We start from the raw sequence: 72,089 nt of genomic DNA on the forward strand, positions 1-72,089 counted from the left end.
GTATGAGGTGTGGGTCCCTGAACCCTGAGCAGAATTGCGCTGAATCATAAGACCGGAAGATGAATAGATCAGTGATCAGTATTGTTTTAAAGGCAAGGGGTGGGTAGGTGAGGGGTGGGGGTGGGCTTTATTCCATGTCTTTCCTTAGTCATTTTAGGACACCAAGTTTGGGTTGTTTTTTTTTAATGTTTATTTATTTATTTTCGAGAGGGAGACAGAGAGAGAGACAGAGACAGTGGGGGAGGACAGACAGAGAGGGAGACAGAGAATCCCAAGCAGGCTCCGAAGCTGTCAGTGCAGAGCCTGATGTGGGGCTTGATCTCACGAACCAGGGCTGAGCTGAAATGCAGAGTGGGGTGTTTAACCGACTGAGCCACCAGGCACGGCTCTGAGTTTCTTAATATGAGCAAATGCATGGTGGTGTTTGCTACAATTCTTCATGCTGTAAATAATGTCTTCTCTTGCTGTGATTCCACACAGCTGGTCAGACTGGTATTCTGACCGCTGGATGCCATTTTCGATATAATAAAGTATTATTATAGTAATATTTGAAAATATCATGTTGAAGCTTATTGTAACAAACCGTAAGGATCTCCCAAATTACTTCCGGTAACTCAAGATTCTTAGGTAGCAACTGGATGGGGGGTGTTGGTTGGAAATAGGATTTTCCTCTGAGGGTTAAATAATAAGCCAGTTCGGAAGTGTACAAAGTCACCAGAAGAGATAGACTGTGGCCTACTTGCAGACGGTGACATGATTAGAGGAAGTGGGCCAATCAGAGGGTGGGGTAGCGACACAAAGAACGGGCAGGGTCTCAAAGGCAGACATGGTCTATCTAAATACCAAGTGCAAGGGCAACATCCTGGACTCCTGCTTACAGGAAAAGAAGACTTGAGCACTGGAACCTGGAGATGGGTATATCCCACCACACCGAGGGGGGAATCTGTCCCACGAACTCAGCCACTAGCTTCCCTTGATCTGATTCCGGGCTTGCCAGGCTTCCTGCTCATATGGATTCTCATGGGGTGAGCCTCTGAGAAGTGGGCACACTGACCAGACAGGGCGAGTGTTTGCACCTCTTTGGTACAATTGTTCTCACGTAAATTACCAACACACTAGTATGTCTCTGATCTTGGTTTACATGATATTGCCTCTGGGAGATGGAGCTTTTATGCCGAAAAAGGCCCGTTGTGATAATCAATGCCACCTGGAGGGGTTGCAGATGACCAGCTGGTCACCCGCAGAAGGCACCACCTGCCTTCTTCAAACACCTGCCTTCTTCAAACACCCCAGGTACACACTGTAATTGTGTTCTCTTTCCCTTCGTTGCCTCTGTGAAAAGAATGCTCTTTTGGCTACTACGGATTCCAACTCCTGGCTACATATTAGATTCACCTGAACTTAAAAAAAAAATCCAATACCCAAGAGTGCCATCTCAGGCCAATTAAAGGTGGAAATCTCTGGACCTTGGCATGGTTTAAAAGTCCTCTGGGTGATTCGAGCATGTCCTCAGGGCTGAGGGCTATTAGCTTAGTTGCTGACAGAAAAGGACATTTTTGGATAGGATGGGGGGGGAAGTTCCATAATATATTTTAGAAAACATTTAATGAACATTTTACAGTTGAGAAAACTGAGACTCGGAGACATGAGACAATTTGCTCAAATCTGAATAACTGACAGGCAATGGAGCCAGGGCTTGAAATTAAATTTCTTTTTACAAAATATCAAGTTCACTATCATATCAAGTTCAATATCATATCATACAATATGATATCTGGAAGAACGCAGAATGCAAGGAAGGAATTCTGCCAGATTCTGGTGAAGGGAGAAGGGAGAGGACAGAGGAAGGCAGAAAGGGCATCCAGAAACATTTCCTAAGAAAAGGCAAAGAGGTAGAGAAATTTGCAGAATGTTCTCTACAGCTGTCTCCAAAGTGTGTGCATAAGACTCACCGGGGCAGGGGTCTCTGGGTGGCTCAGTCAGTTAAGCGTCCGACTTCGGCTCAGGTCATGATCTCACGGTTCGTGGGTTCGAGCCCCACATCCGGTTCTGTGCTGACAGCTCAGAGCCTGGAGCCTGCCTCGAATTCTGTGTCTCCCTCTCTCTCTGCCCCTCCCCCACTCATGCTCTGTCTCAGAAATAAGTAAACACAAAAAAAAAAAAATGGTTAAGATGGTCCGGCGCCTGGCTGGCTCAGTCGGTTAAGTATCTGACTTCAGCTCAGGTCATGATCTCACGGTTCGTGGGTTCGAGCCCCGCGTCGGGCTCTGTGCTGACAGCTCAGAGCCTGGAACCAGGCTTGGATTCTGTCTCCTTTTTTCTCTGCCCCTCCCCTGCTCACACTCTCTCTCTCTCTCAAAAATAAATAAACATTAAAAAAATTAAAAAAAATTAAGAATCACAAAATGTAGGGATTTCAAAACACTGAGATAAAGACGAAGTAATATTCTAAAATAATAATTTTTTTATTAATGGTAAAACACCTTTTGCTCTCAAGAAGAAGAAATAAAGTTAATAAATATATTTCATTGTTTTGTTCAAGTCATTCTATCGCTTTGCAATAAAGCCATAACAAAGTCTAAGTTTGCTGTATTGTGATCCTTGATGTTAATGACTGCCAGCCGCTGGAAAGCACACCTATAGACTATTGAAAAACAATAGAAAGCAAAAGAAAAAGAAAAAAGCTGTCGCGCCTCCTTATTCAGGGTGAATTACATTTCATTCCAGCTGCCAACTATGCCATGGTGTTTCTTGAAACTCAGCTAGTACACTCCAATCTTTGAAGTCGGTTAGTTGGGAAGGCGTAAAGCTATGTTGATATTTCCAACAAATGGGTTCGAATCCCCTGAAACTCTTCATTTGGATAAATGTTTTAAGTTTATTTCTTTATTTTGATAGAATGGAGGAGGGGCAGAGAGAGAGGGACGGAGAGAATCTCAAGTTCTGCCAGTGCAGAACCCGATGTGGGGCTTGACCTCACAGTTCATGACCTGAGCCAAAACCAAGAGTGGGCCGCTTAACCGACTGAGCCATGCAGGGGCCTCCATTCGGATAATTTTTATTTATTTATTTTCTAATGTTTATTTTTGAGAGAGAGAGAGAGAGAGACAGGCTCTGAGTGGGGAAGGGGCAGAGAGAGAGGGAGACGCAGAATCTGAAGCAGGCTCTAGGCTCCAAGGTGTCAGCCCAGAGCCTGACGTGGGGCTGGAACTCACGAACCGTGAGATCATGACCTGAGCCGAAGTCGGATGCTTAACCGACTGGCCCACCCAGGCGCCCCTGGGTAATTTTTAAACAGACTAAAAATTATGGTCTCCAAGTTTAAGTGTACAGATGGGAAAGTTTATAGGCGGCACACCTACATCAGTTTTGGCCACAAAATCGTGTAACGTGGGAGAATTCGAATGGAATTTGTCTCAACCTGCAGGAAGCAACTGAATGAAGGTGCCACCGCCACCCCCTCTGAGCTGAGCAACTCACAGGTCCTTCAAGACTGCTCAGGTGACAGTGACTTCCGATGTTGATAAAGGAAGAAAACCGGTGGTAATTCGTGTATCGAATACTCGCATAATGAAGTCAGAGGTTTCCCATTTTCTTCCTGTGTCTTCTGTTGCGGGCACCCAGCTTTGGGAGCAGTAGAAAGGCACCAGGAAGCCTTAATTGGAGGAGAAGCATCCCCAGGTCTCTGGTTTACAAGCATAGGTGACCAGTAAAGTTACTGGGAGGGCCAGAAAGGGGATAGCAGAGGCAAAAAGACAGAAGGAGGCTGGGGCCCAGGCCGGAGTGGCGCAAGGATAGAGGGGAAGGGGTGGGTTGGAGGGACATTTTGGAGATACACTTCACGAAGTTTGGATGTGGAATGAGGGGAAAAACATCTAGAGTGGCCAGGAAGATGGCACCCTTCCCTGAGTATGAAAGGAAGGACGCAGGGATAGACTCTTATGAGTTCAATTTGGGACTGTATGACCTTCTACCCTTGTGTGTTACGAAGGTGACATTTCACAGCCCTGGAAGTGGAGATCCGGGGCAGGTGAAGCAAAGCCAGTGTCTCTTGTCTCATTTCTCAGCCCTCTGTGTGATGAGGTTCTTTGGGTTTTTTTTTTTTTTTTTTTTTTTTTGGGAAATCATCCATTTCTGAGACTCTGAAGAGAGCCACTGATTGTCTCCACCTCAGAAGAGTAACATACACGCCCCAGCATAAAATTGTGCGTGTGCTTTCTAGGGCCCCCGGTCCCGCGGAGGTCCATCCACAGCTCCAGATTGGAGCCCAGCCCTGACTGGCAACCTTGCCATCCTCCAAACGTGCCTTATGTCCCCGTTGCTGTGCCATTCTTCTGAATCAGAGATAATTTGCTAATTATAAGTCACTTCCTATTTTAGAAGCCCTGATGACTTATGGTCAAATGCTCATGTTCATCATGCTGACTAAAGAATTGTAATTTTTAAACCCGGGTGAGAGATGGGAGGAAGAACAGAGAGAAAGAGGGGAGGTGAATTTGAGGCTTTAGATTCCTCTGGGAAGGCATTCAGGTAGCTCATACAGGATGCGACTCGATGGGACACACAGCTCCACCTGTATGTGATTCTTGCCTCATGGAACCCGACTTGAATACGAAGTACAGTACAGAAAAACAAGGTAGATTTTTTTAATGTTTATTTATTTTTAAGAGAGAGAGAGAAAGAGAGAGGCAGAGCACGAGCGGGGGAGGGGCAGAAAGACAGGGAGACCCAGAATCCGAAGCAGGCTCCAGGCTCTGAGCTGTGAGCACAGAGCCCAATGTGGGGCTCCAGCCCACGAACCGCAAGATCATCACCTGAGCCGAAATTGGACGCTTAACCAACTGAGCCACCCAGGTGCCCCCAGAAAGCGATGCCGTAAGAAAGGCATCAGCCAAATCCAGAATGTGGGCTCTTCTACAGAAACGACCCAATTGCCCCCAACAAGTTAATAGGATGAAAAATTATAAGGGAATGTTCCAGAATAAAAGAGCCTTAAGCAATGGGAGCAATCCAAAGCAGTCGGACTACGTCTGTAAGTGGACAATCTGAGAAGTTAGAATACGTACTTAGCATCGGATGACACTAAAGATAATTTAGGTAGGTATGAAAATGGTGGTTGTGGAAAACGAACAGTTATCCATTACAGATGCACACTGATGTACTTGTGGGTGTGAGGACACAGCTGGGATTTGCTTTGAAATAATCTAGAAATAAAGAGGGAGTGACAGATAAAGCAAATCTGGCAAAATGTTAGTAACTGTTGAAATCAGATGACGGATACACGGGGGTTCGTTATACTCTTACTTTCTTGTGTGTTAACATTTCCCACAATAGGTTAATTTTTTATTTTTTGAGAGACAGAGAGAGACAGAACGTGAGCGGGGGAGGGACAGAGAGAGAGGGAGACACAGAATCCGAAGCAGGCTTCGGGCTCTGAGCTGTCAGCACAGAGCTCCGTGCAGGGCTTGAACTCAGGAGCCGTGAGATCGTGACCTGAGTTGAAGTCTGAGGCTCAACCCGCTGAGCCACCCAGGCGCACCTCCCACAGTAAGTTTAAAAAAAGATCACAAATGATTTTGTTCAAAGCACAGTTCTGAAATCTGGCTTATCAGAATCTCCTGGGGAGCTTTAAAAAAGTAGATTCTGGGAGCTGCAGTCCTCTTGAATTAATCTTCTGTGGATATGTTTGCACTGGGTGGAAGAATGTGTCATTTTACAACTTCCTGGGACTCTGGTGCTGCCAGTCCTTGCGGCCACCACAGCCACAGGTCATCTCTTCCAAGTTCTGACCCAGGAGAAGATCTTACACCAGGCTTCCCTCCTCCCTCCTCTTTCTCTGTCTTTCCCATCTCTCTCTGTGCTCCCCTCTCTTGCTTTCCTTTTATGCACTGCATTAAGGCCAAGGGCAGGAACCTTTAGAGGAGCACAGGAACCTAACGTCTCCTGGGAACGGGCACAGGTGGACCCTTCCCACTCCCGTCCGAGCCTCAGTGTCCTCACTGTTGAAGGATGCTCTACTCTCATGCGGTTAACATCGTTCACAAAGTTCTCTTACTACCCAGGAGTGGGACATGTGTCCACTGCCCACGTGTACCTCGAGATGAAGCTGTTTGGGAAACATGGCCTTAATATTTGGGTCTCTTTCTTTCATCATTTGTAGACAAAAAACATTAAAATCTGTTCTTAAATAATTTATTTTTTAATAGTGACTTTTGTAAAAAGTTACACTTATTTAGGAAAACTTGAAGAAATCCAACAGAGTAAATGGCTATTAGGGACAACTAAATGTGCAAATTTCAAATGCTTTCTATATTAAGTATAAATAATTCCATATTTTCACATTAAAAATGCAAATATTGATAAACACAAAATATTAAAATACAAACTGTAGAAGAACTAGCTGAACACTGAAGTTTATTTAAAATCTTTAGAAAAAAATTATTAAGATTGATGTCCAGCAAAGAGGCTGGTGGCATCGCGAGTGGCAAACATGTCAGATAACACATGTAAAGGCTACGTAGAGTTATAGACGACTAATATCTTCAGGTTGTAAGTTCCAGACCAAAAAAAAAAAAAAAAAAAAGGCAGCCTTTACTTCTGGGAACAATGTGTTTCCCCGTTTTGTCTAGAACAAGTATGACAAGAATACAAAGCATATCGAGAAACTGCAGGCTGAGGACAGAAAGAAATTTCCTTAAGCTCATGGTCACAGGGTTTTGCTGTCCCAATGCTAAGGGGCCACTGGATGTGAGGTCACTGCCAGCACCTGGGGACATAGCGTTAGCACAGCAAATAAAACCATCATTAAAGGCCACACCTTCCCCGTGACCTTCTCCAATCTCATCCCTGTTCCTTCCTAATCTTATCTCTAAGGAGGTAGGATACTCAGACGCAGGTCTCTACTGTTTCTTATCATATGGCTGAGAAGTGGCTCTGACCGAGAGCTTCATTAAGAAGCATGAGCTTTTAATGAATTAACCTTTGATGCAATTCCTTCTTTCTTAGGGAAGGCAAACCAAAGTGCATCGAAGAGGCCAAATCCTCAACGCAGTCAGGGACTTGTGCCGGTGCCGGTGACACGAACCACTATGACCATGTTATTTCAAGACACTACAGCAAGCGTTTTCCCCAAAGCAGAAGAAACATCTTCATTTAAATAATGTTGAAGTTTGCAATAAAATAAATAAGGTGACTTACGTAAACACAACAGGGAGCTCACTTTAACAAGGCAGCTGGTTAAATTCACGCAAGCTATATACAGACGGTGCCCCTGACAACAACCAGAAAATAGGTTGTTATTCAGTCTTCCTACTTAAATCTCTAGGGCAGCATTTCACCGGAATAAGAAAAAAATCCCTCATATGTAATATAAGGGCACATTATACATGTACACACTTTGATGCACACCTCACCCTAACTTCGAAGGGAAGACGGTGATAACCAAGAGAGTCACACATCTTCCCCCTATGGAAATAACTGGATTTTTCCAAGGTGCATACTGTAAAGAGCAGCTGGTTTGCTTTTCAGTGTGAACGTGTTCGGTTGCAGCAGGCCTCAGAATCAGTCTGTGGATGGTTCTGCTTCTGCCGTGTCCGTGGGCAAGGAGCCAGGCAGGTGGGGAAAAACCACTAACTACTGACTCTCTGAATATGTCCACTCTCCCTGAGCTTCCTGGGCGTCTGGCAGAGGGCCCGCGGGCCGTGGGGCTTCGGCTTCACATCTGTGAGCGAGGCCGACGCGGGGCTGGCCGGGAGGAAGGGCTCCGGGTTCCCCGGCCCGCCCGGGACGACGGAGCGGTCCTGCCACGCGTCCCGAGGCCACACAGCTCCCGGCCTTCCGCGTGGCAGGTGAGGACGAGCTCTGGGCCGGACCGACACCATCCACTGCCAGTCGCTAGCTTCGCTCGAGGGCCGCCTGGGAACGTTCCCCGCAACGGCGACCGAGAGCTTATCTTCCCTCCCGGCTGGAAGCCCCCGGGAGCACTCTGCCGCGGGGACGGCCCTCGGCGGCGTCAGCGCGTTGAGGGCATAGCACCATGCTGGCTAGTGGCTCGAGGCCCCCGGCGGCCGGGCGGGCCACCGCTGCCGTCAGCCGTACAGCTGCTTGAACTGGAAGCACTCGTTGCAGTAGCCGTTACACTTGGCGTTGCCGAAGTGGTCGCAGGCGGGGGCGCGGCAGCGCTGCTTGGGCGGCTCCTCGGGGGCCGGCTCGCCCCGGTGCGGCGTCGGGCCCGCTCGCTGGCTGAGGTGCTGGCACTCCATGCAGAGCTCCTCGCTGCGGCAGGCCAGGATGTTCTTGCAGGAGGCCCGGGCACACTTGGGCCTCGAGGCGCTCGGCGTGGTCCGAGGCACGTCTCTGCGCTGGCTCGATCTCTGAGAGGGAAGAACAGAGGGAACGGTGGGTCCCGCTACTCAGGGACAGCACGGGGCAGTCTCAGCAGACAGCGTGGGTTCTGCAAGGAGCTCTACGGGGCGCAGAGCATCCCCCTGGCCCAGGGAACCAGAGCTCCAGGCGCAGTCCGGCAACAGGAGCTGTCCGCGGACGCTTCCTCCCGGTCCCACGAAAGCAGGTCTGGCCCCAGGGAGGCCAAGTGGAGCCCCCAAGCCTCACCCGGAGGCCTGCGAACGCTGACCCGGCTCACCTCTGCTTGCGTGAATAATAAGCTGCCCTTATTTAAACTCCCTGCCATCTATGAACAGGACAGGCATGCGTCAGCCAAAGCTGGCTTTTCTTAGGTGCCATTGCGCAGAGGCCCGGGGACGCTCTGCCTCCTCCCCGTCTCGTAGTAAAGGATTACTTGAGGAAGCCTGCTAGCCTCTTAGATGCCCGTGCTTCGACTACAAACCCAAGAAGTCTCTGGTCAGCATCTAGCTTTTTGGAGGCTTTAGGAGGTTTACGTGTTTTTTTTTTTTTAATTTTTTTAATGTTTATTTATTTGTGAGAGAGACAGACCGAGTGTGAGCGGGGGAGGGGCGGAGAGAGAGGGGGAGACACAGAATCCGAAGCAGGCACAGAGCCCAACACAGGGCTCGAACTCACGGACCGTGAGATCATGACCTGAGCCGAAGCCAGACGCTTAACAGACTGAGTGAGCCACCCAGGAGCCCCCCCGGAGGCTTTATGAGGTTTTAATCTATGGCTGGCTTTATTTACTTTTCAGTTAATTATTTACCTATTACAAGCTTTTATTTATTTATTTTGAGACAGAGACAGCACCGAGTGGGGAGGGGCAGAGAGAGAGAGGGGGAGACAGAATCCCAAGCAGGCTCCACACTGTCAGCGCAGAGCCCGATGCAGGGCTCGAACTCGTGAAACTGTGAGATCCTGACCTGAGCAGAAACCAAGAGTCGGACGCTTTACAGACTGAGCCACCCAGGCGCCCCTATTTACTTTTCAAATGCATTCTAAAGTATCCTTCGGCCATGAAAATCAAGAGCCGCTGCTGCACTTCCAACCCTGGGTGCCACAGTGACCCCGCCCCCCTCCCATTCCTCCCCGGAACAGGGAGAAGGACCTCAAAATGTCTCACCAGGTGCTCTTCAGTCCTTTTCGCCTCGTGAAATCTCTGGGTCTGCGCTTCGATGAAACACTTCTGGCAGTACCCTTCGAACACGGTGCTTCCGAGGGTGCCGCATTCCCTCCCCAGGCAGGGGACGGCATTCTGGAACCTGGGGGCCGTGGGGCTGGCCTTCGTGGAAGCGGCGACGAAATCTAAAAGACAGCGGGTGCTGATCAGTGCCACGGGTCGTCTCCAGGCAGGGAGAGACACTGACATTAGAGGAACAAAACAGGTTTCGGACACAGATTCGGGCAGCCTGCGGGGGGGCGGGGGGTGGGGGGGGGGGCGGGGCGGTGCAGCGCGGCCTTTTGTAAATGCAGCCGAGTCAAAGACAGTAATGATAATGCCATTACTGACACATCTTCGACTGTATAAATCTCTCATTTTTGGACATGCTGCACCGGCCAGGCACAGCTACTGTGCAGAGGCATTAACTGCCCGTCCCTCTTTCAAATTAGATTTTCAGCACATCGGTGGGGACTTCCCTCTCTCCAGCTGCTGCTCTTCAGATTTTGGGTTTTCTCTATTGCATCTAAGTCTCCAAAGAAGTCTTGGTTAAACTCTACCTTATAAATGCCAGACACTCAACGGCCTCGTTCGCGAAAACAAATTCTACGGATGCTACCTACGAGGCGCTGTAGGGTTTTGGAAGGTGGTTTCCTGTGCCTTTTGCCTCTACGTGGGGCTGGCACAGCCACGGTGACCGTCCCTCTGTGCAAGCCGCACCTGGCCCCATCGCCCAGAGCGGCCGCCTTCTTGAAGCTCAGGAACTAAACCGCTTCGAGACAGGGGTTTTGAAACGGGAGTTGGGAAATCCATCATGTCACTCACGTTTGTTTTCTCTGTACTCGATGAAACACAGCGTACAGAAGCCTTTGTTTTCTGGAGTCCCGAAATACATGCAGCCGGCTTTTCTGCACTTGCTCGTCCCTGTCCTGTCCCCTGGAGTCCGTGGGGCCTGAGAGAGGCAACCAGAGGGAGCCTCGGTCCCAGCTCTGCGGCAAGAATGTGGGGAGAGACTCTGGATGAGCTGCGAGGGGTCCGACTTGGACCTCTGGTGACAGGAAGGAGGGACGCTGGAGCTGAGGCCCGAGGAGGGCTCCGCCGTAGTCCTTTTGAAGCAAGTACTGCAGATTCCATTAAACGTCCTGGTGACATCCTGCAGGCAGGCTCGGCACTTCCCGGGGTCTAAGTGCCTCATGCTGTCCGAGGTGTGGCCCACGTTAAGCTGCCGGGCCTGGTGGCACCGCTCACAGAATCCGTTGTGCTGCACGTTCAGCGTGAAAGGGCAGCCGGGGCTCCTGCATTTCATGGCGGTGGTCTCGCTGAACAGGAAAAGGCTGGGCGCCGTCGGAGGGGCCGAATGAGGCCCCCCGGTCGGCTCCTCGGGGCTCCAGCCCCCGGGCTCGTAGGCCTCACCCCGCGAGGCCCCGGCCGCCACGCCTGGGAGCCCCTCGGGGCCCGGCTTGGAGTGCAGCTTTGAGGACTTGGTGTGGTTGTTTTGCCGCCTCTCGGAGCACTCGTGGCACAAAGGCTGGGTGTTCACGGACATGAAGAAAGGACAGTTGGGCGTTTCACATTTTACGTCCATGAGGGAGAGCTGGGGCACGGAAGGTTCCAAAGGGTTCTGAGCATGCGCCTCTCTCCGCTCTTGCTCACTGTTCTCCTGCCACTTCTTGTACTCGTGCTGGACGAGTTCAAAGTAATCATCTACCAAGTTTATTTCTTTTGGTAAGTTAGCTTCATCCAGCCTAAAGACCAAAAGGCGATATATGAGACCACGTGGCCACACACACGACTTCACGTCATTAGCTCACAGGGCAAAACTTTTAGCATGTGGCTTATGGCAGTAACTGGATAACCGTTCACTGAAAAGCAGGCCTATGATAAAGGGTTTGCACTCCTAGCACAGTCCTATACTGCTAAGAAGGCTTCATTATTTCAGGAACCACTGTCTTACTTAATCAATCTTGCACCACCCCAAGTGACAGCTAATTCCAAAGAAAGGGCTATTCTGGGGCTGCCTCTATACCTAATTACTCTGGTCCTCTCTTAAAAAGTCACTTTTACCTTTTAACTCCTCAGAGATCCAATTTCTGGTAAAACATGACTCAGGGCATTCATTTGGGACTAGGCTACTCTATAGTTCAAACTACTCTGGGACTTTGTGTCCCATGTTTTGCCGTTATTAATCTTAAACTTGTGCCTGGTCTCTATCAGCATGAACTGCTAGTCTCAGTCGAGGAGCGGAAGACACGCCCACGGGGCGCTGTCCACTGACTTCTGATCATCTGTAATTTGTTCATCTCCACTGGAAGAAACTGATGCTCATAGGCCTTCATGGTCCTCTCTTGTACATTTCAAGTCCTAAGAAACGGGCATCCCTCTAACATAAAGCCCAGTGTTTAAGGTCTAGATACGTGCACAATGTGCACTCTGAGTCTCTCCTCCACCTTCCAAGTTGGCACAATCCTATGGCCTCCGTAGAAACCCAATCTACAACCCAGTCTGTGTCTGATGTGTCTGTCCTGACCAAGAAGCCAAGAGAAAAAGGCTTTTGTTTCCAAGGATTTTCACTTGCTGGCCCACTGCTAGGGCCATTCAACGAAACAAAACAAAACTATCGTTGGTTTAATATACTTAAAAGCCACAGCGCTGACCGTCGGCATCCAGATATGCAGGCAAATCGCTATGGATAAAGTACTTGTTCTCACGTGAAACCAAAGTCAGGACTGCCTCCGGTCACCCTCTCTGATTCATGTACACAACTCTGGATTTGTTTCACATTGGAGGAAACTGGCTTCGAATAGCTTTACTGTGGAGCTCGGGGGTGGCCTCAGCTTACGTGGCTGTCGTACAAACAGCTGAGGATGACAGAGGAAGAGAGCTAAGAGTAAACTCTTACTTTGCAGCATTGATCAAATGGGTGGTGCCGTGGTCCCAGCCTTGGACGGGGATTTCGATCACCATCAAGTACTCTTTCAAGAGCTTTTCCTTCATCTCATTTTCAGGATCGGTCAAAAAGTGAACTTTTAAGTCTTCAAATCTTCCTCGCTCTCTGTTAACAAGTGGAACAGCTCGGATTTCTGGGGGGGGGGGGGCGGGAAACAAAAATAACACGTCAGCAACATGTGATTCCACTACATGAGATTACGTGTGAGGCCGCGCAGATGTAACAATTAAATTCTGCAAACACAAAAAGGATACAATTAAAGAACTTTGGAAAAGTATTATCAAACTCAGCTGGTGGAGCAAACTATACTAAACTCTAACATCCAGGGCTTTCTTCAGGAAGCTCAGGAAATACCAAGCAGCCTGGAGGCAGTGGCTCTCACTGGTTAAATCCCAGAATTCAGAATCGGACTGATCCGAGTTTTGATCCTCTGTGACAGAAGGCAAGTTACTGAACCGCTCTGAGCTTCAAGGGTCTCATCTATAAAAACAAGGCCACCGGGGCGCCTGGGTGGCGCAGTCGGTTAAGCGTCCGACTTCAGCCAGGTCACGATCTCGCGGTCCGTGAGTTCGAGCCCCGCGTCAGGCTCTGGGCTGATGGCTCGGAGCCTGGAGCCTGTTTCCGATTCTGTGTCTCCCTCTCTCTGCCCCTCCCCCGTTCATGCTCTGTCTCTCTCTGTCCCAAAAATAAATAAACGTTAAAAAAAAAAAATTTTAAAAACAAGGCCACCAATGCTTACAGCCCATACACCCTTACACCCTGTGTATTACAGCTTACACCCTGTGGATGAAATGAAATAAAAATAATGTCCCTAAAGCACTTAGCACACTGGCTCTTCAAACTATTATAATAATAGCTAACCTGACAGACCTTTACCTGCACCATGCCAGGGCTCTGTGCCTTACTTTGTCATGTATCAATGGCAGCAGGAATGTGATGCTTATATCTCCTACTTGAAAGTACTGCCACACCATACACAACGACAGCCGGGGTTACGATTACCGTTATTGCAGTATTGGTGCTAATCAGGGCCCTAACAGAACACCGTATTCAAGTAAAAATAATAACCGTAAATGAGGCGATTGTCATAGGGCCCAAAGAGCCTGGTGTTCAGTGGGAACAGGGTGTCCCAGTATCGACCAGTAGTTACAAGTGTGGATTCACGCGCAGTTTTCTCACCAGGGCCGCTGTCCTTCAGGGTCACCAGGGGTACAAAGTGCTGGCTGTCGTAGCCGAGAATGATGGGGTATCGGTAGCATTCTTGGGCCGGCCAGTGGAGAGGCAGGTAAATCCCGCCCACTTTCAAAGGAGCGAAATTGGAACCCGATTCCAGACTTCTCAGCATTTTGTCTGTGTAGGGAAAGAGAAAGAGATAAATAAGGCCCGCTGGTGATTTTCACCCAATTCTCTTCAGCTGCTGTTGCCTATGACTTAGGTAGCATGGGTTTTTCCTAAGAGCTAAAGCATTAGAGCCGAACGGCCCTTGAACACAAATAAGCAATTTACAGGCATCTCACCTGAAATGACAATGATCGGCCTTCTGAGTATGTTGCAAAGGACAAAGATGTGTATTTCTTCCAGTGAGTTATACTGAAGTCCACCTCGGGCCATGGGTGTGTCTGTGGATGCCATTTTGACGAGGCTGTCCCACTCATCGGTCCAATTCTAAGGAGAAGGGGTAAAGGGAAAAATCACGATTGAGTGAATGTTCTCAGCGTTAAAAACTCAGTCGACTTCGCTCTCTACTGATTCATTTATGTAACTCAGCTGACTTTTCCCCTTTCTGGAAACCATCATTCAAATGATCACCCTTTTTTCCCCATTTTGGTGTTCTTCCTTTATTTTTTCCACTAGAAGGCAAACTTAAAAAGTGGGGGAGGATGGGGACAGCACCTGTTCTCAAAAAAAAAAAAAAAAAATCCCTCATGAGGCATAGCACCAAAGCCCCTTACCCAAATGCACACAGAAATTCCAGGCCTGTGACTGAGAACAGTGAGGCCCACGTTTGAATTGGATTGGCAGGCTCAGTAAAGCATACAAAGGGCCAGTCAGATTGGAAAGCAACCGAAAACACCACAGGCAAGGCCAGGAACAGAAGCCCTTCTGCTGAAAGGAAGAGACACCACAGCTGGGAATCTGCTGCCTGGAAGCCCCCCCTGCGGTGGCAACAGCCTCAGGTTCATCCCATAGGAGGTTTCTGGTGTTTTCCACTGACTACGCTTTGCCTAGCCCAGTGCATGTGACCTTGTAAATCATAAGCTCCTTGAGAGCAGGGGGCTGGCCTGGGGAACCCCTGCCCACCAAGGAGCTCTATCAACAGATACTGAACGGGGGAGCAAAACATACCCGAGTGTCGTAGCAAAGCCCCGTTTCCACAAACTCCTGAGACTTAAGAGACTCCAGCTGCCAGCGGAATTTAAAGTTGCGCGTATCTGTCTCCTTGAGAGTGCTGAAGAGTGCCTTCCTCAGGACCAAGTCTGTGTCCTGAACACCCCACATGTATTGGGAAGCAGCGTGCATGAGGCAGTTTCCATCGCCTGAGGATAGAAGCAGCACACATCAAAGACCCAGCAAAGGTTTTCAGGATGCACTCGCCCTGGCTGGCGCAGGGCACTGAATAATAAGGCGTGAGAAAAATGCAAATGGCTTAATTTCTTAGTCAAAGGACACACTGAGAACACTTCACAAGCTAATGACAGCTTTAAGGAAAAAACCATCCTTTTCCCTCTTATTCTTAACGACTGACGCCGGCAGAGCAAAGGAGCCAGTGACTGATTATCAGGGGACCTTGGTTCTAGCCTAGCTCTGCCCTAACTAACTGATTTTGGTGTGACCTTGGGGGAAATTCCCCAGCTTCTGAGTATTTTTTCTCTTTGTGAAACGAGAGCACTGGATTATAATCTCTAATGCCCGTCCCTTTCTAGCATTCCTTGATGTTTTGGCTAAGACACTAGTGCTGTTACTCGTCTGGCTCTAGAGAGAACACACGGGGTCATACGCACGAACCAGGAAGCTGGCCTGGCTCCCTTCACTAGACAGGGACGGTCTGGCTATGACTCAGTGGTAAATGACTTGACCATTCCGCTGAAGACTTTGGGGCCTGGGAGTTTCCTCTCCTGGTTTATACAGTGGGATTGAGACTCTCGAATTGCCTACCGCCAGCCTGCTTTCCAGCATTCTGAGAAAAAGACAGGTCTAACTTTATTCCATGAATTTGTTACTTTCACAGATGAAAACCCATGATTCAAGAGACTGCCTTTTTCCCCAACCTCCAAACAATGAACGTTTGGGGGGAACGTGCAATACCAAAAAAGTTAACTCCTTACTCTCTGTTGGCGAGCGCACAGTTGTTTTTATCGAGAAAAGTTCACCTGTTTTCTTACATTACTCCCCAAGTAGGGCTATAAAAGCTTCTGAAATCTTTTTTTTTTTATCAGATTTTAATTATAGTCAAACTGTAAAAAAACCAAAACAGAACACCAAAGAAAACCCCTCACATACACATATCCACAGCCAGCATCCCTGCAATTTACACACAAAGACTAGCTAAATAAAATATTGAGACACACGAGCGAAAAAAAGATCGCGCAGTCCTTTGTCTTGGCAGAAGTGTGGCAACGACTGCATTCTGTTGAAATTTCCCCTTTGCAAAATCTAGAGCAAAGATAAGGCTTTTTTTTTTTTTTCTTCTTCTTCTCGCGCTTACTTTCAGTTCTTTATTGAGAGGCACCAGTACAAAATTCCCTAAGTAACATCAGGAATTCCCCAGCGCCAAGTTATTTGACTAGCAATTGAGCAACAGCTATTGTACTTTTTGTTCTGGTGTGCAGACATTTAAACTGTGAAGCGCACCCTGGACTTTCCAAGTGGGCGTGGCCAGGGTGAGCTGGAATAAGGCTATTCATTATACAAGTGAAATCGCTGTAGCCAATAGACGCTGGAATTTTTCACATGAAGTTTCAATTTTATGCCACCTACTCCCTTCCTCATTCACCACAGTCTCATATCCTCAAATGCAAACTTGTGAATCACCCCCTCCCCAAACAGACCATTCACTCTGTAGAACCCACCTAGAGGGGGAAGGTTGTTGTTTTTTTTTTTTTAAAGGTGCTAATAAAAACCGGAGTAAAAATTTGTTTTTCCCCCTCCTCTAAATATCTTTTCTTCCTTTTCCAGAATTTTAAGGCATTTTCTTGAACCTGGGGAAATAAAAGGATCTGGGCCCCCAAATCCCTATTGCCCAGCAAATGGTATCAAAATGCACTTGCTTTTGCAGCTTTATTTGTAGCATGAACCCTTACTGGCTTAAATGACCTATCTTTGCAAGACAAGTGTTTACTATTTATATACATCGTTTTTGTTTTTTTTTTTTTCTTAAGGAGAATTTCAACCTAAAATGTCAGTTAACTCTGTTAATGATACGATGGTTTTCCTCTTCCTACCACATTACTAATTTGGCAGAATCTCTCTGTTTCCAACTCTCCCAAAGTTCACTGTGTCACTTTTTTGGTAACAAAAATGGGAGAGAGTTAAAACCACAAACTGTCAGGAATATAAACCCCTTGAGGATGACTTAACATAATTACCCACTTCTATGCATCACTTGATTTAAGGCCAAGAACAATGTAAACCCTACCTATTCCCAGTTTTCATTCTACCTTTATTTCCAAGAACCTGTGCTTCAAAAGTAGAGACAACATGTTGAAGTAACGCACAAGACCACCCAGGACACAGCAAAATACGTATCTCCAATCACTCCACTTACCCAACTCCAAAATAGCCAAAGATAATGTACCAACTAAGTTAATTAACTTAATACTCTTATCATCTCCTTGTCAACAAGGATCTCCTCTGCTTGGATGCATTATTTGGATCGAGGTGGTCTTAACGAAGGACTGTTGTGGATGTAAGAACCTCTAAGATTCCTGTCCTCACTTAGACTATGAGCGTTTCATTGATTGTGAACAGTCTATTTGCTTCTTGTGATAATTCGCTATATGCTAATGCAGGATTTTGCATCTGCATAAAACAGTACGCTTGGATGTTTCCATGATATACCTACTCTTGCTCAAAGGAAGTAATCAAAATACAAAACAATAAAGCTTAGAACAGGAAACAGCTACTCATGGTAAAGGGCCATTGGGCAGACACACACAGACAGCAAAGAAATTCAGAACTAGGAATCCCTAAAAATAATAAAGTAGAGGTCTAAAGTCTGTGCCAAAAAGCTCAAGTACCTTTCTATCTCATATCATGGGACCAAAACCAACAGAACCGAGGTAAGAGCAGAGCCGACAACAAGGGGCCCCTTTTGTCCTCAACAGCCATGCACTGGTTAAGCCACACATGCAATCAATTCAAGAAGTGTTAAGGTCATTATCACAAGCATCCTCTAATGGTAGTGGGAAATAACAACAGTAATACTAGTTTTCACACCATGCTTTCCTTTTGAACTGAAAACCTTCTAAGGTTTCCACTACTGGCCAGGGAAGCGTATTTTACAAAGGACTAAACAGACAGCCCCAGCAATTAGACACGGAAGTCATCTAATGGGAGGCATGGTGTTTAGAAACGCATTCCTCGAGCCTCAGTGCCTCTGCTCTCTAAGACACACAACTACAGAGTAGCCTTAACAAAAATAGTGGCAAAGGAAGCTTGCTTTCATCACATGCCTATCATAGAGTTTCTACACCGAAGCGTCCACGGTCTCAAGAGACTCGCGTCTGGGCTAGTGCGACCAGAATTTGACGAATTCTGCCGGCACCGTGGCGGCCAGCCCCGAGACCAAGCTTACCGTTCGTTTTCAGGGCCACCAGCTTCCTGACTTCTCGACACCAGTTCAGCTTCTTCTGGCTTTCGAGGGAGGCCTGGATGGTTCTGTCAATGAGCGCTTTGTGGATGATCTCCCGAAACTGGGGACAAAACTGGCAAGTTCTGAACATTTCCAGCGTGTACCGGTGCATGGATTTGAAATGGTGAATGATCCCGTTGGTAGGCTTAAATATATCTTCTGGAGTTCTCTCTCGTATCTTCACAGCTTTCCGCATGTTGCTCAAATACAAAGCCTGGGGAAGGAGTTGTTCAGCCATGGTGCTCTGCAACACCTGAAGAGGAGGGGGGGACAAAACCCATTCCGTGAGCCCAACTCCGATACCGCTCCTATATACCTGGCGGCAGGAAACCCCTGTGTTTGATCTGGTCATTACCCTGATCTGTAGGCAAAAGATCTTAGCCGCCTCTAGTCCCAGGATACTAGCTGGCCCCCAAGATGAACTCACACTGGACTCTTTTAAGTTACGTCACTTTTACAGATTAGTCTAAACAAGAGAAGGAAGGCGGAGAGTGGGTATTGAGGAGGAGGGGAATAACCCGCGTTTTCAGTAACGTTTGTCAGGGAGCCAAGCCCATCTGTCAGCGACAGGTACTGTACCTCATAACCAACAAGCCCCCATCTCATTCTGACGCTACTCTGACACAGCCACTGGATCTCGGGAGCCCTGAATGCCAGTGCCAGGCACAAGGTAGTCCTGACAAGTCCGTGGCTCCTCCCCTATGACCACTCCCCTTGCTCTTAGGCAAAGCCTTGATTCATCTCTTGTAAGCCCTCCCTCCCTATACTGGAAAGTAAATGTTTTGTGAGAAATCTTGAAATATTACGTTGTCACATAGGCTGCTGATTCAAGTTTCTCCTTTAGCCCCAAGGTGAAATATTTAGAAAGAGCTTATTTCTAAAATGTATTCTAAAATTTATAGAGTTTTAACTGAGTATAGCCAACGAAAAAAGCCTATCTCCAGTAAGATGCTTTGCAGTTTTAAGACCAGACAATAAGCAATCTTTCAGAACCTCTCCACTGAACTTTACAAGATCAGAATAAGAAACAGAAAAATAACAATAACAGAAGAAGAAATTTCACACTTCCAAGAGCAGGCATTAGAGCTCAATCATTTCAACTGCCAACCAGATTTATGATCAACCAACACTTGGATAATACACATTCCCCACCCCCCCACCCCCCTGCTGTCTTCACCCTGAAATCTTTAAGCATTCTTTCTTTCTGGTGGAAAGAAATGAAAGTCTGGAAGCAGATAAGGAACGATGTTTCAGCCAGGGGGACACTCAGGACAAATGAAAGAAGACGGGGCAAACCCCAGCATCTACAACCCACGCCAATGGCATGGGATGTTGTGAATTGATGCAACGTGGGATCTTTGCACTGTGTGGCTGTGTAGAAACCCAGTTCTCATTCCTAAGCCTCAGGAGGGTGCCTCACAATACATCTGGGTTTCCAAGATGAGACAAAGATGTGTTTAGAGCATGAAGATATTCCCTAAGAAGTTTCATGGGAACTGTTAATCTCACTCCTGTATCATAGTATGTGTATTTGACTAGGCAAGCTTTTAGTCGAGAAAGACCTTAAACCTATCTAAGAGTAAGAAGAAACCTGGATTTTAGGGAAGCCGCTCCTAAGTGGGACTACGCTCTCTTAAAGCCATTGATAAAGTGGTTTAAATTCTTGTGGCTCAAGGTAGAGAGGTTGGACTAGATGACCCTGACGTTGCTTCCGAGGAGTTTTCTGGTGATCGTTTTGGATAAGGATTCCTATCCTGATTGCCAGTGAGGCCTGGGAGACGTCACTCTCTGGGTCAGCTGGTAACCTGTCCTTTGACGTCAGACATTCTCTGAAGGTGGAAATGGGCAAAATTATAACAGGACCCCAAGCACAATGAAGGGACAGAAACATTACACACATTTCTGCTCTGTGGCACGGCAAAAGTCTCGCGGTGTCACTCATTCATCTGTTCATCACTCAAGAAGCACTGCCTGACCACCTACTGAAGGTCAAGTGCCATGCTTGATGCTGGGGCTAAAAAATCAAAGTTGACCCTATTCTCGGTCTGCAGCCAAGGCAACAGAAGCACAGGTCCCGCCCAGGTTCCACGCCATCCAGCACAGAGAGCTCTGCCCAGATGCCACAACTTCCAACACCTGCCCCTCGCTATTCCCACAACGCAAGGTGTTCCCACAAGCGCCTGCTGCTCTCAGAGGGGAAGAGGCCGGAAGGAAAAAGATTTGAAACAAGCTAAGTGCTGCCTTTTTGTTTTTCTGGGTCTTCTATTATTCTCTTCTGACTTAAAAATCTTTCAGCAAAGACCTTAACTAGTGAGGGCTGTAAACCATATGCAAGACATGCAAATGTCAATACTGGATGGCTCAAGGTCATCTCATTCATAGGCTTAGCCTCGCACAGTGTGCAGAAGTGCCTCCTTAAAAGAATCAAAACGCACAGCCCAAGCTCCCCGTTCTTGGACTTCTCCACATTTAAGATTAAGGAATAGATTCTCCTGACCTATGATTGTCATGCCCTTCCAGGTCAAGATGTACGCTGTAACCCTTAACATTACTTTTACGTTGGTTACCTCACTGGCTTTTTATCCACAAATGCCTCACCCGAATTTCAGGAAAAGTATCCCGCCGACACTTCAAACATTGCACGAGGAATTGTAAAAATCAAAGAAGCACCTTAGACAGCGAGAAGGGGGGCAGTAACTGGCTGTTCAGTCACTGGGGACACTAGGGCTGTGGTCCAGAGAGAGCTGTTTCATGAACAATGGTTCTCTCCAAATGCTGCCCCCAGACACTAGACCAGACCAGCTTTCCAAGGAAAGAAGATCAGAGACAGGGAGAACTGAAAACAAAGCGGTCTCAAAAGAGCTGAGCTCCTTCCTTACTTAATACCACTGCTTTCCTGAGAGGCCAGGTGGCAGGATGTGGGACGACCCGGGCTGACAAAGACTGTCTGACTGTGGGGTAGGGGCTGGGGCAGGGGCCCGCAGAACACTGTGAACCGGAGGAGCACCCGAAAAGCAGGCCAACGCGCACACTTGTCTTAACGCTGCTTCCAACAGAAAAAGATGAACGCCTGTCCCTCGACCCCACCCACCTCCTTGCACTTAACTCGGAGTGTCTCTGCAAGCTGTCCCTGGACAGGCAGGCTGGCTGAGTCCCCCACCCCCGCCCGGTTCAGTTGCCTCTGCGACACCCCACCCGGCGGTGGGCTGGGTTTGCACAATCTGCCAAGAAGCCACAGCGGTTCTGCAAGGTCTACGTGTCCAAAAGCATGCAGAGCTTGACTTAAAAATAAAGAAAGGCACGAAAAGGAGCAAAGCACCAACGACCACCGACCTAGCAGTCCGGAGGCGATTCTCCACCAGTCCGCTGCAGCGTAAGTTTTTTTGCAGCATGTAAAAGGGCCAGTTGGCTGGACGAATCCAGAGCTGTCACCCCAACATCTGGCGCGGCGACCTCAACTCCTAGCATTTCAAGAGCTACAATGGGCACATACGGCCAACAAACTCCCCTCCAGCACCGCTGCAAAGCCCACGCCAGCTAGACGAGGCCAGCCCGCGAGACGCTGCCAATTCCGCACCCGCAGCCCTGGCCCCGCGGAGCCGCTGGGCAGACGGCACGGGGACGCGGCGGTTACCTGTCCCGGCCGCGCGATCCTCTTCCTAAGTCCCAAGTCCAGGTCAGGACCGGCGCGCGCAGTGGGCCGGGATCGATGCGGCGCGGAGGAGGCGCCCCATGGACGCCGGAGCCGGGCGCTCGCTCGCTCGCTCGCTGGCCGGGCCGGCCGGGGGTGTGATCAAGACGGCTGCCGCCGCCACCGCCGCCGCACTTCTCCTGGCGGCTGCTGTCACCGCTCCGCCCCCGCGGGCTCCGAGCTCGCTGCACTTGGCCCGCTGCGAAGTCTGCAGACTGCCAGTTCTCTTTTTCCCTTTCTGTTTTACCGCCGGCGGAGGGTCGGGGGGGATTTCCACCCAGGGACTTTCCAGTCACGTGACGCCGGGCCCGGCGCCGAGAGCCGCGGGTCGCCGGCCGCCAGGGGGCGCAGGGGACGCAGAGGGCGCGGGACGCGCGAGAGGCGCGGGAGGCGCTGGAGGGGCAGCTGGCGCAGGAGGCGAGCGGCGCCCCGCCCCGCCCCGCTCCGCCCCGCCCCGTCCCGCCCTCCGCGCGAGAAACTCCTGCGCCCCGCCCCCGGGTGTCCCCGCGTGAGTCACCTGGGCATTTCGGAAGCTGGCTCACGTCACATCCATGTGGAAATCGCGGTGATGGGAACTGGAAATGAAATAGGTTCTTTTTTTCTCAGCCGTTTTTCTGCAGAAAATCACCAACTGTGGAGAACAAGAAGGGAAATAATAAAGAAAGAAAACCCTAAAAACCACCCCGGCGTCCGGGACCTCAGGCTTCGGGCCGGGTTTGAAACGCCGGGGCTGTGCACGTGATGAGCTCGTAGGGGAGCGCCGTGCTCTGGGCCCCGGCGGGGATTTCGAGAAAAGAAGCGGTCACGGCCCTCGGTCCCCACGCCAGCGTTCCTGCCACCCGGACCCCGCGCTGGTGGGATGCAGGTCTGAAGTGACTCCTGAGGCCCCAGAGCCTTGACATTTGCAGGGGCAAAACCAACCTTAGGTGACGTTAAGAATCAGAGCAACTATCAACCCTGTCCTGCACTTAATTGCCCCTTCTTCAGTTCTGCACACCGGTGCCCAGGTGATGCCAACGTTCAGGTAGGATTGCAGTTTAGAGATCACTTCTAGTCCATTACTATCCTTGCCACGTCCCCGTGAGACCTTATTAGGAGTCTTTTTAGATCCTGACAATTAGTTCATGCCAAGGTGCCGACAGCTGGCAATACTGTTTTTTATAGCAACCCCCAGCCCTTATTAAATAGTGGGGTAACTTACCGTCTTTACCCAAACGATGTCTTGTGGGAATAGGTGTCAGCCACCTGGACCGTCGAGGTGCATGCGTTGTGGAAGGGGAAGCGTTAGGCACTTTTACTGCCTGGGGGTCCCCCTTGACCCATTTCCTAGAATAGCTAAACTAGAACCAGATTGAGATATTCTGTGCCTTGTCCCCTTCCAGACGTAACTATACTTGTCAGGCTATATATCCCAGTTTTGGAATTAGAAAAATATGCTTCCGTCTCCAGTAGGGACCTGCAGAGACTAGGATGGGGACTGGGTCGAAGGTGGCACTTTTTTTGCCAAAGGGAAACTTAGAATAGAGAGTCAGTGGGGGCCAAGTTTCCAAGGCTGGTGGTGCTGGCCATTTGAAACGGATGCCCGGGACTTTTGACAACTCCAGACCTCCTGGGTGTTTCTTCTTACACTTCCTGGCATAAACTCCTCATTCACAAATGTTTTCAGCTGCCGACTCTCAAACAATGGATAGTGAATATGATAATGTTTAGGAAGTCCTTACTATGTGTCACTGTCCAGGCTGGGTGTTTAAAGTGCACTCTGCCATTGAAACCTCACATGAGCTCCACTTTGAAGCTGCGGGAGCTGAAGTGTAAGCAGCTTGAGCCATTCGCCTGAAGTCTACACTTCTCCTACTACTCAGCCAGTGGCAGAGCGGCGATTGGGACTGGGCCTGTTTACTCCAAGGTACACGCTGTTAAGTCTTAACTATGACTCTCAGAAAAGATCTCCCAGACTTGAAATCCCAAGGCCCCTGTTTCTACCTTGGGCCCCAGCCTCACAAACACCTGGCAGTCACTTAGTCTGACTGGGGACACTGGGCAGTGGCAGAATGTGAGCTTGGGAGCCAGACAGGCCTTGGTTCATCCTCAGGAAACCTCCTGGGCTAGGTGAGATGATAAGAGATGGTGTATGTGAACGACCATCCTCAGTCCTCCGACCACTCTCCCTTTGGGCTCCTTCGGAAACAGAGTGTGCCCGCTCTGTCTCATGTCTGTCTGGCTCTGGCCCCCGACCCCCTCCTGGAGCTGCCATTGTGCCCTTCTGGGTCCGTGCCTACTGCCTGGTTTGATGAGCTGGTAATACAATAGCAGGAGTAACAAGCCTGAAAGACCATGACCGTATCTGCCGCTTCCGAGCGTCCCGGGGAAGCTACCATGCCACCCTGCCTGCCGGGATTTGTGACGAGGCAATAGCGGTCAGGTGCAGGAGGGGCCTGCAGCACTCGGTTTTGCTCTGTCCGTTCTGGTGAAGCGACCGTCTCTGTTGAGGACCGTTACTCAGGCCTGCCCTCCCCCAGCGTGTACTGTCCTTTCTGTCTTCAAAGTCAGGGCTTTGGCCGTACACGGTTTCCTTTCTCACACTTGGCATGTGGGCAAAACCAATAGGATTTTTTCTTGGAGGTAAGTTAGAAGGAAAGGGTAGAAGAAAAGAGATATAAAATTTGGAGAGATTGGTGGAATGAATTGAAACCCAAAGTCTGAGCGCCCCAAAGCCTTGCGGGGGACTTTAGTTTCCGTGATAGATTTTGTCAAGACGAATAGAACTCTGCAAAGAGGAAAGTATGGTTATTAACATCCAGTGGACACAGAGGAGGGAAGAACCCGTTTCCTTATATGGAGTGTTTTGAAGAATTCTCGAATTCTGTGCCGTTTTCACTGTGGTGCCAGCGTCCATAGGTCACAGATCACACACGGTGAGGACAGGTGACCTCCTGGAGTTAGTCTGTAGGACTGGGTCTGCAGCCTGTATGCTTATGCCACATTGTGAGAAAGGTGGGCATCCCAAGATAGCGGGGGACGGGGAGCAAGAGAAACCAGATTGGAGAGAGGCAGGTATGACAGCTGGCAAGGGAACCTGAATCTGACTCAGCACAAACTGTGGTTCATGAGCCTTTCTTGATCAAGATACAGCTATGCGTGTTTCTGAGAGCGTGTGGAATTCTAGGGCTTGGCAATCAGGTGTGAAACGAAAATCGGACATTTTGTGTCTGTTGTTCCATTCTTCTCTCTTCCGCAGGATCGTGCTCTGCTGCTGCAAAGGAAGATCCATATTAAACATATCTTAAACTAGCCTTTTGTAAGTATGGCAGGGTAGCTTTGAATCCTGCTGCAAATTTTTTAAAAAATTTTTTTAATGTTTATTTTTGAGAGAGAGAGAGAGAGAGATAGAACACGAGTGGGGGAGGGGCAGAGAGGGGGAGGGGGGACAGAATCTGAAGCAGGCTCCAGGCTCTGAGCTGTCAGCACAGAGCCCAATGTGGGGCTCGACCTCATGAACCGTGAGATCATGACCTGAGCCGAAGTTGGACGCTCAACCGACTGAGCCACCCAGGCGCCCCTCCTGCTTCAAACTTAATAACCCTTGGCTGAGCTTCGAGATTACTGAAGAGTGATGTTCCCACTTTCAAAGGCTAGTTCTGAAAAGACAATGGGAGCCCTTTGTGGGCTGTAATGACAAGGAGAACTGCGATGATGATGTCATAGATTTCATCATGATATAAATGCCAGATTCTCCTGAAATGCTGCCTCTTATCTAGGAACCTCAGATCCTTTGTAGGTATTATCTGGGGGTGAGTAGAGAAACAAAGACCCACCGTGCTAACGGGACTTAACTGAGGTAATCCAATGAGTCACTTATAATAGGAACGAAGACCTTCCAGGGGAAGGGAGGGAGTTCGTTTAATGCCAGGAATGGCTTCTCTTATTCCGTTTTGCCTGAAAATATGGGATGCTGGACTCTAAAACCTATCAGAAAATTCATTCCCCCATGAATTCTGGTTTAATTTCCTGTCGATACCTGGCTGAAACACTTGGAAAAATTGTTTTATTTGACATTATGAGCGTAAATATTCAAGTCTTGGTTTCATTTCTGTTTCTGTGGAGGCTGTTGTTGAGGACCAGATATGAACCGTGATGGACCTGAAATGAGTGCTGCTTACAGCCAAATGGTATGCTGCGTTGGGTTAGCAGTGAGCTGGGTGTTAACGGAAATAAATTAGTTTTTATTTGGAGTAGTACAACCATTGTGAAGATCGGCCTTTGATGCTCCCCTCTTCTCGTCACTTGTGCCTGAATTCCCTCAGTCAGGTTTGCAGTGCCCATAATTTTGTCTCCTTGCCAGTCTGGCCTCCTCTCCCTCTTTACCCCTCCCCTACTCTTCGCCCCCCATCACCATAAAAAAGTTTTTCGGGGGTGCCTGGGTGGCTCAGTGGGTTAAGCGTCTGACTTCGGCTCAGGTCATGATCTCATGGTTTGTGAGTTCGAGCCCCGCATCGGGCTCTGTGCTGACAGCTCGGAGCCTGGAGCCTGCTTCGAATTCTGTGTCTCCCTGTCTCTCTGCCCCTCCCCTGCTCATACTCTGTCTCTGTCTCTCAGAAATAAATAAATGTTTAAAAAAAAAGTTTTTCAATTTTCACCTTTTCAGGGGCCTTTTTGGGGGGACTGGCTAATCTAAGGTAAAACATGTTCATTTTCAAAAAAAGATTGCAATGTGTTATTTTGTTGTACTTCTTGAGAAACATTCCTGTTGAAACCAGAACTTCCCAGAGCTTAAATGGTGGAAATTCCAAGCACTTTGGCAGGCTGGAGAAGAAGCTGTTATATTTCCAGGATTCTGAGCGTCCACAGTTATAAGATACACCACGGACTTAATAATGCGGTGGGTGGGGGAATCAGCTTCATGTACACATGTCCGTTCTTTTACTCACTGACAATGGGCTACATTTATTGATGTCATCATATTCCTCTTTCTTCCTCTCTGTGTAGGGAAGGAAAGACTTCCTCTTCTCTCTGAGACTCGAGAGCTGGGTCTATGAAATAAACTGACAGCAGGCAGATTAACAGAAGAAAATGTATACACATTTGTTAATTTTTAATATTACGTACATAGGGGCATCATAGGAAAACAGCGTATATCCCAAACAGTGGTGAGATTTGACAGCTTGTGTAGGGGAAGGGAGGGAAGCATGTAGGCAATTTAAGGGAGAGCAGATGGTTTTTAGGGAAGATAAATGGGATGGACAAGATAGGAAATGTGACAGTTTGTGACAAAGTTTGGGTGTGGTGGCAATATCTAGTCTCTTCTCCTGTGATGAGTCAATCTTGTCTGGTTGATAAAGCTCCTGGGGCAGGGATCCATAACAATTGAGTTCATTTTGGAGGTTCTGTCTTTAGGTGGATAAAGGAAGATCCAAAAAAGCCTGTTCCTATATTTTCTGCCTTTCAAGTGCCTTTAGCTCAAAAATTCAATATACCAAAGTGCATATTTTGGGGTTGCATGCCCTGAACTTAATCATCAAAACACACACACACACACACACACACACACACACACACACAGCAAAACTCACCCCTGTTGTGTTGTGTTTCCAGCTCAGCAAGGAGCTCAATTTAACTTTAATTTCGATTCCTGTTAGTTAAATACAATATCTTTACAAGATACATTATGATGCTGTATTGAAGCTAAAATAGAGAAACGCAGAACAAAAGCACATGAAAATATTCTAAGAGAAGCAAATGCTCGTCGTTAGAGAGATGATTGCTCTTTGGTTATTTCTGGTAAAGCAGCAACCCAGTGGCCTTTTGGGACCTTAGAGGAAAGGTCCCCACATAGAGATAAGGCTGTTTAAGTGTGTAATAGAGATACAGACCATGCCTTGAGACTGAAGGCTTAGACAATTCCAAATGCCTTCCCAAAGCTGGAATAGGCACCTGTCTCTGAAAAGAGTATCTTAAAGGACTCTCCATTTCTAGATGAACTTCAAGAGAAGCTTAAAGGAAAATAATTGCATGGTCAATCCTAAAATTCTAAGGACGCCAACAGAGGAACCACGTTACTGAAAACAGCCTGTCTTAGCACCTCATTGCGCAACAGTCAAGGGCCAAAATCATCTCTGAAGAATCGTAAAACTCCAAAAAGCTTTAGATCCAAACATGGATGGTGACAGTTGAAGGAACTCAAGGCACGTCAATCCCAAAATATGCACTTTGTAATACTGATTATTTTGAGCCGAAGGTCCTTGGGAAAAACAAGTGCCTGGGGTTGCCTGTGTTTTTTCACACTTGGGATAAATCTGCTGAATCTGTCTTGAGACATGTTCAGCACTCTAGAAAACATAATATATAGGCATCGTGCTTTATCTGCAGAATAAAATTTAGTTTTCTGCTGAAACAATGGTATATCATAGAAGTACTCCCCAAAACTCAACGTGTTACATGTCCACTCTGAAATAGATCCTTAAGAAGAAATGCCTTGATTCTTCAGGCTCTCGTGGTTGGTTCCAGCTTCTCTGGTTGACCCGAACACTCAATCTTTGGTTGGTTTTCAGTGATGTCAGACATCCAAACGTGAACAAATGAGAGCCTAAAAAAATTTTTTTTAATGAAAGAACTTAATTCATGTGTACATTCCTGGCTTTGAACGCCAGGAAAATTACTGTACTGCTTGGGTGGCTGAAAAATTCTTGGCCCTGGGCAATTTAACAATAATCACTCTGAAATGTACAACCTGTTTTGTCTTATTGCCTAACTACGGTAGGGTTTTGTTTTTGTTTTTGTTTTGATAACTGAACTACCCATGCAGAACTCTGGATGTTGCTGTGTTTTCAAAGTGCCTTTCTAGACCTAAATCAGATGATTTGAATGGAAAACTTACCACAACAAAATGGAAACAATCTCCTAAGCTAATGACCATTTATTCTAAGTTTTAAAGCTTCTATTTGTTTGATGTTTTCTGAGCTAATAATTGTTTTACTTTTTAAAAAGAAATGTAAGTCCTTAAGTTGAAAATTCTGATAGAAATCATTTTGAGAAACTTTAGGGAAATTGATGGAACTTTCAGCAGAGCCAAGAGATTATTTTTCCCTTTTAAAATTGGTTTTACTTGTAAAATGAAAGATTTGGAATACACTGATCCCTAAGAGTGATTTCACCTCCAACATTTTATCCTTCTGTAGTTCTATCAAGAACATTTCAGATGGATTAATATTTCAGTGGGCTATGTTTAACACAGAAATCTGAGTACAGGGTCTAAATCACACTGTTAGGTTCAAAGCTCACCTCTGCTACTTACTGGCTAAATGACCTTGGGCAAGTTACTTTGGCTCTCTGCTTTTAGTTCTGTGTGTCTGAAAAATGGAGATTATAATAGGATTTATGGTTATTAGGAGGATTAAATAAATTAACACATGTGATGTGCTTAGAGCCGGGATTGGCACATCAATGTTAATTATTATTATTTGTTCATTTTAGTGACAGGACACATCTTTTTATTCCAAGTCTTTTATTGTATGAATTAATCATGCAAGGCATTTCATGGTTGTTTTTCATATTATTGGGTAAGAGTATTACCTTTATTTTGCAAGAGAGTTCAAGAATTCCTTTATACGTTTACTCGTTTTTTTTTTTTTTACAAATACAGAATTATAGAACTATGGAATGTTAAAATGTGAATGGGCTTTAGAAACTGTCAAGAATGGTGATTCTTTTTTATTCTTTTTTCTTTATGATCACATTTTAGTTCTTTTAATAAATGTCTTTCAAGCTTTATTGAGGTGTAATTGACAAATAAAAATGGTATACATTTACAGTATACAATGTAGTGATTTGATACATGTACACGTTGTGAAATGATTATCATACCAATCTAATTAACACACCCATCATCTCACACGTTTACCATTTGGTATGTGTGCAGTGAGAATAAATACCCCACTCTTAGCAAATTTCAAGTATCCAATATAGTATTATTATTTTCCATAGAACATTTACATTTTTCAGTCCATTTAAAAACATAGCACAGCGACTAACTTTAGCTCATATACGCTTATTTTTAATAAAATAAAAGTTATATACAGTTAAGGCATACACCATGACGTTTTGGTATACATATACATAGTAATACTATAGTCAAGCTAATTGACATATCGATCTCCTCACATAGGTACCATTTGTGTGTGTGTGTGTGTGTGTGTGTGTGTGTGTGTGTGTGTGGTGAGAGCACCGGAAATCTACTCTTTTTAGCAAATTTCCAGTGTGTGATATAGTATTATAATCTATAGTCATCATGCTGTACTTGGTATCTCTAGACTTATTTATCCTATATAATTGCAACTTTGAACTTTTTGACCATAATCTCATTTTTCTCACCTCCCGGCCCCAGTAGGTCACCAGGCTAATCATTAGTTACCCAGAACTTATTAATCTTATAACTGAGAGTTTGTACCTTTGACCAGTGTCTCCCTCTACCCAGGGATCAGATTTCCTTGGAAATGATAGGAAGGTCATCCTCAAAGCCACGCAGGATGGGTACAGACAGATGGGTCGCCATGCTCTGTCACCTAATTCTACCGGAGTGGCTGACTTCCCAACTACTTTACATCGTTGCAATTCCTGGTAAGAATTTCGTGACTTAACACAAATTTCCTCATTTTACAGATGAAGAAAGTGAGCCTCAGCGGAGCGCATTGCTATAGCCAGGGACACATGGCAGGTGAATGGCAGACCAGAAATAAAACCGAGATTTCTGACTGCGTAATCAACCACATTCTACACTATGCCGCTGTGGAAAGTTTCCAACAGGTTAAAGTAAAAACAAACAAACTCACAAACACCAACAACCAAAAAGCCCCAGAGCATCTCTAGGAAACACCAACATATTTTTGCCAAGGGGGGTTTATTCCACTTGATGAAAGCAATCAAGACTAAACCAAGAGAACTAGAATTTAGAAGTTAAAGAAGATGCCAGACTGGGCCTGTGGATTGTTTTGTAAGATCTTCAGTACCTAAGTTTGACTTTCCATAGAGAAATGAATAATTGCTTTTTAATGAAGCATCCCAAGGAACAGATAATTCATATGTGTCAAGCACCATGGGATTCAGGATGAAAAATTCCCTCCCTTATAATGCTCTAAGGCAAGCATTATAATTTTTGAAGTTTCCTGACAGTTTTTGCAAGAAGAACACTTACCTTTATTTTCCAGGCCAAATGCCAAACTAGGTAATTATCCTTTGCCCACTTTTCTTTCCCCAAGCTGTTTTAATTAGATAAGAATTCTGCCTTCACTTCCAATTGTGATGTTGGCACATGCCTTTCAGCAACTGTTAATGCCCTAGTTTGCTGAATGCTTGTCCCTCTTCAGAATGAAAAAAAAAAAAATGTTGCCATAAGTACCTGGCTTTCTTGTGGGTACAAAAAGCTTCCTAAGGAGCAGCAGGCCGTTAGGGAGCGAATTTCTACATTTTCCAGAACTTGATCTCTCAGCTTCACGTCTGCTCCAGTCCCCCAGAGAGGAATCAATAAGCCATACCTTCCCTGCTAGTGCGGGATACGTGTGACGGCTATTAAGAGGGAAAGCTCTAATACATTGCTCAAGAAATAATTAACCAGGTCAAAGTCTTACAGTTAATCCTCCACCCCAAGCCCTGTCCCCTACTCCCTCAAAAACTGCCTAAAGAAACAATGGGTCAAGAGAGGCACAGAAGATGTGCAGTCTATTGACCCTTCCCGTCTTACCAGCGCGCCATGACTTTTCCACAGTAGGAGAACAGCAGGGCCCAGTATCCATTCAAGCAGGGTTTTATACTTGGAAAGAGCTGAGTTCTACCACCAAGGACCTTACTTAACAGCAAGGCTATTTTCGGCAAGTTACTTCACTTGAAGCCTCTTTCCTCAGGCTTACATATTTTTTCACTTCAAATGTCTTGGAGTTGTGCCATATCAGTACATGTGATCTACTTTATTATTTTTTTTATTTGTATTTTCATTTTTAAAAAGTGTTTTATTTTGACAGAGAACATGAGTGGGGCAGGGGCAGAGAGAGCGGGGGAGAGAGAATCCCAAGCAGACTCCAGGTTCAACACAGAGCCCTGGGTGGGGCTTGATTTCGTGACCATGGGATCGTGACCCGAGCCGAAATCAGAAGTCGGACGCTTAGCCGACTGAGCCACCCAGGTGCCCCTCAAGCAGAATTTTTAAACACTGTTTTATGGCTTCTGGGTTTTTAATCGTCTTTAGGAAGTTCTTTCTCACTCTGAAATAAAAGAAGTGAGAATCTCAGTTCATGATCTCACGGTTTGTGAGTTCGAGCCCCACATCAGGCTCCATGCTGACGGTGCAGAGCCCGCTTGAGATTCTGTCTCTCGGCCCTTCCCCTGCTGGTTCTCTCTCTCTCTCTCTCAAAATAAATAAATAAGCTTAAAAAAAAAAAGATTGCTTGGTTGTCAATCAAATGGAGAGTCTGGCTTATCATCTTCTGACACTCAGGGCCCCATATCCATATATTTTATATACCCTTATAGCACACTCACTGTATGCTCAGTATTGAGCTAAATGTTCTATTTGATTTCTCACATTTAAGTTCTTCAGAAATAGGCATCATTATCCCATTTTACCGATAAAATAACTGAGGGTTAAGGTCACAGATCTAGAAATTCACAAAACCTCTCTTAGAGATTGGCTTGTCTCTAGAGTCTGTGATACTAACCACAATGCTTAAGTTAGCATTTGTGAAGCAAATTAAATAATGGCGACTATAAAAAAGTTAAAATACTATTTGCACATCAGAGCGTGCTTCTTCATCTGGAATGGTAGCATTGTCATGCTAGGTATTGTTAAGTCGGGATCTTTTTGTTGGTAAAGTTATACCCCATTGGGAGCTACCTTGAAAATCCTGGTCCTCCTTGAAAATCAACCTGAGAAGATCCTGGGGAAATGAACTGTCTTTTCAGCTGCATTTGCTTTCAGGGAACAAGATGTACATTTTCATGTGATCTGAATGTGCCCTAGCAACAATATCAGAGGACTGCTCTCTATTCAATTATTTGCTCTCTATTCAATTATTTCTCTTCCTTTTTTAATGCCTTCACTTGATAGAAAACTTGTTCGTGTCACACCTCCATTTGACCTTTCCCAGGTAACTTCTCCAACCTCTGATAAATATTTCAGCAAATCTGGAAGGTGATCCAGTGAACTGCTTACCCCCCAGGGGAAAAAGCATGTGGCCGGTGAATCAGGGGAAACTGCCCAAGGAAGAGCACACTCGAAGCATTTCAGCATGAGTCACAAAACATAAGGACTATCCCATGATCAAAAAAGGTGAATGAACAAAGCCAGAGTTCCTTTTATAGTTTCCATTGATGTGATTAGCTTGGGCTTGTTTCCACGCAAGCTGGTGAGGCCTGTCATGGTTAAAGAATGAGGGATTGTCACTAAAGCACCCAAAGGGATGCTCTGTGACAGAGGAGGCTCCAGTCAGGCGTGGAGGGCATGGGGCCTGCGAACCACCGCTGAGAGAGTGGGGGCAGGCATTTGGAAGGTCAGCGTCAGTGAGGTCCAACAGGGCGAGCCTGGGAACAGGCGCATGTGGAGACCCACGTAGTTACAGCATTGGCACGAGACGCCGGCAGGACTAGGTGTCAGAGCAAGTCTGGGAGGGACTTAGGAGGAAGTCGAGTATTTTGGTGTTTTGGCAAGGCAGATACTCAGGGAAAGGATGGACTCAGTGGGGTGTGGGGGAACCTTGCTCCTAGGAACTGCATGTCTGTCTTGCCCACTGCTGTATTGTCTTCAGGAGGCCCTCTGCTCAGCACGCAGGAGATACTCAAAAAAGTGTCTGGTGAGTGAATGCATGAGGCGTGAGGCAGGCACCCGGGTTCTGAATGTAGGACACGTGGCGCCAGCAGGTCCTTGAGTGGGGCTGACTTGAGGTTGAGTCACCTGCACGCTGACTAAGCTGGTGGTTATCCCAGAGCCTAGGGTGGGGCTGAGCCTGCAGGTGGCGGTCAAGGGCCCAGGTGGAGGAAACGAGGATGAGCTGGAGGAGAAGGCAGTTGTTCCCTACTCATTCTTGGACAGCTTTATGAAGTCTTCCCTTCTGATCAAACACACTGCCCTAGCCCATTCAGGCCGCTTTCACAAGGGTACCATGGGCTGGGTCACTTGCAAACAACAGGAGTTTATTTCTTACGGTTCTCGAGGCTGGAAAGTCCAAGATAAAGCTGCTGGCAGATTGGGTGTCCGCACCCAAGTGAGAGCTTGATTCCCCCGCTCCTACATGGTCATCTTTTTACTGTGTTCTCAGGTGGGGGGGAGAAGGCGAGAGAGCTCTCTGGGATGTCTCTTATAAGGGTACTAATCCCATTCATGGGAGCTCCCCCTTCATAACCTAATCCCATCCCAAAGGCCCCACCTCCAAATACCACCCCATGGGGGATTAGGGTCACCGCGTGAATTTGGTGGGGACACAAACACTCAATCCATAGCACACACTGAAATGGTCTTTGCTTTTGATCAAACGCACTGAAAAGTTTTGCCAGTTTCCTCATTTTCCATGGAGCCCGAATGGTAGACTCTTAATTAGAAAGATCACATGCTCCAGAGGCCCAGTGTCCACAGTCTTTGGCCCTCCCATTCAGTTTCAATGTTTTAAGGGCTTGCCGTGTGGCCGTCACTGTGATGGGTCCACTATAGATAGTATCCCTATACCTCCAAGTAAACTTTAAAGGTAGATGTTTTTGGAGCCACTCTGCAGATTAGAAACCTAAGGATCAAGTTCAATGTTATAGGCAAGTCTACATAGACAGGAAATGTTGGAGCTGACCCTCACAGCACTTACCATGTGCTCGGTAATGTTCTAGTGTTTTATAAGCAGTAATCTAGTTCACCATCACAATCACTTAATAAAGTAGGCACTATTATTATCCCCATTACACAGATAAGGAAACTGAGGCATTGGAAAGGGTAACATCCCCAAGGCCACCCTTTCTTTAAGTGGCGGCACAGTTTGGTTCCAGCGCTCGTTCTTAATCACCACCCTGGAAATTTTCATCTAAGGCTCTCTAGACTCTCTAGATAAATTAAGCGTGGCTGACCATGGGGACTGCAGGGTAGGGGACATTCTCTCTGGGAGCAAATGGGGCCCTGAGGATTTGCAATTCTTTTATGCCACTCAGTTATGACAGATAGCAATCTGATTCATATGGAAATGGAAATAGTTCTTTTTGTCTTTGTATTTCACATTTACTAATCGCTCAAACCAGAGTTCTGCCCTAATTCATACAGCAGACAGTGTGAGTTCAGACTATATGTCTTGATGTAGATTCATTTTCAGATGCAGGTGGGGGTGGCATACATATTTTTATCTATTTTCTGTGTGGGTGATGACCCTGGCCTCATCTGTGGACTGCGCATAGGCAATGTGAAACAGAAAGATGCCCGTTATGGATCAGAAGGAAATGTCACTTGAACCAGGTCTCCTGAAATTAGTGCCTCTGATTACTTGGATCTTATGAGTCTATAGAAAACTTTGGGTGATTCCCCACATCATGACTATTGTTTTCCCCATCAGCTATGTTCTAATAATTGAGCAGATCATTTTAAATTCAATGTGGACAAGGAATTTTTAATAAGGGTATTCCCAACTCAATATACCTCAGAGAATTTGCACTGGAAAATTATCTCACTGGCTGTGCCCATATTTGGTAGTTTCCTCATTAGTGAGATCAGATTTCCTGGATATTCCAGAATTACCACTACCACTTTTTTCTTTTTCTTTTTAGTTTGCGAGAGGAACACCGAACCTAGAAATGTTATCTTTTCTCAAAGGATAAAAAAAAAGATATATGCACTGTATATCTTTATGGTTATAAAAAACTGTATTCATAAGCTTGGAGCATTAGTGTCACAGTCAAGCAAAACAATCTCAAATTCTCCAAATTCTTTAAGGAATCCTTCCAATCAATTAATGATTCTGTGCCTTTGCATTGTTTCCAGTAGAGTAACAGATATGTCACATCTTAACATACGTAATATTTTATTAATAGAACATAACAGGTAACAATAATACTTTTATTAATGTAATGATAGTCATGACTATAATGACTTCATACAGACACATAACTACTTAGCATTTGTGATGTAAACTTATTTTCAGTTTTCTTTCTTATTGATTTAATACTTGAAGGTTTTGAATGGAAGGAATTAGAGTTTTTTTAAGAAATACGTCTTCAGTGGCCAAAGGACAGAGTTTGCCCAATTTCTATGAAATATACAGCCAAGAAAATCATTGGAAAGAGTTGTTTAATGAAGCGAAAAACAGTCATAGAAAAAGTCCTGAATTCTGTAAACATGCTTCGTAGCAATTTCTTAATATCTTATGAGAGCCTGTGGAATCAGTTAGAAAAATACACGGAATACCAGGAATTCCTAACCCCACCCCAGCCTCCCTCATAAATAACGTATGACCTTTAGTAAGTGACCGGAGACAGATGACACTAAAGTGTTGATTTTGTGTTCTAGAAAGAGATTGTTCATAAACCAACCCCAAATGCCCCATAACTATTTGCTTACATGAGACTGGAGGGGGCGGGGTGGGGGGGCAGGCGGGAAACAAAAAATGCGTGGCTAAAATACATTTTCTAAAACATTTTAAATTTGAAAATAAGTTTTTGAGGCAAGATGATTTCTATGAATGTTTGGACATTCAGTGAATAGATAACCTAACCAGCATCACAGTCTGGGGGAATTCAAAGGTAATTTAGGTTATTTTAAGCTTTTGTTCCCTTTGGTTAGATGAGAAAGTTATTATCTGTCAGGAGATGCTGAGATATGTGTAAGTCCTAAGAATCTACACTGAGCAATCCAGGACGATAGACAATTAAGTACTATTTTATGTTACATTTATCAAATGCTGTAGGAATTTGTATGTTAACAAGGTGAGAAATGGCCAGAACTTGAAGGTCCATGGAGGAACTGAGAGTGGAGAAGGGTCTTAAATGACAGGGACAATGTCAGATGGGTTCTGGAGAAAGACAAGGGCCTTCCAGGAGAGGGAAGTTATGTGGGCCGGGTCACTGAGGTGCGAAATGAGAACAGCAAATTAGCTAGGGAGTGAAAAAATTCGCCGGCCTTGAGTAAAAAGACTGGGCTTGGAAACAGGACAGAGGTCACTGCAAGCCACCAAAGGACTTTAGCTTTGCTCAGAAAGGGAAAGGGGAGAGTCTGAAAACTTTCAGCAGGGAAATTCTGGGATAAACATGCTGTTTAAAGAAGATTGATTTGGCAGTGGGGTACTCTGTGACAGACTGAGAGCTAGTTGTTTGGGTGAAAGCTTCTTATATTTTTATACACTCTAGTGTCTTAATTCAGGAGATGTTAACTCTTTCTCGAGCCAATGAACAGTTCACCTTCACGTTCGTTTAGACATTTTGTCTAATATTTTAATTTTGTGCAATGTAATACTGTTTCGGTATTTTGTATAGAAATACTCCGTACAGGGATGCCTGGGTGGCTCAGTCGGTTAAGCGTTTGACTTCGGCTCAGGTCATGATCTCACGGTCTGTGCCGGCAGCTCAGAGCCTGGAGCCTGCTTCGGATTCTGTGTCTCCCTCTCTCTCTGCCCCTCTTCCCGCTCATGCTCTGTCTCTCTTTGTCTCAAAAATAAATAAAAACATATAAAAAAACATATAAAAAAATTTTTTTTAAAAAAGAAATACTCTGTACCCTTGCACTGTACCACATCCAGTCCTTTGGACCAAGGCTAAGTAAAAATACAGAAATGGGGAGTCTATTAGGGACAGAGAGTTGTCTCAGTAGACAAAACAGATAGGGTTTGCCCTCAGAAAGCTTATCCATTGGGAGAGATTGGCTGTAAGCAAATCATTTCAAAAGGAGTTGGTTATGATTGTGGTAAATGCTAAGAAATACGAGGTAATATGGGGAAGTCTAGCAGAAGGTTCTAATGCAGCCTGAGGATTTGGGGAAAGTCTCTCTGGGGAAGTGACATTCACAGTGAAATCTGGTTGGAGTGAGGAAGGGAGAGTTGAAGCTGGAGGGGGTTAGAAATTCTAAGAAGAGGAAATTGTATTTGTGAGGGCCCTGAGGTGAAACAGAGTCCAAGAGCATTCAAGGAACTGAAAGAAGGCCAGCTGGGCTGGAGTGGCGGGGTGCAGTCTGAGCGGTATGGGGAGCAGGAGGGAGACGCACAGCGGCCTGAGCCTTGTAAGCCTCCGTAAGGGCTTTCGTGACCCTTCTCAACCTTCCTGATTTCCTGATTGTGCCCTCTGTCTTCGCCTGCCATGAGTCACAGTGACTTCACAGCAACATCAGTCCTCCTAGAACTGCATCACATCAGTGTCCCCGCAGGTAAGCTGCCGCTGAACATGGCCGCACCTTACGCTTTAAGGTCAACCCGAGGCGCTCCGTCTTTGTTATCCGAAATGCCGAAATTCTCCCTGTGACCACAGCCACTTGTGCCTTCATCTCCCCTTGAACTGCTGTGTGGCCCCAGAGCACCTTTCCCTTCCATTCTGGACCTCCTGGCTCACTCACTGGGTCCCTCTCTGACTTTGGCTTCGCATGGACAGCCCAGCACAGAGCTCAAGCTCAGGCACCTTGTTGGAACCCTTACTGAAGTACCTGAGCGCTCTCTTTCTGCTTGACCTTCTGTCTTCCTCTTCCTCACGTTCCCCCCACTTCCCTCCAGAGAGCTGGCGAGCCTGTTTTCCCTGCTCCTGTCTTGAGTTTTGCTGGGACGCTCTGCTTTACTACAGGTTTTGCTACTAATTCACGCTACTGGCTTCCACTTGACCCTCATGCAACTTGGTAACTATTTTTATTTGATCGCTTATTTCATTCCTCCTAACCGCTTTCAAACGTTGTTGCCTTAACCCCCAAGCCTGCTCTCCCACATTTGCTTCCTGTCCCAGGGATTGGCACCCTTGCCAGGACCCCGGGCATCTTCTGGACTTTTCTTTCCTCACTCACACATTCAGACAAGGGCTGAATCCTGTCAAATGTACTAAGGTAGCCTCTCTTTTTCATTTGCCTCTCTCTATCCCAGTAGCTGTGTCCCAAATTCCGACTCTCAGTTTTCTTGCCTCTCATCTGGAATTCTTCCAGTCATTCTTCCACAAGGCCTCCGGCATGATATCTAACCTTGTCATTGCTTTTTAAAAAAACTCTTCAATAACTCCCATCGTCTATAGGAGGAAAGTCCAACATCCTTATATACAAAAGAGGGCTGTCTGTGGCCTGGCCTCTGCCCGCCTCACCCACCTTCCTGCTCAGGTATGCCACCTCCTTCTCCTGCCCTCATTCCACTTTTTGAACCTTGAATTCTATCCATTCAAGCTTGCCCTCTTTCCTGTAACACACCATGCTAGCGCATGCCTCTGGACTTGGTGCTCCTCTTTCCCCACCCAGGTTACTTCCCACTCACTTGATATCTTTTGAGATTCAGCTCACCAGTTCCTGAGCTCCTTTCCTCCCCTCCTCCAGCAGTCCTGATCCCTCCTTCTACCATGGCCCCACTCTACCTAGTGCCTCTTTCTATCAGAGCATGTACTATACTCGGTCGCAGTAACATGTCTTCAAATCTCTATTCTTCAAAATGCTTCCAAGCTCGGTGAAGACAGGAATGACGCACCACTCTGCCTTGCACGCAGCACAGTGCCTGTCCTGAAATGGCAACTCAGAGGAGGCCACCACACCAAAGGACGACCTCTCTGTCTTGGCAAATGATCCTATGGTCCACCTTACTGAGATGTACTTCTCTTCATGTGAGACCCTTCAGTCTCCTTCTTCTTCCTTCCTTCTGGAGAAAATTCTTCATCTTCTTTTCTTTTTAATGTTTATTTATTTTTGAGAGAGAGAGAGAGACAGAACATGAGCAGGGGAGGAGCAGAGAATGAAAGGAAGACACAGAATCCAAAGCAGGCTCCAGGCTCTGAGCTGTCAGCACAGAACCCGACGCGGGGCTCGCACTCGTAAACTGAGATCATGACCTGAGCCGAAGTCAGACGCTTAATCAACTGAGTCACCCAGGTGCCCTTCCAGAGAAGATTCTTTATGCCCCTTCTTTTTCCTCGATCCTGTTTTGAGGACGAAGTATCCCTGGTCCTTTCCAAGGTTCACGTCAACCCTGGTGCCTTGGATCAAATACAATCCCATTTTTCCTGTACTTTGCTCCATAAATTATTCCTCCTCTATCTTCCACGTTTTTTTTATTTTCCTATTTTGACTTTTCCCACTAGCCTACAAATGGGCCGTCTCCTATTCAAACAAAACAAACCCTCTTCCCTCAGCTCCTGCCCTGATCATCCTGTCTATGGGAGTTTCTCCCCCACACCCAGCACTGACCTCACTCTCTCATCCTTAATTCTTTTTTTTTGAAAGAGAGAGAGAGAGAGAGTGCGTGAGCGGGGGAGGGACGGGGGAGAAAGAATCTCAAGCAGGCCCCACATCCAGCACGGAGCCCAGCTCAGAGCTCAATCTCAGGACTGTGAGATCATGTCCTGAGCCGAAATCAAGACTTGGATGTTCAACTGACTGAGCCACCCAGACGCTGCTCTCATACTTAATTATTTTCTTAATTGCACTTATTATAATAGTATTTTATTATTCTAACTCATACATATAAGTATTTTTCAGTAGAATGAAGTCTAGCATCAGTTCCAAATGTCTAGCACAGTGCCTTGTGCACAGGCCCAATTTATTTATCTGTTGGATGCATGAATGCATGAATGAATAAAGGAATGAATAAATGAAATGGCTGTCTTCACTGCCAAACCACTTTGAACTTTGTACTTCCTATGCCCTTTCCAACCCCTTCTGGTTTCTAGTTCATGGATCTACTGAAATTACTATTTCAAAGTTTGTTTCAAAGCTTGTCAAAGTTTGTCAATTACCAAACCCTGTGGCCTTGGCACTTCTGTGGCATTTGATAAACCTTCCTTGAAATTCTCTCCATTAGTGGTTTCTGGGAGAATATAATAATATACTGTTTTTTTTCCCTAGACCTCTGATCATCCTTCTTTGTCTCTTTCTCTGGTTCTTCTTCCTTTACTCAATTTCTTATTTGTTTACTGGAAACTAGTCTTTTCAGACTCTACACAACTCATCCCAGAGATTTCAACTGGGATCTCCAGGTGAATGAGCTGGAAACCTGCATTGTTGTCCTCAGCCTCCTTCAGAACTGTAGGTTGTTGGTCTGGAAAGTTGGCCTGTATATTTCCAAATAAGGATTTTACTGGTAACCCCAAATTTACCACAATTCAAAAATAAATCTATAAACTTCCCTCTTTATAATTCCATATTTCAGTCAATAAAAGCATAGTCCCTCATTAACATCGACTTGCATCCTGGGAGTCAGCTCTGCTCATGCTCCTTGGCCCCTCCCAGCAATCTGCCACCGAGTCCTGCCAGTTCTCCCATTGCAAGATCTCTGCCCTTAATCTCGGTCCTTCCTTTTCCTCTGGAATCCAGCCTGCACGTTGCCTCTAAAGCAATCTTTCAGAAATGCCTCAAGCCTCTGCTCAAAAAACTGTGATTGTATAGAAAACTTTATGAATGGTTAATAAAAAAGAATACTATTTGGATTTTTGTCCATGTTCATGACTTGGTATTATGATTTTTACAAAAGCCTAATTTGAAGTCCCTCTTATCGCTTACCAAGTCAGCTTACAAGCTACTCTACTAAACCATCATGTCTATCCACAATATAATCCCAACCTAACTTTCCACCTTCATTCTTCATGTACTCTATGTGCTAGCCAAATGGATTATTATATATGCTTTTATATACATACACACACACACACACATTTGATTCATGGTTGCACTGGGATAGTAGGAAATTTTTGTAATAAAGAGATGCCTTTTAATTTAACAATCTTAAAGCTTTGAGCTTCTATATAGCTCAGAAAAATAACCCAAACCACATATATAGAGGCATTCCCTGTGTTGGAAACATCACATTTACGATTATCCCGGAGCACAATTGAAGTTCCTTAAGATATACTTAACTCTGATATAGGAACCCTAATGTCCCCTCAGTGTCCATGGACACCATTCTTCTGACACCTGGGAACCCCCACAACAATGACGATTACTGCCCAGCCAATTCGCTGCTGGGCTACTGTTTTCCAAAACCAGTAGATTCTGGGGTCCAAGGTCCAGGATCCAGACCATGGGGAACACCTTGCAGTCAGTCATTCTACTTCTTCTGTCTATACATGCCAAGTCTTAGGAGACAGAGCAAACAGCTTCTTGTGCCAAAAAGCCATCTGGAATGTGGACCCCATCCCTTGCTTTTCTTTCTCTCTCCCCACTTTGCCAAACACATGGCGTACCTTTTCGGGATGCTGGTTTTCCCAATTAGCCATTGGCTGACCCCGATCCATATTTGCTCAGCTTTGCCCCCATCACAGAGCGAGTATCCATTTCTAAATTAGAAAAACCACGCTGTTCTCCCGCTCTCTTCTAGTAGCCCTGGGCTGCGACACTCCTACCTTCTATGCGTAATGTTTTTGAAAGGGAGCAGAATTGCCCATCCCACTGGCAGCAGGCTGACATCTCTTCCTGACCTGGCTAGGAGCTATCAGCCCCCCTCCAGGATGAGCACTTGAAATACATTTTAAAAATACTTAAAAATCAATTTGTTTTCTTTTTTTACTAAAGAAATTTGCTAGAAAAACAGTATTTTTTTCTAACTACTACACAATTACTCTATCACTGTGTGACCATAGTATAGCGAGAGTGGTATGTATTAAATAGACTATCCTGGGAAAGCTAACAACCTTTCATAACTTTCTTTTTATAGGAAAACATATTTCAAGTTTCAAAAGCCAAATGTATGCAAACTTTTGGAACACACAGCTGTAGATGCTATGATTTTGACTTTCTAATTATATATTCTATATTATATATTCTATATTATATATTATTCTATAATATAGAATTATATATTCTATATATAGATATATAGAATATCTAATGATATATTCTAATATATGTATTTTATAGAATTTTTACTTATATATGTTATTATTCATATGTATGTCATATATTGTTATATATTCTTATATATACATATTATGTATATATATGGATATGGATCGGGACAGGGCTGCATGGCCACCCTTTAAGGGAGTAGATGAAACTCCAGGAGTGGCAAATGTAGGGAAGCAGGAGTGGGGACAAAAAACGGACCATTGAAATGCCTGTGATAAAAAAGCAAAAACAAACAAACACTCTCAAACAAATGAAATGTTATATATACATAATATATACATATATTTACTTGTGGGTAATATATATGTGTACATATATTTACTTATATATACATGACATACATATATATTTACGTATGGATAAAGACTGGATGTGAAGGTAGGAAAAAGAAAATCGTTAATGCACAAAGTGATAGAAAAAAGTTCTTCGTAACATTATCATTTTATGTATACAATTTTAAAATTAGCTTAGCAATAGCTGACTACAAAAGAAATTGATCATCTCCCCTCTAAAGGTGACCCTTCCCCATACCCACAATACAGTTTTCTATGTCCTCATAGCACCTTACACCTCACATTAATATAGCAGTCATATTGTAGCACAATTCTTGCTTGTGTGTCTATTTTGCAATTAATTGTGGTTTAGTTAAGGATGAAGAATATCTCTTACCAGTCTTTGTATACCAGCTCAAAGAATAGCACATGGCACGGCGTAGGCATTTGAACTCTGTAAATTACTGACTAAATGAGAAATGAATGGATAGGTATTTCTATCCATTAATGTGGGAATACCCTCCCCACATTAATGGGAGTGACACATGACCGTAAGCGAGCCAGTTATGATACAAATACATGAATATCATCTCCACTCTCTGAAAACTTTGGTCAAAGCAGAAAATGACCTTCTTTGAAGTAAGAATGTGCAAATAAATTATAAGTGAGTCTGAAGGAAGAATGAACAAGAGATTTGGGTCTTTGTTCCTTTGGTGTATTTCCTGACTTCAGGCCTCAGACATTTTCAGTTCCTCAAGTTTTGGGCTTTTCTTCCCCCCATTTTTTCCTGAAGTTCATTAAATGATAAAAAACTATTTGATCTCTCAAAGGGTTCTAAAAGTTCTTGAAATGCATATGTGTTGCTTTAACCATTGGGATTCTAATGAAGTATTGTCGATGATGACTATAAACTGGGAGGACTAGATATCCAGGCTAGGGATATGGATTGGGACAGGGCTACGTGGCCGCACTTGAAGGGAATAGATGAAACTCCAGGAGTGGAAAATGTAGGGAAGCGGGAGTGGGGACTAAGAAAAGGACCATTGGAATGTCTGTGATAAAAAAGCAAAAACAAACTAACACCCTCAAACAAATGAATGTTATAAACAGAGCAGTGTGAATCCATTGGTTCGGTATTCTCTACACTTGCTCAATAACAAGAATCACCAGGAGCTACTTGTTGACAATGGAGATTTAGGTCCTCTTAAATCAGAGTCTCCAGGAAAGAGGCCTGGAAATCAGCACCTATGACACATGGTTCCTGGTGATTCTTATAATAAGCAGACAAGTTTAGAAAACATTGACTTGGGGCTCATTGTAATTTTCTGATGTAGAATTTAGAAGGTATAAATCCACAAGTCCTCACACTCTTCAACCCAGGGACATCTGTGCCTATAGAAGCTCTGAGTGAGTCATTCATTCGTCTGTTCTTTCATTTGAAAGGCATATCACCAAATATGAATGTTTGGGAAGGAAATGACACTCTGCTTATTACTGTGGGGGGAGTTAAAGGAAAGAGAAAATCCAGAGTGAAAGTCTACATGCCATTACTTGACATAATTTACAAATTTAAGACCTTTGTGGGTGTTTTGAGTGTATTACCCAACTGCGTAATTGAGCTAGTTTTGTGTGTGTGTGTGTGTGTGTGTGTGTGTGTGTGTGTGTGTGTTTGCGTGTGTTTTGTTTGTTTGTTTGGTTTAAACACTCACTGAATGAAGTCAGATAGTCAGGCTGAGTCATTTACTCCCTTGAAAAAGTCCCTAATTCCTTTTCCACTTGGGAATTTTGAATCTGGAAAGCTGAAGTATTTTATGTGTGCTATACTCTTTTTAGAAAACGATTTGCGCAAATCCCTATACCCTTTCTGTCTGTGCAAACAGTGTATTGATCGACACCAAGGCCCAGTCGGGCAATCCTTGGCTCACATTAACTCTAACTTTGGCCCTCTGGAGATTTTTCTACCACACCCTTCTAATTTGTAGGTCGGTTCCTCTTTGATTCCAATCAGTCTCTTACTTTTTAAGAGTTAAGTGTCTGGGTTGAATAGAAGTATGTCGTATTTTCTGGGATGCACGCAGTGTGCTTACAGTATCATTAATGAATGAATGTGCCTCTCTCTGGCACAGATTAAGGAAAGTAAATATAAACCCACAGATGGAAGTCTATAGTGAGGTGGTATGTGAGGCCTTTGCACGGCCCGGGTCCTCTCCTTTTTTCAGACTGAGGACAGAGCAAAGCACTTAGTAGGTAGCAGTACCTGATAACTCTGATAACAAATATTAAAAGGTTTGTGAATATGAGCCCCTCCACTGGACAGTGAGCTCCTTGAAGGGAAAGACCTTGCATTACTTACTCCCCAGTGCCTGTTAACCCAGGATGGCGCAAAGCAGGCGTTTGCAAATGCTGATCAGAGTTGAATTTGATTCAGGAAAGCCTAGGAATGATTGCTTTCTCTGATCTGAAAAAGTGGGGCAATCAGTCCTACGTAGGTTATAACTTATCCTCTCTTCCTTCTTCTCCAACATATTTCGTTGCTGGAAGCAGTTACAACAATAATCTTCGGTCAATAAGCTTCTCACAAAATTAACCCAGTTTACTTCTTATGAAGCTTTTGTCTGTCTGCCATGCATCTTTTCCTCATAAGGTAAATAGTAGGTTTCAGAGAGAGTTTTCTTGACTTGGTTTTACTATTAGTTAATGCTTCTCAAATGTCCCATTTTCACTCTCAGAAGTTGCTCGCTTCTTGTTGGGAGCCGTGGTTATTGAGGAAGGGGAGTTCCTTTAGGGCACTTTGGAATCCCCAGGGATGGTCCATGACAAAAGAGATTAGAATTCTCGAGTGATGCCCTTCAAACCACAACTAGTGAGTCTATCTTCTGAGTCACCGTCGTCAACCAAGTCACTCTGAACACAAAAAGGAGAAAAAAAGGACAAAATCCTCATAAAAGTACACTATACCTAGTAGAAAATTATTCAGTCACACTTTCGAATTTCGAGATCCAACCCACTGAAATATTTCCAAATTGAAAACTCCAAAGAGGCTGTCACATCAAGTCTCTGCCATAAACTTTCTTACACTATATTAGGTAATGTTATTTTTATATATTCTGTTAGGACACATATTCTTTAAATTTGTTCCTAATGTCTTCCTTGATGTTTTTCTTTGAAGCAGATTTTTGCTAACATCCTAAGCTTCAAGTTAATTAAGGTACTTTATGGGGCACCTGGGTGGCTTAGTCGGTTAAGTATCTGACTCTTGATTTTGGTGCAGGTCATGATCCCAGGGTTGTGGGATCGAGCCCGTGTGGGACTCCGCACTGAGCATGAAGCCTGCTTACGCAAGCTCTCCCTCTCCCCCTCTCTCTGCTCCTCCCCTGCTCACTCTCTCTTTCAAAAAAAAAAAAAATTAAGGTACTTTAAAAATATGTCTACGTGCCCGATGTAATACAAAGAATTGAATTTATTTGAGAAACATAAGCCATCAAATCGTTTGCTAGAGGCTATCCAGGTAAGCAATAGGTCTGAATGGACATACAGATCGCTGCCATAAATCTTAGCCACTGACGAGCTCCCGAAAGGGGATCTCATGTTCTCCGAGAGAGCAATGAAAACCAAAGGATGACCAAATTAAATCATTTTCCTTTCAAAAATAACTAGGGGGCACCTGGGTGGCTCAGTTGGCTAAGCGTCTGACTTGACTTCAGCTCAGGTCTTGGTCTCAGGGTCATGAGTTCAAACGTGTCGGACTCTGCACTGGGTGTGAGGCCTACTTAAAAAAATTAAAAAAAAACAATGTTCATAAACATAGCTGGGTATTTACCATTTACCATTACCTAGGAGTGCCTTCTCCTCTCCATTCTGCACTGCGTCTCAGTCTCGGCATGGACAAGTTACCCAACCATGGTTGTGGCCTGTTTTAGCTGCTGTCACTGCCACCTGTTCTTAAGTTAGCTTTCGATTTTTTGTTTTTTGTATTATCTTTTGCTCTCACGAGCAAAAGTCCTTAACTTGTGAGGAATGTGGAATTCCGGTTTTGTGAGCCCGGATTTCTGTGCCAAACCTGTAGCTTCCTGACGGTGGGATTTGGGCAAGTTACTTTACAGGCTCGCTCCCTTGCCAGCCCCTCCTGGTGAGGTCATCCTCACCTGCAAACTGTGAGTCGTAACACCTACCTCCCAGGTTGTAAAGGGTAGGTAAGAAGCCATCACGCGAAGTTCCCACCATAATGGTGGCGCATAGTGAGTTAACGAATGTTCAAGTCCTAGGAGAAAAAGCAGGGGAGACCCATCCTGAAGTCCTGACTCCAACGTTTGCTAGCTGCCTCCTTGGGAATTCTCCTACCTGCCCCCCTCTCTTAGCTTCAGTTTCCTCATTTGTAAAATGGGCAAAACATTCCTTAACCTTCATCACTGAGGTGAGTAGCTAGCTCGAAGGAAACAGTTTTTGTGAAATTATAAAACCTGTAACATATTAGACCGTTATTAATAGGATAAATAATAATAGTGTGATTACATTTTTGGAATTAACTTTATTCCTACTGGGAAAAGAGTATTTTTCAACTGGCGCTCAATGGTTCTCTTCTGCTGAAGGTTGTGGCATTTTTTTCCCCCTGAATGACTCATGGCACTTGTTATGAGCCATCTTGTAGGTTTTTGTTTTTTGTGTTTTTTTTTTTTTTGGGGGGGGTCGTCGTCTTCTTTTTTTTGATCCTGTCACCTCAACTGTGTTCTCATGTCTTCAAGACCAAGGACTCAGTTTTAAAAAAAAAAAAAAAAATTTTTAACGTTTATTTATTTTTGAGACAGAGAGAGACAGAGCGTGAACAGGGGAGGGGCAGAGAGAGAGGGAGACACAGAATCTGAAACAGGCTCCAGGCTCTGAGCGGGTCAGCACAGAGCCCAATGCGGGGCTCGAACTCACGGACTGCGAGATCATGACCTGAGCCAAAGTCGGACGCTTAACCGACAGAGCCACCCAGGCACCCCAAGACCAAGGACTCAGTTTTAAACCTGTGTAAGCTCAGAGCTTACAGCAGAGGCTGAGGGGAATGCTCTCCAGGACACCACAGGAAGGAGGGGATGGCCAGGACCGCAGAGTGGAGCGGCCATAGTCTTCTGTGACAAGAGGACAGAGAAACAAGAACCTTGATGATATGAAGAAATATTGAGTTAAAAGGGATACGGAAAGGCTTCCATTGACTTGCCCTGATCTTAATAAGGAAGGAAAGGCCATGAGATGAGGGAAAATGAGAGGAAGGGTGGGAGCTGGGATCTTCAGAGGGTATTTGTCAAAGTGCTGTGCCAACTTTAAAGCATTCCGTACCTCTTTTGCCCTGTGACAAAGGCTATGTCTTACTAATTTTTTCAAAATTCCAGTGCATATAATTGGCATTAAATTTCTGACTCTGAGATGGCTAGAAAATAAGAGTTATTACTTTGTTATTTTGTTTTTATTTGTTACATAATAATAGCATGCATAATATATCACATCCACATAATAACAATAATAATAGTATTTATTAGGTGCATATGATACCTGCCATGTGTTTATAACCTTATGCCCATTATTTTATTTAATACTCAAAACAACCTGTCCAGGCAGATGCTGTGATTATCCCCATGGTAGAGAGGAGATAGCTGGTGCTGTGGAAGAAGTTTCTGAGACACTGTTGTGGAGCATAGAGGGGCAAGCTAAGTAAGAAAACATAACATAATTATAAGGGGGGATTGAGGCTCCCACTGAAGGCGGACTACGTGAGTTCAAGGTGAAACTCAGTACAATTATTGTGTTTGCCTCAGCCATGCTCTGCAGCCCGGAGCAGCTGGTGGAGTTTACCTGGTCTTAGAATCTCTGCAGACATTATCCCTCTGGTGTTCCCTTGGACTTCATGGCTAGGAGTCATCTGATAAAGAGGGGGCAGGCTAATGAAAGGAAATAGAAATAACCGAAATGCGTTCTTCAGCCTGATGGAGACGAGTAATTATCATTGGCTCTTGAGTAGCCGGGATAGTTCAGAGCTTCACCGAAGCTTTCTACCCCACCCTGTCCCGCAGAACTACTTGGCTCCTGGCCTGTATGATCTTAACTTCATTCAGGAAATACCGGTTAAGAAGATTCGGGAGGAGCCCCTGGGAGACGGGTGAACTTGACAACCCAGGCAGCCTGTGTTTTGCGCAGCTCAATTGTTTGCTGACTAACAGGTGGCAGGGGTAGAGGAGGAGAGAGGAATCCTCACCAAAGAACTGGGCCATTTGGGTGGAGTTGCTTGGGTCATTCATCAAAAACCATCATACCAGCCACCCCTCGTACAACCGGGTCATTCATCAAAAACCATCATACAACCAGGGCAGGGCAAAGACACTAGCTGTGAAGGTAAAGGCTGCTCCCTTTGACAAAAGCCAAATCCGTCCAGAGAAGGCGAGGAGGACTTGTATGATCTTTCCTAGACAGGGGAAGGGGAAACAGGTGGGGAGGTGCTTACATGGTTGACTTAGGAAATAATAGCTACCTTTTATCTTCATTACTGGAGGAAAGGAAGAAGACGGTGTTCTACCACCTCAGCCCTTACAGCTTTTGCATCCGGTCTACAAAACCAGCTCGTCTAAATTGCGTTGTTAGGACTCGTGTCGGGATCTGGGCAGTGGAGCGTTCTGCAGAGAAAGCAGAGAAGGTGGTGGGAAGGTTCAACGTGATGTCAGCTCGGAAGCAGGTGGAAGAGACCCACGTTCGCCGGGGCAGGAGAGGGAGGCTCTGGCTCGCTCTCAGCTTGCTCTCTGCCCCCTGACTCTGCCTGTGACTGTGTAAAAAGTCCCCCTCCCCAGTCACACCCAAGGAGATACTGAATTACTGATCTGGAAGGCAGTTTGGACGTCAGAAGTTTTAAAATGCTAACGCACAGTCAAGCTGAAACCCCCTGTTCACAGGGCAGCAGGTCTGAGCGTGAAACGAGAAGAGGTTTCAGAGGGGAAAGGCTGTTGTTGGTGTCCTCTCTACTGCCACGCAAAGACCTCATGTCAGGAGACAGGTTTCGGCTCAAAGGCAAGAAGAATGAAGGCTTTGAGCAGTCCTGAAAATCAAGGTGGCTTAGCAGTAAAGAAGCTTTGACCAGGGGAGGTGACAAAGGAGAAGGTGGACAGCCACGGGCTGGGAATGTCGAACAAGGTCAGTGGTGGCCCAGCTGTGCCAGGGCGACCGGAAGCACCGCCAAGCCCCTCACCCTTCCGTCAGAGCCGCTCTGCTTTTTCTCGTTTTCTACACTGGGCTTTCCCACGAAGATCTCCTTTGAAGGGGATCTGCTGAAAAAAAAGAAGAAAAGGTTTTAAAACCACTGAACTAGTTGACCTTTATGGCTATTACGACTCTGAAATTCTATAGTATTAAATCCCGTTTGATGTTTTCTAAGAAAGCAGGCTACCGATTGATGCATTCTTCCGAAGTCTGAGGTGGGAGGAAGGGGAGTGTGAGAGGCGTGGAAAGTGTGAGTAGAAGAGGGAGGGCTTCTCTCAGGTAGGTGCCAGAGGCAGGAGCCCTCAACCCTGTCCAGGCTTAGAATGACCTGGGAGCATTTTAATAACTGACCCCTCCCCAAACCAATTAAATCAGAGTCTCTGGGGCTGGTGTTTGGTCCTAGGTATTTATATAGCACAGCAAGGCTGACAGCCAATGGTTAAAAGGTGACCGGTGAGAAACGTTCTGTATACATTGAGGCCAAACATGTTAGACAACCTCAGACACAGTGGTTCTGAAACTTCAGGTGCATCAGAATCTCCTGGAAGACTTGTTGAAACACAGATTGCTGAGCCCCACCCCCAGAGTTTCTGATTCAGTGGGTCTGTGACCACCAGGCCCAACATTTGCATTTTTAACAAGTTCCAGGTGACGCTGATAATTGCTGATCAGGGACCACACTTTGGCAGCCTTTGTTCTAACAAAAGGTATTTATTTTCTTTAAATTTATCATTATTATTATTATTATTATTATTATTATTATACAAAAGGTTTTACTTCAGACATTAAAAAGAACCTCTTGGGGCAGCTGGGTGGCTCAGTCGGTGAAGCATTCGACATTGGCTCAGGTCATGATCTTGCGGTTCCTGGGTTCGAGCCCCACGTAGGTAGGGGTCTGGGCTGACAGCTCAGAGCCTGGAGCCTGCTTCTGATTCTGTGTCTCCTTCTCTCTCTCTGCCCCTCCCCTGCTCGTGCTCTGTTTCTCTTTAAATAAACATTAAAAAAAATTTAAAAAACCCTCCTGACAGCGCAAGACCATTTGCGGTGTGCACCCTTGCAAAAGTACGTTCACCTAGTCTGATCAAGAAAGAAACATCAAATACCCCCCACTGAGGGACATTCAAGGACACATCTGACCAGTAATCCTCCAAATTGTGAAGGTCGTCAGAAACAAGGAAAGCCTGAGAACCTGTCATAGCCAAAAGAAGCAGAAGTGGACGTGGATACGAAACGCAGTGTGGTTATCTTGGGTGGGATCCTGGTACAGAAGAAAGACACTGGGGAACAATTGAGCAAAGAATGTATCCATATTGGTTCATTGGCTGTGACAAATGTACCATACTTACGTAATAGGATAACAATAGGGAAACCTGGGTGTGGTGTAGATGGGAATTCTCTATAATATTACTGTGCTAATTACAATAGTTCTGTAAATCTAAAACTGCTCTAAGATAAACAGAGTTTATTAAAGCAGGGCAGGGAGCGGGTGGAGGGGGGTGGGGGTGCTTCCTGGCTGTTATAATGCAAACAATTCCTGATGGCAGACATAGAGTTGTTGTCTTTGAAAAGCACCAAGCAAAAAGAAATAATTTTTAGTTGAATGAATCCCTGTTCTTAATAAATTACGTAACAGATCTTTGCTTCCTTTTATTTATAGTTTTGTGACTTTCAAATGATTTTTAGAGCTGCACTTTATATATGTATATACGTATATAAAAATAAACACACACACACACACACACACACACATCAGCATATTTACAGCTAAAAGACAAGGTAACTGATTCCTCTTACTTTATTATACTGGAGCCATGCAATGGGAATACAATCCTAGATAAGAAAGTCACCTGTTGTAATGACTTACAATTCTTAATGGAAATTTTCGACATTTTGGATATAGTTACCTGGAAACCATTTCAATGGTTCTCTCTCCCTCTTCCTGTTTTTTTTTTTTTGTTTGTTTGTTTTGTTTTTGTTTTGTTTTGTTTTGTTTTTTGTTTTTTCTGTTCTAACAGAATCTGCTCAAGGTGGTCTGGATAAAGCAGAGTGCCCCAGGCAATATTTTGCTGCTGGTTTGTAGTTATGGATTACCTTATATCATCGGCTTCAAGAGCGAACTGACTAGGGCACCTGGGCGGCTCACCTCGGGTTATGATCTCATGGTTCCTGAGATGGGACCCCTGTGTTGGGATCTGTGCTGACAGGTCGTGATCTTATGGGTCATGGGTTAGAACCCCATGCTGGGCTCTGTGCTGACAGTGTAGAGCCTGCTTGGGATCCTCTGTCTCCCTTTGCCTCTGTCCCCTCCTGCTCACACTGCGCGCGCTCTCTCTCTCTCTCTCTCTCTCTCTCTGGGTCTCTTTAAATAAATTGATTAACATTAAAAAAAGAACCTTTTCGGGGCGCCTGGGTGGCGCAGTCGGTTAAGCGTCCGACTTCAGCCAGGTCACGATCTCGCAGTCCGTGAGTTCGAGCCCCGCGTCAGGCTCTGGGCTGATGGCTCGGAGCCTGGAGCCTGTTTCCGATTCTGTGTCTCCCTCTCTCTCTGCCCCTCCCCCGTTCATGCTCTGTCTCTCTCTGTCCCAAAAATAAATAAAACGTTGAAAAAAAAAAAATTAAAAAAAAAAAAAAAAGAACCTTTTCAAAATCCCCATATTCACTTGAGTTTTCTGTGGGCTCACAGTGTGTGTGTATGTGTGTGTGTGCAGGTGCGTGCTGGGGGAACAACCTGACCACTCTCTGGTTAGGTAAGTATATTAACTTTAATTACCTAATATTGATGTCATTTCCCTAACTTGCCTTTAGGTCTTCTCAGCCTTTATTATCAACGCTTCATAGTCCCGACGGTAGCACCTGGCAAGGTGCTTTCACACCTGGAAATGAAATCATAATAATTCAAGGGCAACCTAACCGCCCCATATGCAGGCACCACTTATCTTTTGGTGCCAGGTTTGAACCATTTATCTTTTCTTATCAAGTGGCTTAGCTATACATTTGGGGAAGTTAAGTGAGGAAATGAGAAGCACTCTTCGAGACTGGCAGTGGTCTAAATAATAGCTTTAAAGTGAAAGTTCAGCCACCTGATTCATCTTCCAACCGGGCAGGGGCTCCCAGGGAATAAGAGGGCAAAGTTAAATGTGAAACTCAAAATCTGAGGCAAAGGACTCTCATCGCCCGGACTTTCCTTCTCCCTAAATGGGGCAGCAGTACTGGAAATAGTGGTAATTAAACTTTAGAGAGCATTTCCGGGGTACTAGGCACCATCGTAATGAACTCATTTCATCCTCACAGAGGCACAGGGAAGGGAACCACGTTGCCAACATTCACACAGCTTGGAGTAAAGCCAGGATTCTAATCTGGGTTATCTGGCTTCAAAGCCCATGTTCTCAACAGGCTCTCCTGCCTCTCTTGGGGAGGACACCACGAGAGGTCCCACTCTTGACTAGACTTGCTAGAGGGCCTCCTCCAGGATCTGGACTGGCACATCCCAGGGACCTCCACAACTGCCTAAGGCCTAGGAAAGAGAACGTCTCATCAGTGAGCTGTACTTCTGTCCATTCTGCTTCCTCCACAACAACTGTCACCATCACCACCAGCAACTAGTAAATATTGATCGAGCGTCTCTTCTATGCCAGGTACTATGGATACCAAAATGAAAAGGAGACCGTGATCCTGCCCTCAATAGACACCTAAGCAAACAAGCCAACAAGATCGCAAACAGCCTCTGGTAAAGTCCAAAAGAAAGCTGTGGGAGTCCAGATGGGCGGGGTCCCACCTTGCCTGGATTCGCAGTGCCATGATTTCCTTCCTCTCTCACTGAGTTTCTGTCACTTCCTTGATTTCTTCTACTTACAACTCACAAGCCCAAATGGCAGAGATTTGAAGTTCTCTCTACAAGGTGTTGAGCTGTTCAGGAGGAAGATGTTCTGTTCATTTAATAAATAGCTTCTGGATGAATAGAGGCTCCGACTCAGCATATGTTTATCTGCTTCCCCCCCCCCCCCCCAGGAAACAGAACATTTATATCTAAGTTCCTCCTTATTCGAGGTTCGCTTTCCAGGGTTTCAGGTGCCTGCAGTCAACTGTAGTCTGGAAACAGATGATCCTCCTGACGTATGATCAGAAGGTCTCTACTAGTCAATACGACGTCACAGTGCCCACGTCATTCACCTCATTTCATCTCGTCATATAGGCATTTTATCATCTCACATCATCAGTGAGGAAGAAGGGTGAGTACCGTACAATATTTTGAGAGAGAGAGAGAGAGACCACATTTACATAAATTTTATGATAGTATGTCATAATTGCTATTTTACTGTTGGTGGTTTTTAAAAAATTTTTTAGTGTTTTATTTTTGAGAGACAGAGAGACAGAGAGAGAGGCAGGGCACGTAGGGGAGGGACAGAGAGAGAGGGAGACACAGAATCCGAAGCAGGCTCCAGGCTCTGAGCTGTTAGCACAGAGCCCGATGCAGGACCTGAACTCATGAACCTCGAGATCATGACCTGAGCTGAAGTCGGACGCTTAACCGAACGTGCCACCCAGGTGCCTCCGTCGGTGTTTGTTGTTAATCTCTTCTGGTGCCTAATTTATAAATTAAACTTTATCATAGGTATGTGTGTAGAGGAAAAACATCATTATGTGTGGGCTTCAGTACTCTCCGTGGTTTCAGGCATCCACTAGGGGATCTTGGAGTGGATCCTCAGTGGACAAGGGGGACGACTGTACTCTCCCTTCTTCCAGGACAGGCACCTTCTGTTCCACGTGCAAGCTATGCTAGCAGCCTTGCCCGCTCTTTGTATCCCTATCTACCACAATAACAAACAGTGTTGCTGAGGCATTGTTGTTGACGTGTTGCCTTTAAAAAACACCCTCTTGTCATGGGGTAAGCCTCTTCCTGACGATGGCCCATCCTTATCTGGCCTGCCAAGCAGCCCTGTTGCCATGGAGGGCCGATGGGATGAGGTGTGTTTTTCGCCTGCATCACTCCCACCGGGGTGTAACAAGGACTCTTGTGCACGTCATGCGTGGCTGGCCTGTGGCAGCCCGGGGGCCAGGCTCTTCCTGTAGGTAAAACCCAATCAACTGATCAGCTGCAGATAATATCAAGACCTCTGTTTGATACGTTAACAGTGACAGACATGCTTCCACAATTCACAGCCCCATACCCTTTGGCAACAGAGTCGTTGTGGGTGAAGAAAACACTCTAGTCACCAGCTTTGGGATGAGAGGGCTCGGGTTCATATAAACACAACCTCGCGTCACTGCTTGTGACCACAGACTGTTTTGGGTCTTTGCACTCACCCTCTGATCTTGATTTCCTACATGACAACGTTCTTAGTTTATATGCCCTTTGGCAAGTGCAGCAAGCCTGTTTCCTGTTTCTAAACTTGTAGACAGCCATTCATGTGTCTCGCACTTGTCAATTTTAACCAGAAAACACCGGCCCCTTCTTGTTGCATTTTTACCTTTAGCCCAGGTGAAGAGGACCGTAGAAGTAAAGCTGTTGATTTATTCGATAGAAAATTCTTAATTAATTTAAATAAACTTCCATAGGACTTGTAATTTCAAGAAGGAAGTAAGGGTAAATACACGCCTCCTTTCCTAAAGCCTAAAAAAATAAGTGGTGACAAGGCTAAAGATTTAAAAGCATTGAAACAATACACGATTTAGTTTTTTTCTTCTCTGTTTGTCAAGAGTGAAGGAAAGAAGAAATGGTCGATGTACTTGTAACTGGCAGATGACCACCAAAATAAGAAAACTCTAAATACAGCAAATAGGTCATTCGTCAGAATCAACAGGACCTGTGCACGCTTTGTAGGTCAAACACATTTTAATTACCCTAACAATTTGTGTATACCCTTACAATAAAGTTGATTAACCTCATTCACTGGTGAATGTTACCTATGTAGTGCTACTATGTGCGAGACCTTGAACTTTTTCAATCTTAAGAGAATCTTTAAAAAACTCTTTAAAAATCTTTTAAAAAAAAAAGCCTAGGCTTTTTCTCTTAAGATGCTAACATTCTGTGGGCACCTGGGTGGCTCAGTCGGTTGAGCATCCCAACTCTTGATTTTGGCTCAGATCATGATCCCAGGGTCATGGGATTGAGCCCTGTGTTGGGCTCTATGCACACTTAAAGATTCTCTCTCCTTCTGCCCCTCTCCCCTGCTCATGCGCTCTCTTTCTAAAATTAAAAAAAAAAAAGATGTTAACTTTCTGAAACCTTTACAATGTACAATAAGCATTTACAAAAGTAAAATATGCCCATCCAACAATTTGAAAAATACATTAAAGCAGAGGAAAAAAATGTTACTCAGAGGTAACCTCCATTAACAGAGTAGGACATATTCTTGCTTTTTGCTGACTGAGTTTGTGTGGGTGTTTTAAGCAAAGCTGACAATATACCATTTATATAATTATCATTTACTTTTTCTTTTGCTTAGTTTTTGTTTTTTACAAACTCTTCATAAATAAACTTATTGGTTATATAACAGTTATCTTTTTTGTAATAAATATTCTTTTTTCCTATAAACATGTTGCATAGATCACAGATTTCTTAATTTCTAAGTCAAAAGTTTGTCTTGACTGCACTAAGATTCTTTGGAAAAGTTAATCTCATTCGTGTTTGGGGATGACTCTACCATTCTTCTGGAGATACAAACACATATGCGCGCGCGCGCACACACACACACACATCCTGGAACCTGACACTAACTAAAACTAGAGATATGGGGTTCTTCTGGTCTTCCGTCCAACATGACTGCCATGCCCCAAGCTCCCTGCTGTGCCCTTGTGGTGCCTCCAGAAGTAGGGGGGTGACCCTCCTGATGAGCAAGGCTTTCATGTCTTTTCTGGTGAATTCAAGACATGGTACCTAATGTTTAACTTCCCTTAGTTAAGGGAAGAGGAGAGCAGGTGGGGGAGAGGGGGCACACTGGACATTTCCTAACATCTCCCCCCAATTTGGTGCCTGCTAGGTCCTTATCTTCCAGGTAGAGGCTTTGACTCTCTTTATTGCCACTTGGATATACAAAGACACTCTTACTTGAGTTGGGAAGGGTGAGAATTGCCTGAGTGGGGTTAGAAACAAAGCCTGGATCTGTGGACTCCCATGTCCTTGAGTAAGTCAAGAGAGTGAAATTACCTTTTTTACTCTTGGGAGTCTCCTCAGATGATAGAACAAAATAGAAACTATTCTCTAATAGCTTGTGTTTTCATGTAATAGATGTGGCATAATTTATCAAACCATTGCTCTCAGAGTAAAATCCAAAGTTCTAATACAATGTACAGAGCTGTTTCCCATTTGGCTCCTGTCCCCAGTTGGCTCCTTGCTCCAGCCCTGCTGAACTTCCAAGTTCTCCAGCCGATATTTATCTTCAGGTCTTTGCATGTACTGTTCCTTTTTGCTGGAACACTCTTCCCTTCTGATTAACGTTTTCCCATTTCGGTTTAAACATCACTTCCTTTGATCAGGTTCCCTCTGTCCTTGGTTTCTGTAGCAAATGTCACAATTGCTTGCTTAACTGCTTATCTTCTCCCGAACTGAAAGTTCTGCAAGGGTAAGGACCAGGTCTGTGTCGTATTTGACTTCTGTTCTAGCTCAGTTTTTCACACATAGTAGATACTCAATGAAATATTGAAATGAGTAGTGGACACTTAGGACACATCCCGTTTTTATAAGCAATGCTGAAATGAGCAGATATTATGCATGATTATTTGTCCATGTTTTTGGAAATTTTAAATTACTGACGATAAATTCTTGGAAGTAGGATTAGTAGGTCAAAGGATATAAACATCTTTGAGGCCTCTTGAGAAACAACAGATTGCTTTCCAGAAAGTTTTACACTCCTACCAGCAGTGAATGAGATTTCCTGTTGCATTGTACTCTTATCAGCACTATTAGGAAAAGAAATTATTTTTGCTAACTTGATAGTAAAAAATTTTTCCTTCTGTTTGCCTCAATTTTGCTGTGGTTAAGTGGTGAGATGGATATTTTTCATCTATTTTAAAATTCATTTTTATCTGCTCTATTGTGAATTATCTGGTGTCTTTTGCCCATTCTTATCTGAAATTTTCATGTTTTTCTAACCAATTTTTATAAGCTCTTTAAGGTTTTTAAAAAAATTTTTTAATGTTTATTTATTTTTGATAGAGAGAGAGAGAGAGAGAGAGAGAGAGAGTGAGCAGAGGAGGAGCAGAGAAAGGGGGAGACATAGAATCTGAAGCAGGCTCCAGGCTCTGAGCTGTCAGCACAGAGCCCAGTGCGGGGCTTGTACTCACAGACTGTGAGATCAAGACCTGAACTGAAGTGGGATGCTTAACTGACTGGGCTGTCCAGGTGCTCCAAAGCTCTTTATGTTTTAAAGATGTTAGGTTATGGGGTGCCTGGGTGGCTCAGTCGGTTAAGCGTCCGACTCTTGGTTTCGGCTCAGGTCAAGATCTCATGGTTCCGTGAGTTGGAGTCCCTTGTTGGGCTCTGCACTGACAACTGCAGAGCCTCCTTGGGATTCTCTCTCTGCCTCTCTCTCTCTCTCTTTCTCTCTCTCTCAAAATAAATAAATAAACTTAAAAAAAAGATGTTAGGTTATAATCATTATATTCATCATAGATCTTCCTCTGTATTTAAATGTTCATGTTTCCATCTCATATCCTTAAGTTCAGTGTTTTGATGTGCTTGGGCTTTCATCATTTCCCTTGAGATTTCTTACATGACTCCGACTTAGGGTGCCCTTCACCATTAGTGATAAAATAAATATTCTGCTATTTTTTTCTTCGCTTGTATGTAGTTAGATTCCTTTGCCTGCGTGTGTAAGTACTTGTGGGTGTGCATTTATGTGCATGTGTTTCACCATTGAGAATTTAATGGCAGGTGGGAAGGATCTTCTTTTGCCAAAAGGACTCACCAATGGTTTCAACATGATTTGTTAGATAATCTTTTCTTTCCTAATGATTTAAGGTATCTCTTGTCACTAATTTAAAAACAATTTTACTTAGGGGTTCCTGGGTGGCTCAGTCGCTTGAGTGTTTGACTCTTGGTTTCAGCTCAGGCCATGATTTCAAGGTTTGTGGATTCGAACACTGCATCGGGCTCTGCTCTGACAGTGTAGAGTCTGCTTGGGATACTCTTTCCCTTCTCTCTCTGTCTCTCTCTCTCTCTCTCTCTCTGTCCCTCCTGTGTGCTCTCTTCCTCTCTCTCTCTCTCTCTCTCTGTCCTTCTTGTGTGCTCTCCTCCTCTCTCTCTCTCTCTCAAAAATAATTAAGTAAACTTAAAAAAACCCACCAATTTTATTTCACTTCAGTGTATCTTCCTGTAGTGAGTCGGGTTCTTCTTCACTCTGCTAGGACTCGGAGAGAGACTTTGAGGGGCAGGGTAACCTTCTCCTGCATTTGTTCTCTCCTGGGCTCTGCCATTCTCTCTTGTCTGCCTACTGGGAGCAGACTCACTGAGGCTCGACTCTGAGGCATTTAGGGAAAGTTGGACTCAATATCTGAAACTGGTCAAGGCACAATGCATTGGCATGAAAACCTACCAGGCTAATTTAGTCACATTAATAAATGTCTTTCTAGCATTATCAGAGTATAGCTTTCTTTGGTTTGTCTGGCATTAGATCTAAAAACACACAGCTTCTGAACAGATGCTCACTTAAAAAGTAAATACTCTGACAAGGACAGAATATCTGCAGCCTAGTATCCTAGTATTTAGAGACCTGAGTCTCTATGGTGATGGTTTCTTCTTTTACAGGACACCGTGCATTTGTACAAAGGGGGGAATGCCAGTCTTAACTAACTAAGACAAGAGTCGACAAAATGTTTCCTTTACAGGAAGCCACTAGCCACACACACTCAGAAAGGTGGTTGGGAGTAGACATCTCTATATTAAGTTAATGTGCTCTTTCTCTCTCTTTCATTCTTTCTTCCTTGCTTTTTTGCTCCCTACCTTTCTTGCTTGTTGGCATTCAACTCAGTTACACAGTGTCATAGTTCTTGCCAGCTGGTCCCTGACAAATTAGTCACAGAATTTAACATCTCAAGTTATGAAACATTGTCAATATTAATTTTCTGCATTTTCCATAAATTGAGCATTGGAAATAGACACAAGAGATTATTTTTAAATTTTAAGAGGCAATGGGAGGAAAGGACTCTTGCTGCTTCAGGAAAGTATTGTAATTTATACCAAAATGCTGTAGGATTTATTTTTTAAGAGTTTTTTAATATTTATTTTTGAGAGAGAGAGACAAGCGGGGGAGGGGCAGAGAGAGAGAGGGAGACACAGAATCCAATGCAGGCTCCAGGCTCTGAGCTGTCCACACAGAGCCCAACGCAGGTTCGAACTCACCAACCGTGAAATCATGACCTGAGCTGAAGTAGGATGCTCAACCAACTGAGCCACCCCGGTGCCCCAAAATGCTATGGGATTTAGATGGAAGCATTTAAAGACCTGCTCAAACCCTGCCCAAAAATGTGGTCTGTGTTTTAAAATAAATTAGTTCAATATTTATCCTGAATTCAAATGCAACATTTTTTTTCCTCCTTAGGCAAATCAAATTGACATTCCTTTTCTTTGTTATTTATTTATATATTTATGTATGTGTGTATTTTAGTCTATTATAATTTCTGCTTCTGGATGTGTATTTGGATGGTGTGGAGGTGTTACAAATATTCAAAATGTTCTAAAGTGTTGTAGTTTTATTTGCAAGTAGTAGACAGCAAGTAACAGAAAAACCAACTCATACCGGCTTACATGATAGAGAACCCATTCCCCAGCTCCTACTCCCCCATCCTCTACCTCCTTACCTTGTACTTCTTTTCCTTTTTCCCACAGCACTTATCACTGTCCAACATACTATCACTTTACTTGTTATACTTATTGCCTATTGTTTGTCTCCTTCTCCACAAGGACAGGGATTTGTGGATTTGTATTGGTTTCATGCATTAATGTATTCTAAGGGTCTGGTACTGTGTCTGGCACATAAGTAGATACTCAATAAATATTTGTTGAACTCAATTTCACTAACTGATATCCCTGAAAGGTCCAGGTGTCGGGTGAGGTGGAGTCCTTTAGCTCAATGATGTCATCCAGGACCTAGTTCTTCATTGTTTTCATGGTAGGTCACAGTCACGGTGGCCAGGAGAAAAGATGTGCTGATGGCTTAGCCTCAGCTACATGTTCCCTCTTTACCACCAAGATGGAATTAGCCTTTCAGGAAACACATGGGTCCCCAAGCAGAAATTGAAGGGCTGCTGGAGAGGGGAAAGTGCAGAATGGATGTCCATGCTAGTCAGCAAGAAGCACGTTAACCAGTAAGGGTTTACCATTACAAGCAAACAGAATTTGGGAAATCCCCTCTCTGTGACTTCTTCTTAGCTTATGTGACCGGAGCTGAGATTAGACTCAGTTTATGTGGTTAGACTGAGTTTATTTTCTCATTTTTTGGTGAGTTTGAGATTTCCTGAGTTGAAGGAATCTTCTAAAGGGATTCAGGAGAGCGAACAAAAAAAAAAGCCGACTTTAAGGATTAAAACAAAAAATTGTTGCTTCTTCATTCTTTCAATTGATAGAACTTGACAGTGTTGTAAAAGAAGCAGTCACGTCACCCCTTTTCATTCTTATTCTGCATTGGCTCACCAGACGCCGGTACTTCTTCTTCTCCATCTTGGATTTATCGTCCAAGTCAGGTAGTGTAGAGAGAGGTCCCAGGTTTGTAGCCAATGGCCATGAAAAGGGTGTCACCCAGAGCTGCTCCTGGCAAGGCCAAACTCATCGCTGCCTGGAGAGGACCAGCTCACTGTGATAATGACTCCTTCCTTACCCTTCTGTGTCCCTGTATTTACTAACTCAGTATCCAACCACAAGTACAATGCTGTTTGATTTGGCTACCCATAATTCTTTAACACAGGTGCAGGTTACTACAGGGAGGTGCTGGATATGGCGTAATTTCCTAAGTTATGTACCAGGTCAGCATATGTGCCAGAAGGTGTAATTCAGTCTCCAGGATCTTGATCTCCTATCTTATTCATGAGGGAAGCACCCTCACTTTCTAATACCTCAGCTTACAGAAGTAATATATAGAAATATATATTACAGAAATATTACTTTCTAATACCTCAGCTTACAGAAATAATATATAGAAATATATATTACAGAAATAATATATAGAAATATATATATATAGAAATAATATAAGTGATCATTGTCTTCATTACTCCAGCTGGCTCCTCAGGACAATTTTGTTCCTGTGGAGTAGTGTTAATCAAACATGAATTACGTGAGGACGAAGTATGGCCACTTACCTGTGCGTGGTCCAGTCCCTGCCGGCCTCGACAACTCCATCTCACGCTGATTTCCCCTTTTGTCATTCTATTTCAAACACACTAGCCTTTAAGTTGCTGAAATAATCCAACATCTTTCCTTCTTTAGGGTCTTACTGGAACTGCCTGGAGTCAAGTTCTGCCTTCATCACTTGCTAGCTGTGTGACGAAGGTATTATTTATCCTGTCTATGTTTCGTTTTACTCATCTGTGACGTGGAGCTAACAATAGTTCTACTTCACAGGACACTGTGTTAGCATTAAAGGGTATATATGAAGTTCCTAGAATGTTCCTAGTTCATAGTAACTAAAAATGTTAACTCCTCTCCCTCCTCTTCCTATTCCTTCACCATCTTCTCTTTCTTTTAGAAACTCCTTCCCTTCCCTTTTCCAAGTCTGTTTTTTTTTTTATTGAAGTATAGTTGACACAAAATGTTACATTAGTTTCAGGTGTACAACATAATGATTCAAGAAGTCTACACGTTATGCTATGCTCACTGCCAGTGTAGCTACCATCTGTCACTATACAACACTATTATAATACCATTGCCCATGTGCCCTATGCTGTGCCTTTAATCCCTGTGCCCAAATCTGGATTTTCAGTGACTTAGTTGTTATATGAACTGTCACTACTTCAGAGGCCTTTTCTGACCACCCCATCAGAAGTGGCTCTTTTGTTCCTTTCTTGCACACCCCTCTGTCTTCACTGCATCTGTTTCAATTTGCAGTTATATTTTTATTTGCTTTTATGTACTTGACTGTTACCTTTCTCCATGAATAGACTGAAAATTCCATGATAGCAGCGTCCTTAGCTGTTTCATTCGTTGCTGCGTATATTACATATGTCTGCACAGAGCAGGGAGTCAATGTATATTTAGAAATGAAAGCCTGATTCCTCTGAAGGGTAGAGGAACTGCAAGGGGAAACTGAAATTCTGAATTACGAGTAATTCTGTAATATACTGGGCCAGAAGCCACGCTGCTGAGTAACCTCCATGGGGTTGGGCATGGGGTTGGGGAAAGGAAACATCCCTCCTATTGAAAAGAGAATGCCATGCAGGCTGAACATCTCCAATTTCCAGGGCCTCAGCTGCGGAAGTAGAAGGAAGTGCCAAGCAAGTGACAGTGTGATGGCCAGCAAATGGCCGGGAGAGACCTTAGACTAGCTTCATGCAGGGATCTGATTCACCAACACATGGAAGATATCTTCTAGGGACCTCCAGAAGTATTTGAAAGATGCCTTCCAGGGAGGGTTGAAGGTCTGCTATTCCCAGGCTACAAAAGAGCCAAGGAATTTGAGTTGGTGTTCTCATCTGCACAGTTGGGTAAGACCACAGGAAACTTGAATTATAGTATTAATGTTATCACAGCCAGGACTCATCCCCATGCACAGGATTCAGAGAGAGAAATATTCCAGTAAAGGGCCATAGTTTGTCCACTGAAGAGTGTCACAGTAAGGGAGGAAAGTACACAGTTTTATCAAAACTCCCATATCATCACCTAGGTGACCTTAACAGGCTGTAGAACGTATTGATGGGGAAAATGGATCATTTTCCATTGTACTGAAGCTTTTAAAAAATCACATTTCCAGCATTACCCAACAGAAAAGAATGTGGGATATGTTTATCTTATATTATCTGGACAGCGGAGAAAGGGGCAAGCTGATAAACATTTTTAGTAAGCTGGGAAAAATTTGCCCTGACACTTTTAATGGAGAGGGTGACCACCTGAGAGGAAGTCACACCTGTGCTCTTTTTACCCATTACCAGCTCCACTTTATGTTTATTTATTTAAAAAAATTAAGTTTCTTTCTTTCTTTTTATTTATTTATTTATTTCTTTTGAGGGAGAGAGAGAGCACAAGCTGGGGAGGGGCAGAAGGAAGGAGAGACAGAATCCCAAGCAGGCTCCATGCCATCAGTGCAGAGCCTGATGCGGGGCTCGAACTCACCTACTGTGAGATCGTGACCTGAGCTGAGATCAAGAGTCAGATGCTTAACCGACTGCAACACCCAGATGCCCCTTACCAGCTCCATTTTAAAAACTTGCAACAGGAATGTATAACAAAAAATGTGAACCATCTTCCTCCTCTGTTGCTTAGCCAATCCTATCCCTTAGAGATAACCACTATTAAGACAGGCTTGTGGACATTCTGTCACTCCTTCCACATATGCAATCACTTACACATGCCCCCATCACTTTGATCAGCTTTTGATTGATAGACATCCTCTTATTGATAGGCTGTTTCTAGTATTTCTTGACTACAAACAATGCTGCGACGTGAGCACTTGTACAAATATCTTTGTATGTATTTTAGAGTATCTGTAAACTAAATTTCTAGATGTGTAATGTCTGTGTCAAAGTTATGGGCATTGAAAATTTCCAGGGCCTAATTTTTTTTTTAATTTTTTAAATGTTTATTTATTTTTGAGAGAGAGAGACAGAGACAGAGACAGAGCATGAGCTGGGGAGGGGCAGAGAGAGAGAGAGGGAGACAGAGAATGGGAAGTGGGTTCCAGGCTCCGCACTGTCAGCACAGAGCCCGACACGGGGGCTCAAACTCACGAACCATGAGATCGTGACCTGAGCCAAAGTTGGAGGCTTAACCGACTGAGCTACCCAGATGCCCCTCCAGGGCCCAATTCTGACTGGACATCTACTGGCGAATGCTGATGTGGGCACCCTGCTTTGAACTGAGTTTGGACTAGATCTTTAAAAGCCCTTATGGCTCTTACAATGGTTTCAGTAATGGTTTTGAGCAAATGCAGCTGACAATGAGCCCATGTTTTCCATAAATGTCAAGAGAGGACAGAATCGATTCAGCATGGACTAAATACCCTTAGCTATCACGATAAGATAGAGCTGAAAGGAGGGCTTCTCCCATGAGCAGATAACATAGATGTTTGAACTCAAGAGTCTTGATATATAAAGAGATTCAATTTCTTTGTACCGAGTGGAGGGCATTGCACCAGGATTGGCACCAGCCCAATCCATAACCTTTGAGTTGAAGTCCTCGTGACTGTGTCATCAGCTGGTTTCATAAGAGAACATGGTTCAACCTGCCTAGTCCTTGGCTGAGGATCCTTTTAGGAAAATCCAGCTTACTGCTGAAGTGTCGTAGGTGACTCAGGTAGTAGAATTCTGCCTTTGAGTCAGGACAGAATTTTATCTTTTCCCTGGTGTGGGGGTTTAGTCACTAGAGCTAGGCTCTAAAGTCATATTTCAGGACCTATAAAAATTCCTTACAGAATATGTTATCTTGAAAAGGCGGCCTCATTTTAATCGAAAGATTCATGAACTATTTCCTAAAGATTCTACTTCAAGTCTAGTTTAAGATATTATTCATTTCCTTTCTAGGAATAGTACGTTTGACCCTGGAGAATGATCACCATGTTTCCATTGGTAACTCAGATACAACAAGAGTGTCCAAACCCTATGACAGAGGTTTTAGGGTGTTCTTAAATAAAAACCAATAGCTAGTCTTACAGCAGTTATCTCTAGATAATAGGTAAAGCTTCTCCTTATTACAATTTTGAGGTTTTTTTCGAATTTAATTGAGTAGCACCAGATCCTCAATCTATATTACTGAATTTTCTTAAATTTTATGAAATGGACAATGGAGGAGTGCTCAAAAATCACCAGATTTTATGGGAAGGAATACAGAAAATTGAACCAATTTACTAAACAAGACATGTAAACATGCATGTAGGTACAGGAGAGAATTTCTCTAAAATAGCACACCAAGAATAACTTCAATGAATGCTCTAAAGATAAGACCCTGACCTGCACACATGTTTTTCTCTTTGGGGCTTAAAGGTGCTGCCCCCAAGATGTTAATAGCTACATTTATTTCTCCAACATAAATCTATATTGTTACCAACCAAGAAAGGCTGGGATAAAGAAGTAGTTAGATATACACATGATAAGATAGAGCTAATAGATGGTTATGTCCTGTCTAGAATCCCCAAACGATCCCTAAATTATTATATTGAATATAAATTACTATTTCTGTTTCTAGCCAAACTTTCACCCCAACACTGATGACTTTACTAGCATATTACATGGAAGTTTGTAGAGCTTGTTTAAGTGATATATCATGCTCTTTGGTTCTGTGGCTGAGATGGCAAATTACCCCCAATATCTAGCTTTTCTCCATCCTCAGTGATGGACTTTTGGCTGGGTCCATGGCTATGCAGAAAACGACTGCATTTCTCAGGATCCCTTGCAGCTAGGTGTGTCTGAGTGATAAACTTCTGACTAATGGCTTGTAAGGGAAAGTGCCACATCGGTGGTAGCTTCTGGGAACTTTCCCTAGCAGACCAATGATATCTGTGCTCCAAGCCCTATAGGCTTCTTCTTTCCCCTCTCTTTCTACTGGTAATGTAGTCCTGATAGTGGTACCTCCCTCCTGGACCAGAACTTCAGAACCAAAGCTTTGGGACAGCAGAAGAGAAACCTGGGTGGAACCTGGGCCTCCAAAAAATTTGGAAATGAGAGCTGCCATACCAGACCCAGGTTCCTACCTCCAGACTCTTATATGAAAAGAGCCTTCTATCTTTTCTTAAGCCACTGTTAATTTGTATCCAGTTCCCATTATTCATCACTTATTCCTTTGACGGACATTAGCCTGATTTTCCTCGATAAAAAAACCTGACACAGTTTTTTCTGAAGTCAGTATCAGGCTATATGATCCAATGCATGGCCCAGCAAATGGACAAGAATGTTTCAAATTGAGATGATGTTGAATAAGATCCAGAATGGAAGCTTGCCATGTGTTTAAACTACATATATGTCAGTAGTTTAGGTGGTGGCATTTTGGTTAGAATGGTTACAAGTAATTTAATCCCTAGTGATACTGAAATATGTAGAATGTTGATGGAACATTTTAGGGGGAGAGGCTTACAGATCTTCCCTTAGCTTTACTATGTCAGAATCAGTGAGCCTCTCTATTTTAAACCTCAAAAGACTTTGGCTGTCCAGTTCCTCTCCACCCCCCCATCAAACACACCTCTTGTTAGGAGCTGTGAGAGTATATGTAAACGTATACTCTTTTATCCACATCTCTAATTTATCTGCTTTTTTTTTTCTTTTCCAAATAGTTTTCATGCCAGAAGTCCTTAGAAAAAAGAAAAGAATGAAACAAACAGAACAAGGCAATATCTTGGTACTGCTAATGAGCCATATATCTGGATAAATCAGAGGCAATGACAAACGAACTGGATTATTGTTTTACTGGTCTAGTTAGGAAAAGCACATGTTTAATTTATTTACATTTTAATTTATTTACATTATCACACTACAATCACACTTCGTTGGCTTTTCTTCTAAAGCATCAGATGAGATAAGTTAGTGTCACTGCTCTCTTATCCTCTTTTAATGAGATGGGCCTTATTTTTTATTTTATTGTCATTTTTTTTTAATGAGAACGACTTTAAACCTAAAAAGCTAAATAATATGCAAGATATTTGCAGAAGGCAGAAGTGGTCCCCAAATTCCTCTAATAAAACCATAGATTATTCTTATTCTTAAGCCCCCAGCTTCCCCATGATTTTGCTCCAAAAGCTTCCTCAATCCAGGAAGTTTTATTGTTTGATTTCACATCCACCCTATCTACCCTCACAGCTACTTTCCTGTAATTTTGAAATTCCTTTTAAACTCGACTTGCATCATTTCAAATCCCAGAACTAGCCCTTCGGTCATCGCCATTTACCTCACTGAAGACATCCCAGAAATGTGGCTCAAAGGAAGGACCCTCTTGGAGAACGGGGTTGCCCGATAAATGATTCATTCACTACTGAGGTGGATTTTTTTAAATGTCATTTTCACTCTGGAAAGTAGGAAACTGGGTTTCCTGTCTTTTGAAGCATCACCACACAGCCAGAAGCTGAAGAGCAGAGCTCCCAACTGTGGAAGCTTTCAATGACATGGAAAAAGGGTGATCCCAGAGGTTTGAGATCTGAGAAGGAGGTCTGAGAGCTCACGCCTATCTTTCTCTTTCCCTGCTTGCTGAACATGCAGAAGCAGCCTCACTAACGTGCAGCCGTGATGTGACTCATGGTCAGCTGACAGAGCAGGAAGTCACCTCAAGCTGCACTGACAGATGGGAAAGTCCAGAGTAGATTGAACGTACTTTTTAAGTAAAGGAAATAGGGCACTCTGTAGCTGATGGGCTGTGTCACAAGGTCAGAAAGCCCGATTACATTTGGTAGTGCTGTGCAAGAGAGTAGCCTGGGCATGCATTGATCTGTGTATCAAGTCATTACTATAATACTTGCAAGCCACACATGCATGTTTCAGTCATTAAATACAGAAGAGAACTCTTGCTGGAAGGATGAAATCACCCAGTTTTTACCGGGCTGGATTAAATAAGAAATTAATCGCTGGGGCTGGCGGGGGTGGTCGTAAGCAAAACGTGAAGCGGGACATCAGCTCTCTCAGTGTGGTTGCCTGCTTTTTGGAGTCCTCCTCTTGTCCCAGGGGTCCAGAAATCTCAGGAGGCCCTTTTTCTTTGAATGAGGGGAAGCGAACTGTTTTGTCAATCAACAAATCTGGAAATATATGCAGACCTGTGGTGTGCCAAGTACCCTGCCAGGGAGTATGGAAAGACCAGATCTTTCAAGAGCTCTTTCTAGTTGAGGCAATGAGATATAAATATATTGATAGATGAGTAGCAGCTAAGAGGTGTTCGAGGAAGTATATGATGAATTACCAAGGCAATGTCAAGAGGACAGATACGCTGTGGGCGTTAATAGGAAGGTGAGGCCAGTGTGGACAAGGTTGGCCAGGGAAGTGTTTGTGCCAACAGTGGATCTGGAACTACACTCCACTTTGAAGCAATAAGTAGGGGCGCCTGGGTGGCTCAGTCGGTTGAGTTTCCACTCTTGATTTAGGCTCAGGTCATGATCTCACGGTCTTGAGATTGAGCCCTGCATCAGGCTCCGTGCTGAGCACGGAGCCTGCTTAAGACTTTCTCTCCTTCTCCCTCTAGCCCTCCCCCTGCTCAAAATAAAGAATGTTTTTTTTTTTTTTAAGTACAGCTGTTGGTAAGTGGCAAAGATCAAATCAGCTCTCCCAGGAATGGCAAAAGCCAAGGTAGATATTTGAGTAGGATGCTGGTGCAGGTATGAGAATCTGAAGATCTGGGTTTGTTCTGGTTCAGAAAGACTATTGAACAGAGAAGCTTCTATTTCCTCATCTGTAGAATGGGTGTAATAAAGGCCCTACCTGCCATTCAGATCAAGTGAAATAATGTGAATCATGGTGTAAACTATAACTCATATAATAAACTTCAGTTACTGCTAATGGTGATGATATATTATGAATTTAGGAATATAATTTTGCATATAGAGGTATTGCTTAACTTTAAGGGCTTAAGTGACAATTTAAACATCAATACATAGGTTACGAAGAAGAGTTAGAGGTGTGGAGGGTTAACTGTAGATATGAAATGACAATGAGCACACACATAACCTTGGTTTGAGGTCTTGGGTGAAGGCATTAAAAATATTATGACTAACGCAGATATTATTTTTCTAGGAATATTTCCTTTTTTCCCTAAGAGTGAGGATAATTTGCTCACAATGTCCAAACTAAACATTACATTTTTAATCTGAACTTATAGAGCTTGCACATTGCGTGGTGCATATCAAGAACCCAGTCTATATTGAGTGAGGGAACTTTCTGGATTTAAGATGCAATCTGGTAATCATTGCTTCTAATCTGGGGAATGGGGGGCATTTTTTCCCCTCTTAACCTTGATGGAAAAGTGCTTGGAATATTTGTAGTGGGATCAAAATTCACACAAAATGAATCAGATATTCATAAAAAGAAAGAGTACATCTTTCTTTCTTTTTCTTTACAAGCTCATCTTGCTCAGAGCTCCTGTTTATCCTGATGAGAAGACGGGCATCTTTTCCTTGACAATTTCTGTTCTCTCCAGGCCAGCAAAGGTTCTGTGGGGTAAATACTGAATCCATTCAAAGTTTAAACCCTCATTCAGGACAGTTTCTCCCCTTTGAAGAACTTCCCTCCCCCTCTTCTCTTGCTCAAGACTGGAGGACTGTGTGGGGGTGGAAGGGTGAGGGGGTTCCCAAGTTGCCCTCTGCAGCCCCTATCCTTCTGTTGGGGAGTGGGCTCCCTGAGTTCTGCTGTTCATAGAGGGGTGATTAGCCCCATCCTTCCTGGATATTGTGCTGTTGTTCCCCACTGATGTTCAGGGACCTGCTCACAAGGTCTCCATGGGTCTGTGGACTGTCTACTCTGTCCTCAGGCCTCATCCAGTCAGATAGTCCCCTTGGCATGTATATCCTCCCTTCTCCCCCAGTCACATGTGCTCCTTGCCATCTTAGCGCCACGCTGCTGTGTGTGAGCCCTCTGGAACCCTGGGCAGCCCCAAGCCAGTCCATTCCTTCAGGTCAAGGGTGCTGGAAGTCTGCAAGAACTGACTGTTCTCCAAGCTCACGCTGTGTTCCCAGGTTCCCCCAAACCTCTCTAATTGACCTATGCTCTGGTCCAGCCCTGGCCTTTCTCCTGTCCCTCCCATCTGGCCATCCAGTTCCTTTCTGCAGCCCAGGAAGGGTGCTGTGGGATTTAGTGAATTAGTCCCTTCTTGGGGTTAAGAACCACCTGTCTCTCCGTTCTGCCCCAGAACCAGTCCTCCAACATCCAGCCCATCAGACCACACACATTTCCTTTTTAACCCCTCCTTTTTTTTTTTTTTTCTCAGCAAGGCTCAGCTTTTGCAAAACAGAAGTGTTTCTTTTCAGACATTTGTCTAACTGTAATCTTTTAAGATCCATTTTCAAACAAAGTGCAGTGGCAGCTCTCGTTCTCATTGAATTCTGCCCAATGGATCCAACGGGTAGTAACTTGTGAGACATTTCCGGAAAAGGAATCACTAGAAACAAAATGATATTGACTCAACGCTTCAAAAATGTTAATTCTGTTACAGAAGTTTAAAGTATTTTGGTAGTTGTGACACTACTATGAAATGAGTTATGGCAACATCAGTCCCCTGGTTGGGACAGACTTGGTCATTCATTCTGCAACTGAAATGTTCCCAGGTTATGAGTCATTCACAAAATATTTGTTCAACAGCTACTTCATTCCCAACGTGGGAGAAGTGGACCATGTTTTGGCAATTGGTTGCTAAACACCAATAGGTAAACCACCCAACATGAAACAATTAATGGGATAGGAATAAAGGTAGAATTTTGGAGGC

At 44.5% G+C, this 72,089-nt stretch overlaps 1 protein-coding gene across 1 annotated transcript; it reads right to left on the bottom strand.

Moving 5' to 3' along the window:
- Positions 1 to 6,180: 6,180 nt before the first annotated feature.
- TNFAIP3 (TNF alpha induced protein 3) lies at positions 6,181 to 22,073 on the bottom strand. Its single transcript, XM_047102195.1, has 9 exons — positions 21,998 to 22,073; positions 18,307 to 18,616; positions 14,859 to 15,049; positions 14,030 to 14,177; positions 13,692 to 13,862; positions 12,465 to 12,645; positions 10,391 to 11,310; positions 9,530 to 9,711; positions 6,181 to 8,372 (listed from the first exon to the last, which is right to left on the bottom strand). Exons 2-9 carry the CDS (start codon positions 18,599 to 18,601, stop codon positions 8,088 to 8,090), a joined length of 2,373 nt encoding a protein of 790 aa, XP_046958151.1. The 5' UTR covers positions 18,602 to 18,616; positions 21,998 to 22,073; the 3' UTR covers positions 6,181 to 8,087.
- Positions 22,074 to 72,089: the final 50,016 nt, after the last annotated feature.

This window comes from Lynx rufus, unplaced genomic scaffold (genome assembly GCF_022079265.1).
Source record: "Lynx rufus isolate CCGP_SWC_20201006 ecotype Redwood Valley unplaced genomic scaffold, mLynRuf1.p SCAF_6, whole genome shotgun sequence".
Classification (NCBI taxonomy): Eukaryota; Metazoa; Chordata; class Mammalia; order Carnivora; family Felidae; genus Lynx; species Lynx rufus.

What these genes read in the sequence shown, in the direction of transcription:
- TNFAIP3 (XM_047102195.1), bottom strand. Translation starts at nt 18,601, where the DNA reads ATGGCTGAACAACTCCTTCCCCAGGCTTTGTATTTGAGCAACATGCGG. An exon ending in GGTGGCCCTGAAAACGAACG is followed by an intron (nt 15,050 to 18,306) that starts GTAAGCTTGGTC and finishes TTCTATCCTCAG; the next exon opens with GCGATGGAAACTGCCTCATG. An exon ending in CCTGAAGGACAGCGGCCCTG is followed by an intron (nt 12,646 to 13,691) that starts GTGAGAAAACTG and finishes CCCCCCCCCCAG; the next exon opens with AAATCCGAGCTGTTCCACTT.